Below are 72,089 nucleotides of genomic sequence, written 5' to 3'. Positions count from 1 at the left end.
CTCACCTCCCACCGAGGATGTTGTGCAAAGTAAAGGGAAAAAATTATACGTGTTTAGACTGAATGGCATTCTTCAGGTCATGAAGACTTTCTTTATTAGGCAGCCAGCATGTTGGTGCTTCTACTGCTGCTGCTGCATGAACTACAGTACCTCAGCAAGTAGATGAAAGGTTGTGATTTTATCATGATACAGACTTTAAATGTCGTCTGGTTTATGATAATTATTCTGATGTTGTGCAGAAGCTACAGAAGTTACTCTGCACACACCGACCGCTCACCTGCTGTGTTCTGAATTTAACCTGACGGAGAAAACGTAGCACGTGAAGCTAATTGTGACCTTACTTCCACCTTTTAGTGCTCTTGATTTTTTTAGACCATGGAGATTTACAATTATTTAAAGACAGCTGGTCAAAACCCAAAAGAAACGACTCCAGACGTAACGTGAACTAGCTCAGCTTTATAAGAGCTAGCTAGCAAAGTCAGATTGGAATTTTATTTGCTTTATTTGTTCTGCCACATCTCAACAGCTTATGTTTAGTATCCCTGTAGATGAACTGCACAGGCTGCTGATATTTGTCGCCAAATCCGATATTTGTGTTGTTATGGTAATTTAAAGATGGACCGATGCAATACACAACATATAAATTGTTTGATAGCATCATAATTTGGGTTTTTATTTGACCTCGTTCCTTTTAGAGATGTGACATTGGCGAACGAAACAAATCTATTGACCAGCTCTTTAAAAGGAACGATGGGAACCAAATCGCAGTTGTTTTTTTGGTATAGTGGGTAGCATGGCAGTGGTCCCAGGTTCGTTTCTGTCAAGTCGGGTGTCGGGGAATGGAGTTTCCAACCCAAACGCAGGACTTAAAGGCAGGAGTTGGCAAAAGGGAAATTTAATACAAAAAAAAACAACTTACAAAAACTAAGGTCGCTGCTGACGTGGCAGGAAAACAAAAATCAAAAACACTACAAAAACTGAAATAAGACATGAAACTATGGCTTGGCAAACATTGCATGATACCTAAGAAACACGCAGTATGACACGACAGGGACAAAGGGGAAGGCAGGGCAAAAAATACACACGAGGACTAGAGGGGTGACGAGACACAGGTGAGGCAAATCAAGAAACCAAGGTGAAACCAATGAGCTAATCAAAAGAAAACATGGAGACATGGAGTAACAAAAACAGGAAGTTCAGAACTTAACAAAATAAAACAGGAAACAGAACAGAAAAAAAAATAAACACTAACCATGACTATGAACAAACCAAGAACTTAAAATACAATAAACAGAAAACCCAAGAAACGAAACCATGACAGAAAACATGACAGGACTGACTTTGAAAAACCAGCAACTTAACAAAATACAATAAACAGAAACCATGACTGCGAAAAGACATGACGAAAGACATGACAGAACCATGACAGAAAACTAAACCATGACTGAAAACCAAGAACGGAAGACATGACTATGAAAAAACGGAAGACATGACAGAAAACATGACAGTTTCCCAGTCTGCACGAAAGGTGTAAATAAAGCATCTGTCATCTGGTTTGTGATAATTATTCCAATGTTGTGCAAAGTGTGAATACTTCACCTCAGGCTACGTTTGTGCTATGAGCTACAGAAGTTACAAGCTGCTGTTGAAGTGATGCTTAAGACCTGTTTACCACAAACAGACCCAACCTTTTGGAGCTACATACCTGCTGTTAACTCACTTAACAACCATCCGGGAGAATCCGATCACAAGACGTATTTGAGAGATATGGTCTCAGTCCACATGAGGACACATTCAACCTCATTCCTTTTAGAGTTGTGACATTTGCGAACGTATGGGAACCAAATCGCAGGTGCGAGCCGGAGAAGATGGCATAGTGGGGAGCATAGCAGTGGACCTGGGTTTGATTCCTTGTCAGTGCGAAGGTGTTTACAGAATTTCTCATGCGATAAGTAAAGCTTCTGTCTATCGAGAATTTATGTTTTAGATATAGATAGACATCCCACCAATACATATTCTCTTTCCTAAAAACAGTCCAGTTCTGCCCTAAACCCATGAATCCAGTGTTGGAAACTAGCTTTGGTGCAAAGTAAACATCTTGTGTTAAACTCCGTGTGAGGCTGCTCTCATCGGTGCTGCATCTTCATCTTTCCATCAAAGAATGTGATGTGTTCATTCACACTCACTCAGCGTAGAAAGTGGTGATTTCTGCTGAGAAGTCCATCAGATGAACGACACAAAGACAACGTGATAAAAGACAACGTGTAGATAAAAGATGGACGCGTCAGATATGGACTCTACCAGCCACTGAGGTCTGTGTAGTTTTTGGTAATTCAAATTTGGTTTTAGACTCTAAAATAGATAAATACTTTATTTATCCTGTGGGAAATTCAGTGTCCAGTAGCATCATCACATATCTCACCAGCCTAGCCAAAGGTCCCACACTCAAATATTTCGTTGGACCTCCTTTATCTTTGATTACAGCACACATTCTCTGTGTCATTGTTTCCATAATCTTCTCCAATGTCACCAGATTTATTTCCATCCAGTGTTTCATTCATTTTTCACCAAGATCTTGTATTGATGATGGGAGAGTCTGACCACTGCACAAAGCCTTCTGCAGCACATCCCAAAGATTCTCAATGGGGTTAAGGTCTGGACTCTGTGGTGGCCAATCCATGTGTGAAAATGATGTCTCATGCTCCCTGAACCACTCTTTCACAATCTGAGCCCCATGAATCCTGGCATTGTCATCTTGGAATATGATCCATTGATGGAATAACCTGGTCATTCAGTATATTCAGGTAGTCAGCTGACCTCATTCTTTGGACACATAATGTTGCTGAACCTAGACCTGAGCAACTGCAGCAACCCCAGATCATAGCACTGCCCCCACAGGCTTGTACAGTAGACACTAGGCATGATGGGTGCATCACTTCATCTGCCTCTCTTCTTACCCTGATGCTTCTCCACTATCCTTCCAGTTTTTAATAATGCGTTGGACAGTTCTTAACCCAGTTTTAGTAGTTTCTACAATCTCCTTGGATGTTTTCTCTGCTTGATGCATGCCAATGATTTGACCCTTCTCAAACAGACTAACATCTTTTCCACGACCACAGGATGTGTCTTTAGACATGGTTGTTGAAGAAATGAGAAGCTACTCATTGCATCAGTTGGGGTTAAATAACTTGTTGTAATTATCCAATAGGAGGCTCCTACCTATTTGATTAGTTAAATCCAGGTGGCGACATTTTTCTTGGCCAGGCAGTGGATAAATATAAAGTTTATTTGATTAGATTTCCATTTAAAAAAGCAAAAAACTAAAATACTAAACAAGAAAATTTACCTTCTGTCCTTTTACTATATTAAACTACACGTGCACTAATAGTGACTAAGTGTGTTTATAAAGATGTAATCTTACTGTAATTCATGATTAAACACTTGAAATGAATTAATCATTAGACTTTCTAAATGATATAACTCCTCAATAAAAGTCTCTAAATGCTTTAATATATGATTTATAACTGATCATTAGTAAAGTATGAAAACACATTTATTAAACGTTATAGAATAAAGTAAGAATCAAGCATTTATAAACTGCTTATTAATGTCTGTAAAAGGTGGATTTACTAAAGCTTCATATTGTGTAGTTATTATAAAGTCTTAGATTTTTAAATAAACATTAGATGCCCTTGTTGACTAATCTGACGTCTCAGATGTTCAGGATGCGGGAGGGGTGGGGGTATGGGGTTGGGGGTGGGGTGTGCTCCTCCATCCCTGTTCTTAAAGGCCTTTTGAGCTCACACAGGTATTAATTTGTGGTGATTACCTGTAGCTTCACAGCACCTGCAGCACCTAGAGCACAGGCAGCCAGCGGCCCCAGACAGGGGCCTAATTGACACTGTCTGTAGGGAAGAGGGAGGGGGGAGATGCTGCTGTTTTGTTCCTTCCTTTTATGGCTCAGAGCCCCCCCCCCCCCCCAGCAAAGCTTAATGAGATGTTTACATGGAGCAGGGTGTGGGAACCGGGGCCCATATGCTGCCATGTAAGATGACAGGGATCTGCTCTGTGCTTTTGATCTGACGTTTAGGCTTCAGAAAGTTGGCATCAGTTTTTATTTTTCTTTGTACAGTAGATTACTGACAAATAGAGGCTTAGACCATTAGACACCAATTACACCGATCAGCCACAACATTATGACTACTGACAGGAGACGTGAATAACATCAACCATCTTGGACAATTTTAATGTTCTGCTGGGAAACTTCTGGACCTGGCATTCATTGGTGTGGATGTTAGTTAGACATGTAGCACCCACCTAGACCAGACCAGGCACCCCCACCCCATAGCAATGACACTCCTTGATGGCAGCAGCCATCCCAAGCATCCACACACTAAAACACTTTAGGAACAACTCAAAAAACCATGAAGAACAGCACAAGGTGTTGACCTGGTCTCCAAATTCACTAGATTCCAAACACAGGACACCCTCAGAAGGCCCATGTCCATTCTCTGATGAGTCTGTTCACACTTGCCAATGAAATCAAGTCAAATACATCTCAGGGACCGCCTCTACTAAAATACGTCCTAAGTGTGTCCTGGGTGTGGTGACACCTGCAAGGTCTGAACGGGGGCCAGAGGTTTATTTTTGAACTCAGATCCCTCTTCACAGCATCGGTTCAGTGGAAACATTGAGTACGATGCGGCAATCACTTGATGTTCAACTCCTCAGAAATATGATTACACACCGCAGGACACAAACCAGAGAATTTGACTGGTCCTAAATACATTCCCTCATCAGTCCTTCAACTCAGACGTCTTCGCTTTTTTCTGTTGCAGTGATTTTGGTAAAACTGTTGTTACGTAAAGATCATGTCAGACTTACTACGTCGTCTATATATCCTCCAGATAGCGTTACAGTAAATATATTGAAGTGGTTTTTCAGTGTCTGATGTTGATGTGCTGGAAGGTTTTAGAGGTTTTACACTAAGTGTAAATGAATGCACGTATCTGTGGTCTGTGGTTTTTCCAGGCAACAGTGTGATTCTGCAGAATTCTCACCTTCTAAGAAAAACCAACAAATATTTCACCTCTTATCAACCCTAGCGGCCGCACCGTAGCACATACCTTCACACACACTCACCCGATGCCGCCGCTCCCACCTCCACACGCCCATCTCCACCCACCCACACACACACACACACACACACACACAGAGGGCAGGTGAGCAGCAGGTGGTTGTCGGTCGGCCAGTTCCTCCGAGCGGAGGTCAACGTGAGAGCGGCAGCAGCAGGTGCAGCTGCTGTAATCTAAAGGTGTGCAACTGATAACACTGGAGCCAGGATGGTTTACTGCCGCTATCTCCAGAGACTAACACCTTTCCACCTGTCTGTCTGTCTCTGTGTCAGTTTGTCTCAAAACAGCGGTACGTGATGTCGGCTTGATGGGTAAATTAAACATGGGTGGGTTCCTCTTTTTATGCCATGTCTAATTATCAGGTAGTGCCGCAACATGAGTCTGGAGGCCAGGTCAACACCTTGTGCTGTTCTTCATGTTTTTTTTTTTAGTTGTTCCTAAAGTGTTTTTGTGTGTGTGTCTGTGTCAGGCTGCATCCTGCTGGGGATGGCTGCTGCCATCAAGGAGTGTCATTGCTATGGGGTGGGGGTGCCTGGTCTGGTCTAGGTGGGTGCTACATGTCTAAGTAACATCCACACCAATGAATGCCAGGTCCAGAAGTTTCCCAGCAGAACATTGAACTGTCACAAGATGGTTTAAATGTTCCTGAACATAAGTATCCAACAAAGGTTCAAAAAAGGCAACTGGAAAGTGAAGGTTCAGGTTAGCGTTTGAGGACCCCTCTGGTTGCGTCATATGTCAGTCAACTACCATTGGACGCTGCCACGAAATTCAGATTACTGAAGCCAGGCACTGCCAAGACGGAGAAGGTCCAGAGACACCACCACTGAGCTTCAAAACCCGTCTACTGAAGAGCACCATCTCAAACGTCCTCCAAGTTTCCTGACTCTCTCTATCAAAGTATGACAAATGAAGTTTTGAAATCCAATTAAATGCTAAACTTTTCAACCTGAGGACACGTCTTGACCACCGTGTCCCAGATTTATCAGGTTTAAAAGGATTTGAAGGGAAATTTCGGACTAACCGTAACTAGGTGTGAAAGCACCATCATTCCAGTTTATTGCGTTAAACGGAATGTGTACACAGAAGGCTAAAAAGGGAAATGATGCTCCATCTGGATCGTCTGTCCCAACCGTTCACTCATAAAGTAGAGATAAGTCTGTGTGTGCAGGCTTGACTTCCCGGTTGGTATGTGCCGAGGTGGAGAGTGGGCTTCGGCCTGTCGCTGAGCTGTGAGCGGATCAAACGGTGTTTTCCTCTGAAGGTGTGAGCCGTTAAAGCTCCGAGGTGAGAGGGGGGAGCAGCCCGGGGTCAAAGAGGGTTGATGCTTTCTTGACCGTGTCCACCAGCGAGAGGTCAAACCTCAAATCTCAAAGCCGTGATTCCTGGAGCTTTGTTTCCAGACCATGATCCACATCTGAGTAAGACGAGCTTGTCTGATAAGTGACGACTCGTCACGCATGAACTCTGCATCTTGGGAACATGTTCCCAGCTCCTGTGTGACCCCGGCGTCGGCCCCGCCCTGTGATGAGCAACAGTGATTTGTCACTGATCTGCAGCTGCTAAGCCTCGCTGCTTTAAATCCCTGCTGGGAACCTGAGTGTGAATCAGTGTCTCTCTTCTCCACTCCCTCAACAATTCTCATCAACCCAAGGTGAAGAAAGCCCTTGAGCAAGGCACAGCGAGCGTGTGAACGCGTGCAACCACCTCCTCTCAAGCTTCCTGTAAAACAAGAGTGCGTTTTCGTTCGAGTTGCTGGGTTATAAGTCCGAGGACTGAAAAACTAGGACAATCGTCTGTTCTGAGAAAACGATCCTGCGCTGTGCTGCATTGTAGTTGAAAGACCACACAGGCAAGCTGCAACAAGACTGTCTAAAGTTTACTCTTTTGTCAGATAAGAGCTCTACTCAGTTCTGTTTGCATTCTTCAGGACGGGACTTGTAAACGTTTCCATGGCAGCTCTCTCAGCCCTCGGCCTGTTCGTGCTCCATATTGTGTGCAGAAGCTGTGGGTGAAGGTGAAAGCAATTGTTTGTGGTCATAGTCCTTCCTGAAAACATGTCAGTGTTAAAAGAAATATAATAAAAAAACAGTAGCTCCTGGTTCATGGGAAAATGAAGATATGTTTAAAAGTGATTTGACGTAACTGTCGTGACTGAGTCGCTGATGCTTGTGCAGGGCTTTTGTAATAGGGGCAGATAAATTTGAGGAAGTGAAACTGATTTATAGCTTGGCACGAGAAAGTCCCTCTTTTCTTGTGCTTACAAGTTCAATAGATCTTTATTTTTCCACTGATGCTTTCACCCTCACTCTCATGACAGAATCTATTGGCTCAGCTTCGAATAGAAATGAAAGCATTTAAACTAAAATATTCCCGAGACGTATCTGCTGCAGATGCTGATCACCAAAAAACATTCTCAGAGGATGAATATCTCTGACTAAAACAAATGCTTGTAAATATATAAATATTCCTGCAATACAGGAAATGTGTTAATATGTACAAGTAGCGTTACATTTCCTCAATCTTGACAACAAAAATGACATCTACCAAATAAAGACTAATAAAAATGAGTCAGGATATTGATAAAGAACTAAAATAAGATTTAATATATTGTTTGCAGGAGGAATAAAAACTTGAAGGATGAAGAAGACGGGTGTTAGCTGGTGGAGCTGTGCAGAGAAAGTCTTCCTTCCTTCCTCAAAGTCTTTTGGATTAACTACAAGTCTGCTTCTCACGTCATTACTTCATTGATGAACAGATATCGTAGTCAGCAAGTAGAAACTAGATTCCTCCCTCAACGTCAGAGGCCTCCTCATGATTCTGCTTTTGCTTGCAGCAGAATTTGATGAGAAGCAATGAAAAGGCAAATGACATCGACCCCTCCAGAAAAACAAAAAACTAAAAACATTGCGCTATTGGACCTTGCTTTAATATGAAAAGCAGGAATGATAAGAGCAATGTGACCATAGACCAACAGACTGTATATAAATATGTACAATACGTCTCCACTTCCTGTCATTGGCCAAATTGATGCCATTTTCCCGGGGATACGGACGGCGCCATCTTGCGACGTTGGAGCCAGAGTCCGATCAGTGCGGTCCGAGAGTGGAGCCACGATATTGATGCCCCGCCCACTCTTCCTCCAGACTAACTCATGTTTTCATTTAATTAATACTACGCTCTGCTCTACCTCCACCAGTCGGTGCTGTCGACCAACTACTAGACGATGGGGAACAGGGTCAATCGTCCTAGGGCATGCTACAAGGCAGCCAAGTTAGTCAGCTAGCCTGGTGTAATCAGACTCCATGTGAATTTCATTATGGGACGTGTTTCAACCAATTCAAAGAAAAATAAAAACCTCTTTTTGTCCTCAAACTAATCAAACTAATTCCTGTTAATTAATCTCCACGTCTCTCAGTTGACGTGTATGACTACTGTTACTCTTCTGTCCATCAACACATAAAGCCCCGCCCCCAAACGATCTGATTGGCCTACCTGATCTTTGATGGAGCAGAATCAGACAATGTGTGGGCTGGGGGAGGTTTGGGCTGGAATCCTTCTTTTGCTGAAAGTTCTCTGTGACATTATTCGCATTCTAGGTTTTGGTAATTAATTAGCCTGGAAGGAGAAGTTGGTCTGGAGTCTGTCCGTTGGGAACTGATTCTGCTTCAGCCAGTTGAATGAAGCTCTTAATGGAAGCATCTGTGAAGCTTCTTTATCAAACGTCCAAACCTGATCAACACAGAGGAGCAATGCTTCTACTTCCTTTTGAATACGTCTCCATGTCTCTAAGGATCTGTTTTCAGTCTCATATTTCTGTCCATTACCCAAATCACGTTGCCTGGAAGCCAGTCCAAACTTGGTTGTTCTGGAGTCTCTCCATTTGCAACTGATGATGCTCCGTTTACAACCAAATGTCTCTGACTGGTTGTCTATAACTTGTATTTTAGTCTTTCATCCCTCACATCTTTGTGTTACGGCATTAAATCGGCCTATTGGAAACCATTGTCTCATTTTGTTAGCATAAATCCTGTCCAGCATTACATTTGTCATCACATTTCTAAAAAATGAGTCAGTGTGAAGTAATAAAAAGGCAAAATAATCTCCTTTCTGTGCACGTAGCTACATGCTGCGCTGTACTCACCGACAGAGCTGACTCAGCATTAATGACAATGAGATAATAATATTTCATGCCCACTCAGATTGTAATGTACAGTAGTCAGAGGAATGTGGGACAAATATTTCTCAGACCAACTAATTTCAGAACTTGTATTTTGGCTACAACCAGGATCCTCCCTTTTCCTCATAAGCCATAAACCTTGCTGATAGTTTATTTCCTAAGGGAAAAGACTTCCTCGGCGTGGTGTTGTATGTGGCGCAGTGCTCGTAAACAGCAGCATCATATCTGAGCTGCAGCACACATCAGATAGGTGTGTGTAGACTTCGGCAGGCCTCTTGTTTTGTCTTTGTTCCGCATTAGAGGCCCCAGCAATGTGAGATGGCTCTTTATCTCCTGCTGAATTTCTTAATCCTTCAAGCATTCGTATCCCGAATATGAAAACAGTTTTTTCATGAAAACAGTTCTTCCGTTGAAAAAATCATGAGTCAACATGTGCAGTAGATGTTGCATGCACTGTACAAAATGATCCTTTTCAGACTTTCGCTTTAAGTACTTCTTTAGGGGTCCATCTTGACTTTATTTGAAATCAGGATGATTTAAACTCCAAGTGAAAACCTCTTCTCGGTAAGGCAGCAGAGATCTCATCATTTGGTAAACACAATCACTCTGAGTGGCCGTGCATTTTGAAGTGAAATTCAGGAAGACCTAGCTGGTAGGCTAAGAAGCTAGGAAGAGTTACTATTAGCTGGGAAGCTAGGAAGAGCATCAAACCATGCAGAGCTGGCCTCTCCTGGATCATGCTGATCAGTTGCTCTGCACTTCATTTATTCTAGATCATGATATTCATGATGAACGCTCAGATGAAGATGAACAAAGAGCCTTTTGTGTGATGAGCCAATCAGCGTTTTCTGTGCTAAGACGAATCAAAATGTTTGCTGTAACCAAGCTACTCTGCCTTTTTGATCTCTTGGTGAGCTAATAAATACAACGGGAAGGCGTGAGCGAGCAAGTTTATGCTGTTTATATAATCATGATAGTGATAGTCTTATCAAAATGTGTCTCCGCATGCGTCCCCAGCCAGCACTTGAGATCTGATCTCAGTTTGTGTGTCTGTAAATCAGCAGCGCCATCATGTGGTCAGTAGAATATTGTAGCAGCTGCTGTCTCTAATGGATCTCTACCTACCGCTGGATCAGAACCATCAACAGCTGCTTGTTGACTTGGAGACATGATCCAGATTTAGGAACAAGATGGAAAGTTCTAATTTATTTTAGAGACAAAGCTCAGGTTAGAGCTGAAGTGTCCGCTTGTAAAACCAACTGAATCCCAACTGAGCGCGAAGCTAATTAAGTCTAGCATGCACCAAACATTAGCATATTAACATGCTAACTGTATGCTGCTTAATATGCTAGTATGCAAAGACACTACGGAAGTAAATAGTGCAACACATCTATTTGAAATGTTTTAAAGGAAGCTCTTACTAGACAGACAGACTTTATTGATTTACTGTTCAAATCAGTATGAGCATAAATAAATACAGTGTTTTGTGCAAGTAGTGCAACAGCGGAAATATTGAAATATTCATATAAAGCACAGTTTTTTTCTGTCTGAACTCTGTGATCTTCAACATATGAAATCCGTTTATGTTTTTTTGCAGCTAATTAAACTTCTAACTTCCTCAGCTTATTCCCTCTGAGCAGCGTTTCACAGATTTCCTTATCACCGCTGATAAGAGATGTCGTAAAGAGATGAACACAAGACTTTTGTGTCCGTGTGAAGGCATGTGAATGACTCACATTTACAAGTGTGTCAGAGTGTATGTGTGTGTGTGTGTGTGTTTGCACCTGCCTCCCCGGGAGGAAACATCTGCTGCAGGGTGTCAGAGGCCACCTGTCGGCCTCCATCCTGCAGCTGACCAACCGACCGGCCGGCCGACCGACCGGCTGGCCTGCAGGACTGATCCACTGTATGCACCAGCTCAAACTGCAGCATTAATCTGTTTGCAGAGAAACAGCTGTCTTATTAAACTCTCCCATGGCCCGGGCCGTCTGATCTGAGACGTGGATTCACCGTTTGCCCAAATAGACCTCGGCGTTCAGCTATGGAGGTGACAGGAAATCTTCCCTGCACGCTGGAATTAACAGATTATCAAGGTTTTCACACATGCTGTGAAACCTGGAGCTGTTAAATCCACTTCAACTGTTGCCATAAATATCCTAGAGAACGACTTGAGACACCGGACGATCAGTAAATCTATTTATCTTTAAGGATGGAAGTGCTGTTCGGTCAGTTAACCACGCTGGTCCAGACTAAAATACAGTATCTCTACATCTGCCAGTTCTGTACACACACTCCTAATTATCTTTACTCTACGTCTGTTTACAGGACATACTTTGACTAGAATAGCTGCAAAACTACGAACATTCCCATCAGCTTAGTATCCTGGAATGCCGTTCTGCTCCTGCAGAGATCTGGGCTGGGCTGATCAAACGGTCTGAGCGGAGCTTTATGTTGTTAGATTTCTGTATTTATTAGAGGTAAGATAGTCCAGAAATAACAAGAAAAACCACGACGCATACTCTATTCTTATGCATTTATGGAACGGTTAAAGTTAAAAGATCTTCTCAAGTGTGCAAAACGAGTCGATGTGCTTACAGACAGACATGCCTTTTATAAATAAATTCTGATGAAGTCAGAGCATAGACTGTATATAAATATGGACAATACGTCTCCACTGACTTTTATTGATCAAACTGACGTTATTTTCCCGGGGATACGGGCGGCGCCATCTTGCGACTTTGGAGCCAGAGTCTGATCAGTACGGTCCGAGAGTGGAGCCAATGCGGAGCCGTGATATTGATGCCCCGCCCACTCTTCGTCCAGACCCTCATTTTCATTTAATTAATGCTACGCTCTGCTCTACCTCCACCAGTTACAAGGAAATGCTGGATTTTACATTCTACTTATTTTTTTAAATTATTTTTTATAACTCTTGCTGTCCCACTGGACCGTTTTACAGAGCAGTTGGCATGGAAACTGGTGGTTGCCACAATGTCACATCCTGTTTCTATAGCATCAAATAATTAAAACGAAACTTATCCAAAAAATTGACACTTGAACATTCATCAGCATTATATTAACTACCTAAAATGACAGAAACCATCCTTGAAAAATCAGTTTAGTTTAGCCCAAGTCCCGCCCCCTAACATGGAGGGGGTGGAGCTTATGACCTATACTGCAGCCAGCCACCAGGGGGAGCTCTACTTGCTTTGGCTTCACTTTAGAGGAGCAGTTCCTCTGTCCATATTTATGTGCAGTCTTTGAGTCAGACCAGCAAAGATCTACCGGTCCAATCAGATTGTTTGGGGGCGGGGCTTTATGTGGTGATGGACAGAAGAGTAACAGTACTCATATATGTCATCTGAGTAACGTGGAGTTGAATGAGTTTAAAAAAGTGAGGCAGGTGATGTAGAAGAATTTTGAAAATCCCAACGGCCTGACCAGTAGAGTCATTACATTTATTTCAGACATGAACTGATATGAAAGAATAAGTTCAACTTGAACAACTGAATCTCTCTCTCCTAGTTTTACTCCAATAGATGACCAATGTAAAGACCAAGCCTCCTTCTTCTTCTTGCTCTGATTATTACAGACATGTTCCACCAAAAGATTTCTAGAAGCACGTCTGAGTTTGCTTCAAATTGAATGAATTAAATGGAAACACAGATAATGACGTTGGATTGTGATACAGGGACGGCTAATGTCCTCCACAAAGGACAAGATACAAATGCTGGGCCGGCTAGTCAATATCAGATAAATGTTCCTTTAAATCTTTTTGTTGTTGTTGGTTCAAGATGATGCAAGAATGAGTTTGTTGTGCGTCAAATTGAAGGATTATCCTGACCATTCAAAAAAAAAAAAGAAACCCCGCCATGTTTTGATCCTGCACTTTGTCCCTTTTGTGTGGACTCTGCTTCAACATGCTGCTGCTGTCTCACAGGACTCCGCTGGGCTTGTTTGGGATCGCGATGCTGCGTTAAAACGTGGGCGTGTGTGACCACATTACCCCGAAGTGTGTAAATAAAAGAAAGGCTCCATTGTGCTGAGCTGCTCACAGATGTTCATTTCAACAGTTTCTGACAGTTCCAGAGAAGCTCGCATTAATTAAGAGTTTCCCAACCAGGTCTAAAAATATAACGCATAGCCTATAAGTCAGTTTAATTTAATATATAAAGCAGTGTGAGGTTGGTTAGCGCTGATGCATCAAAGCAAGAAGGTTCTGGGTTCTAGTTCTGTGTGGAGTTTGCATGTTCTTCCTGTGTCTGCGTGAGTTCTCTCCAGGTACTCCAGCTTCCTCCCACCGTCCAAAGACATGCTGGTGATTCTAAATTGGCCGTAGGTGTGAGTGTCTCCCTGTGATAGACTGGAAACCTGTCCACCTCTAGACCAATGACAGCTGGGATAGGCTCCAGACCTCCTGTGACCCTTCACAGCAACAAGCAGTTACAGAAGACGAATGAATGAATGAATGAATATATATATGAGGAACTAGTTCAGTTTTCTTTCAAATAAAGGATGAGAGACAGAAAACACGAGCTAAGAATCTTAAGTACAGTCTTGTTTTACCTGTGAAGGACGTGTCTGATTAAATCCGGTGTCGTCCTCTGATCATTCTCATCGCCGTTGAGTCTGGCCCTGATGGATGCTCCAGTAGATGGCGCTAACATCCATAACTGCGTCCTGCAGCTGAGCGAGGAGCAGCTCAGGTGTCCCTCACTGGAGACAGCATGAGGTTCACTCTGCATGTACTTAGGGATTATTTATGGCTCTCATTTATAGCTGTTTGATGTAGACGTTTAAAAAAAACAAAAAACAAAAAAAACATCTTTTTATTAGAAGTTTTGAAAGAAGCTCCAGGAGCAAAGTTTATGTTTTTATATAGATTTATTAAAAAGAAAACTTCACTTATTTAAAATAAGTAAAAGAAAGACGACACTGTTAGGGTCGTTACAAAATACAAATACAAGCTCCTGGTAGAGCAAACTTCAATAATAAATCCATCAGCCGTCCTCTCTCCACTCCTTCTCCCGCCCCTGTGTCTGATTGGCTCTTATCCACAAACGTTCCTCCCAGGCGGCCCCTGATTGGCCAGCTGAGCCGTCGATCACGCGGAGCGCCCGGCTCCGGCTTTGGGCAGCAGAGACGCGCCGCTGCTCCTCGTCTCTGCTGTTTAGTGCGTCGAGCGGCGGAGGTGGAAGTGGAGTCTGCGCGTCTTGTTGTGCGTCCGTGGATCAAGCAGCAGCAGCAGCAGCAGCAGCAGCAGCGAGCGGTGCGCTTTTCCTCCTCCAGAGCCGCAGGCATCCCGGGGAGCAGCGCAGCCGTGCACGCCTCGGACAACAGCAGGAGGAGGCTTCTTGATTATTATTTTGAATCCCCTCGTTCTTCACTCTTATTCTGACTGACTGAGACACACATATTCTGGTTTTCCCTAATGGTAACCAACACTGAGCGGCCGGAGACATGTGGACTAATCTGGGGAAACTGCATCGCGTCTCGCTAGTGTGTCTCCTCCTGACGCTGTGGGCCGAGGTGAGAACTTTATTTCATTCATCTCAGAGGAGGATGTTCAATTTATAACTCATCTGGAAGATTTTTATTCATTTATTTTTGTAGGCATTTTAATTCCAGCCTCATGTCACTCATGTGATGTGGAATTTAGAAATGTGCTCTTCCTTCAGGAGGAGACGAATTGTGTTTTGCAGTTTACAAATGTCAGAGCTGTGCCACGAGCTGTGCGCATCTGTTTGCATGATAAGAAAAAAAATAAAAATCAGCTTTTTAGGTTTATGAAAAATAAAGTTCAGCCAATCAAATGAGCGTTCCAGTATTAATAGCTGCATTAAGGAAAGCCTCGCGTGTTTCCAGTCCACCTTCAACGACAGACCTTTCATATTTGTGTCCACTCCTGCTGCTGGAGGTCTCGTTGAGGTGGATATCTGTGTGTGTGGTGTACGGCTGCAGCCTGATCCGCAGAGTGAGCTAAACTGGAGTCTTGTTATCCAGCCCTGAACTTCAACGGTGCCAAAATGTACAGTAGAGTGGGCTGCAGAGTGACTGCGCGCTGCGAAGAAATGAGCCCATTCCACTTGTTTTCAATTGCAGTAATAGATAGATAGATAGATAGGTTTTATATGTTGAACTGAGCTGGTGACCTGTCTTGTAAAATCATTGTGATCTGATACTCTGGTTTAGAATCACTTCAAATACCTGCATTAGTCACTAAAAGATAAGAACAGGTCTCACTATTTGAGATAAAATGTCTCTATAAAGTGAACCAGGATTTAAGTAGATCCACTTTAACCTATTTCTAACCGTTTCCTCTGTCCTATGTTCTCCTCAGGTGTCTCAGTCCACGGGCTACTTCGAGCTGCAGCTGATTTCGGTGGAGAACCCCGAAGGTCAGCTCCTGAGCGGCGACTGCTGCGACGGGGAGAGGAGCGAGGTGGACGGCCGCTGCGGCGCGGACGAGTGCGACACCTACATCAAAGTGTGTTTAAAGGAATACCAAGCGGAGGTGACGCCCGGATCGTGCACCTACGGCTCGGAGATTACTAAGGTTTTAGGTGGGAATACTTTTCAGTTCAAGAGCGGACAGAAAACCGGACAGAACCGGAACAATGACGCCGGGAAGATCATCATTCCCTTCCAGTTTGCGTGGCCGGTAAGTGGAAAACTGTCTTGGTTGCTTGGTTGGTTGTGAAAGTTGGATTTCTGTTAAAGTTGCGTGGGTGGTCACGCTTTTACTAAACAATGCTTAAATGTAGAATTATAAATGTAGAGTTGTGGATGTTTTGCTGGTAAAGTCGTGAAGCAGCTTTCAGCTCAGTTTTCTGTAACTTTACGCGCAGATCATTCTTTTCTCTTCGTGCCAGTTTGGCCACTTTGACATCTATACGCCAGGGATCATCTCCTGAGGGACATCACAATCTTCTCTTAGAGCCTTTGAGTGATTGTCTGTGTGTATCCGACCTAGCCAAATCCCGAGCGCGCAAGACGCATGCCTTTTACGCACAGCAGTAGAGCAGTTGTGTCTCTGTTTGATGAGTTACCAAACAAGCCGCTGTTTGTGTGGACTCAGTGATTGAAGGAAGAGGTGGGGGCCCAGTGTTTGGAGGGCTGGGGTGGGGAGGGGGGGGGGGGGGGGGGGGGATAAGGATGCTGATTAAGAAGTGGCAGGTAACTTATTATCTAATCCAAACAGAGCAGCTCCCTCCTTATTTGGAGACCCAGCGTGGGAAAGTGGATCGGTGCTGGCAATCAGAGCTTCACAAAAACTGCTGCTACACCCACAGATCTGTATCAGGGAGGCTTGACGGTCAGAGTGACATTCTGTGGAGGAAACCACAGGTTTGAGTCGCACAACAGCCGAGCGAGCTGTCAAAATAAGAGCCCTCTGTCATTATGAGTCAAAGTGGAGCAGACAAACAGAGAGGACGAGGGTTTAACGTTAACAGTGGGACCATGAAGGGAGTCTGTAATGTGAGAACATTAGCCTGTGCTGAGGTGTCACTCAATAAATACGTCAACAGAACTGATTCCATCTGTTTATTTTGAAAATATCTCCGTCTCTTGGGCTCGGTTCAACACATTTGTGCTAATTTCTGGAGACATGTTGATTTCTCAGCGGGAACGTTGTCAGATTCTTTTATGTCTTTAAGAAAATGAGACTTTCGGGGCTGAACAGTCGCCAAATATGTCTCAGTGTGGAAGATTCAGCTCCAAGACCCGAGGATCTGATGCTGCTTTTTTTGTGTTGTATGTGTCAGAATTCTACAGGGTCTATGAAAAAAATGTTTTGCAGCAGTAAAACATTAAATGTCTTTTGGGAATGATTGAGAGATGCAGTTAGATAATTCTGTCGTTCAGCCACATTTGCCAGGACGCACAGAAACCCCGTCCCGTGTGCTCATGTCAGGACGTACATATATGTGTGTGTATGTGTATATATATATATGTGTGGGGTGCTTTGTGTGCCCGCCTGGCTACGTGACCTCTCCATTCATCACTCCCCATGGTCAGCTGTCAGCAGAGGGGAAGATGGAAGTAGTAAGCTGGGGCCCTGCGGTCAGATACGGTTACCACTAAGTTGTGTGTGACACAGGCGGTGGATATCAGTGTCACCAACTACTCAAACAAGTGAAGATCCCTGGTCAATCTGGGCCGGGGATGCCTTTACCTCGCCGCCTCTCAGGTTCACGCTCCGACCGTTATTGGGTCATTGTCTCGCTCGGCGTGTGTGGGGGTCAGTATTTTCCACTATCGGCCTAGGAGGCGGGGGGGTGGGGGCACTGGGTGTGGGAGGGGTGGGGGGAGGCATAGAGGAAGGAGGGTATCAGCGTTCAGCAGCTTCTTCTGATGGAGCTGTGAAGGTCAAAGCAGTTGAAGGCCTTTTTTTAAAAAAAGTCTCATTAGTATTTCGTAGTTTCTCCAGACGTCTCATAAAGTCTGCACCTGAGTCGGTAGTTTGTCATCTCTGATCTGTTACAGTTTCCTGCAATGTCTTCTTCTGCATATGCTGCATGGCGTCTGAACAGATATAGACGTAGGCAGAACCCAGAACCTGAAACCTCCCCAGAGCAAACACTGAGGTGAAGAAAGTCTTCTTTTAACAGAAGGAAACCTTTGCACTAGTAGCTATGCAGTCTCTGACGACGTCTCTAATAGAAACCCAGTAGAAAGTAATGAAATCTATATTCTTGTCCTGAATCCATCTGCTGAGAACAGACAGCTCATGTGCTACATACTGTGAGCTGCAGATATGTATAGCCTGTATAAAAACATGCAGCACCTCAGCACCATCAGTAGCATTTAATAGTACTCCACAGCGTGTTGTTAGATGGGATAGTGCAGCAGCTAAAGGTCTAATAGTTGATGTGCAGCCTCCTTCTCTCTGTTACCACAGGACGTTTGGTCAAGTTTAGGGATGCACTGAAAAATTTTGGCTGAAAACCCAAAAAGTCTGCGCGTCATCACAACATCCTGTTTCAGCCGTGTTGTTTCGGCGATAAATTTTGCCGAAACAACACATGCAAGCAACAACCACAGCAATTTTCGGCCCGAAAGTGCATTTTTGGTTTTCGGTGCATCCCTAGTGAAGTTGTTAACTGCTTCCTCTGCTTGCGTTCCTCATGTCTTCTAGGAGGCGTCCATGTTGTTATTGTCACGTGATCTGCGACTAGTCGACTGCTCTGTACAACCCCTCGTTCTCACTGACTCAGGTGTAGTCCCCCAGCAGCCTACACATATAGCAGCATAACTTAAAGCTTCATCAAAAAGGAAAGTTTTAGAAAGCAAACTGAGAGCTGGTTCCACAGGAGAAGAACCTGGAAGCTTCTTTACAATCGCCATGACGCCCCTGACTCTAATGTGCAGTACGTCACTGGAAAACCTGATTTGCACGTCTCTGCGTTTAAGAAGCTGGAGCCAGAAGCCGTTTGTCATCTTTGGTTGATGAATGATTTCAGCATTTGCATGAGCTGGAGAAAGTGAATTTGCTTACGGGGAGGGATTAACGTCACTCGGTGCAGCGATGGCGTCGTCGCGGTGACCAGATGCCTGATCTGCAAGTTTCTGCAGACTGTAATTGAAAGTGAAGCTGTTGTTGCAACTTTTCCCACTGGCTGGTTTGACTGAAGGGATCTGAGTGAGTCAATGAGCTTAAACCTTAAACATCAGGATTACCAAGCCGTCGTGACTTTATGACGTTTTCCTCCTCCGCTAATCCAGTTAATGTCCACCTGACATCTTTTAGCCACATGTCACGGCCTTCATCAGTTTACACACCTCCTAGTTTGTACTCTGGTTGTGCATCGGACGCTAACAGAGTGTGTTTTTGTGTGTGTGTATGTAGGGGGGCCGTGGCCTGTAGCCTCTGGTGCTGCTACAGTGGACTCCTTCGGTCGGCCCCGGTATCTGGGCCACTGGCCCTGACATGAATTAGCCGCCGCGACACAGCATTGTTCTGCCCTCTGCTTGTCTCCCTTGCCGATCATTTCCCCTTCATGTTAACTCCCCCTCCGGCTCTTTTTTAAATTTTTTTCATTTTTTTATGAAAGACAAGAGAGGGAGGGGGGAGGGATGGATTGAGGGAAGGAGTGATGATGGGGCAAAGGGAGGAAGAGGGAGGAAGCAGCAGCCCCCCCCCCTCCACCCACCCGCCTCCCGTTCAAAATAAATTAAAACCTCCATCCTGTTTCCTTGTGAGGTTTCTGTCACGAGGGGGGAGTATTTTTAGGACTCTTTTTTTTTCGTACAGTAGTGACTGAAGCAAAAACAAGGATTTACTTATTCCTTCTCCTCTTCTGCTCGCCCAGACCGTCAGACCCCAGCCCTCCTCCTCCTCTTCCTCGTTCTCCCTCTCTCCTTATGGGGTATTTTTAGAGCTGCTGTCCTCCCATCACCCCTCTGTGAGTAAATCAAGGATCAAGGGTGCACACTCCTTCAGTTTCATAGCCTGCTTCTTCCCCTCTCTCGCCACAAGTTTCCCCCTGAGCCTGGCAGAGCTGCGAGGACAGAGGTGGACCAGCTGCTCAGAGACCTCCTCCTCCACCTCCTCCTCCTCCTCCTCGTCTTCCTAGAATAAATGTTTTAGTGAAACAGCATTAGGAAAACAGGCCATGATTACAGCACACCCAGTGTAAGATCACCTCTCTCGGAGGAGTATCAGTGAGCAATCGCAAAGTGCAATGTTGGATGAGGAGCTGTTTCCTCCTCGGTTCCTCTCCGTCTCGATGCCGTCACTGCCGGCCGGCCGGACAGGCGGCTCGTTTGGCTCATTTGCCGAGTGCGTTTTTGGCGCCGTTGTATCTCAGTTTGGTGAAGCTTTTGTGGTTGATTAATCCGGGAGGAGAGGTCAGAAGACGAGCAAGAGAGAGAGAGGTGAAGATTTTCAGATTTGGAAGCAAAGAATGAGATCTTGTGACGTGTCTCAGGAGTGTCGGGCCAAAAATCACCTCATTTTGCACAGGATAAAAACGTCCCGTTACATCTGATCACTTAACTGAGGAGGATTTCTTTGCCCCAGTTTGTGCACAAATTATTATTTGACTCCCAGAGCATTTGTTCTTTAAAAGATCATTTTAAAATACTCAAAAGTAGATATGTAGATGAGTCCTGATCTGATCCTAAATGTCCTAGAGTTGGTCTCCTGTAGCTTCCTAAAGTCTGTCCTTGTCTGGTCATGCTCTGGTCGTCCAACACTGCCATTCACTTCAGACATGTTTGTTTAGAAGTGTAGTTTGCAGAGCTGCAGCTTCAGTAATAATCTTAGTTATTGTGCAGCAGACTGGGCATCGTTAACCCTGGCCCGAGGCTAATGACGTGCTCATAGTGTGGTTTATTTTTTTAATCGACCTTATCAGAGCTGCACAGTTTTCCCTTTTCTTCATTCATGCATAACTTCAGAGCGACTAAAGTCCGATAGTTTTATCTCATGAGATTCAGCTTCCTCCCCGTGTGTCAGCAATAAGCCTAAAAGCCTGCAGGGCGGGCCGCCGCACGGCTCCGTTTCCCGGTGCAGCCTTGGTTTACTGCGGTCAGGACGGATCTGCTCACCTTTCCCACGCCGGCTCCATGTCAGATGACCCGGTTCCGGTCGGAAGGCGTGTAAACGTGGGATTAGCTGCTCCGCCTGCTCCGCCTGCCCCGGCTGATCGATTGTTAATGCCTCCGGTGGACTTGGTTTTATGTGTGACTGCAGTGTCCTGTTAGGTCGACTTAAAGCTTCTTGAGATGTTGAGTGAATGCAGCAACATGTGAGAGGAAGTTTGCTGACTTGTTTCTCTGCAGACTCGTCTTGTCGTGCTGCTCTAGATGATGCAAACGTCGCTGTATGATTACATGGAATCGGTATTTCACACCAATCATGGCCGACACGGAGGCATTCCCTCCACAGAGACCATTTATTTTTAGGCCGCCTCAGCGTCACATTATCACACTAATATCGTCTCCACTTAAGTGGTTAGGCGGTGTTAAGCATTACTGTTGTTGCCATGGATATGAGGAGGATCAGTACACAATGGTTCAGGACAGCGGTGATGACAACAACAACAAATATACAGACTAATGATTTATTAGTTAATAAATAAAGCAATAAACACCTCAGTTGAATTTCTTTGAAATTTTGGCACGTCTACACCAATCAGCCACAAAATTTTGACCACTGACGGGAGAAGTAAATAACATTTAAACCATCTTGTGACAGTTCAGTGTTCTGCTGGGAAACTTCTTGACCTGGCATTCATTGGTGTGGATGTTACTTAGACATGTAGCACCCACCTAGACCAGACCAGGCACCCCCACCCCATAGCAATGACACTCCTTGATGGCAGCAGCCATCCCCAGCAGGATTCAGACACAAAAACACTTTAGGAACAACTAAGAACATGAAGAACAGCACAAGGTGTTGACCTGGCCTCCAAATTCACTAGATCCCAAACTGATCAAGTATCTGTGGGATGATCCACAGAGCCAGTGCAGCACATAGTGAGATGAGAAGACCATGGAGCTTCATGAAGACACATCACTAAGTACAAAATAAACGTAGCAGAGAGACGATGTCTGGTGTTCAGGTGAAGCAGAGGGAATGAAATGCTTGTATTATGAGCAGTGAGGTGAACGGTGGTGATTAAAGCCGGAGAGAAACACGCGCAGATCTGCCTCATTTCCCACTTGACTCTTCAGAGAGATGTTACGAAAGAGAAAATGTGGTTGAAGGAGACCAAACCCTCCATTGTTTCTGTATTTATTTACCTCCTGGTATCTGGTGTTGATCTTGTCCATACCAGGTGAACTCCCTGCAGCTGCATATTTTGCACGTTGCCTTAGCTTAGCTTGTTTTGCTAGCTTCGAGGGTGCGTTCACACCTACGGAGACAGACCTGGTGATAGAGCTTTGCGTTGCATCTATGTATTTGGTTCATCTAACTGCTATTTAAGTTACTGTACATGCAAGGAAGGTTTGGGTCCCAAGTTTCAAGAAACATTAAGGTTTTATCAACAACACATGATCTTAATCAGCTGATGCACTCAAGTTGTCGGGGAACTGTTAGACCCTCATACCCACCACCTGAAACGCATGAAAGATTTTTTAATATTTCTTCTTCTTTGGTGTTTATCCCTGGCTAAGAGCTCGTAAAGTGGAAGCTAAACCTCCTAACGTGACCCAAACCCAAACCAAAGGAGTAAATGCTCTGGAGTTCAAGTAAACCACTCCAAACACGCTTGGCATGGACGCAGCCTGACTCATCGTTTGGCTCTGCTATGCTGAAGAAATCAAACTAGAAAGTATGACTACGACTTTCTCCTCCTCCTCCTTCTTCTTCTGCACGCCGCCTCATCATGCATGTCCTGCTGCGTTTGGTAACCGTCCTCTCCAGGGGGTTGGGGTGAAGGTTCAGGAGGGTTTCTCAACTCGACTCTGGGACCAAAAGCTCTGTCAGTAATCTCTGTTACCCAACCTCCCGTTAATGGAGAAACCCCTGCAACACTCACTTTTGAACTGATAATGCGTCTAAAATCTCAAGGATGTACTCGTTCCTCGGTGTGGAGCTGAGGAAAGAGAAGTCAGATGAGTCTTATGGGATGTTTCCGGATCGGGATCTGTGTAAACGCTGATACGAGGAAATCCAAAACATGAGCAGATAGGATGGAAGTCATCTGTAAAGTTCAACAAAGTTGAAGCTGTTAAAATGAAGTTGTTCAAGCCGACTCTCTGCTTCAGCAGCTGGGCAGATGATGGATGATTCTTGTGGTTCTTGCGTCTAACAAATTGATTACGCTGCAAACCCTCTGCAAACCTTCTGCAAACCGCAATCGTCCACTTGCACGAATGCATGAATGAACGTTTCGAAACACTCCTTCAGAAATAAATCGCGGCTTCCAGAAAAATATGACTCACCTGTAATACAAACCTTGGTCATACATGTTGGGACACCCTCTAACACCGTACGGTGACTATATAATCCAGCGTGACTCACATGTTTCCTGACCTGACGTCTGATTTCCTCATAGATCTCATCAATCATTTAAGATGAGGGCGGGGACTGATCATGGAGTGATGGATGAACCGTCCTGGTTTAGTCTACCTGGAACCTTTGATGCACGACGTCCATGTTTCTTGTACCGTCTCTGCTGAAGACTTATCCACTCGTCCTGGAGCTTGGTCTCAATCAGCTGATATGCTTTGCTTGAGTTGTTGGGAAACTGTTAGATTCTCAAATTGTACATTATTTGCTGGACTTCTTGCTCAGTTTGATGTAAAAGCTTTAGTCGTAGGCTCAGCCTTGATGTTGGAAAGAGCAGTTAAAACAATTTTCTACCCCCAGATTCAGCACTGATTTTTTAATATCTAAATCTGAGTCCTGATTTGATCCTAAATGTCCTAGAGTTGGTCTCCTGTAGCTTCCTAAAGTCTGTCCTTGTCTTCCTTGTCTTCTCCTAGAGTCGACTGGATTCAGTCCAATAAATCTTTGTGTCAAAGTTAATGTAGTGTGGAGAGGGTAGCTGGTACCTTGTGTTCTCTACTCCAGAAATGTTCTGGTCATCCAACGCTGCCATAAACTCCCTAACCCTCTCTGGAAGATGTTTCTCCTTGATGCTGTCTCCAGGAAACTTTTCTCTTCTTTTAAACGTTCAGTGTTTGTTGTTGTTGTTTGGGTGCAGCCTTTACCTTGTTGGTTTGGTTGATACCAGATCTAAAATAAATAACTACAAACGATCAGACTTGACTGAAGCCTGATTTCGATCCTATCACTTTGAAAATGCCCGGATCGGCCCCGATACCGATCTCCTGATACCGATAGTGACATCCTTATGATGTTTGCTGTTGAAAACCGTGTTATACGCTTAAAAGCTGCAGAGCAAGTGAGGAAGTCACTGCCATTGCCTGCATGTCCTTACCTTTTGTGTTTACTTGGCTTCATGACAACTGTACATCTCTGCAACCAAAGTGTTCCAACGCCACCAAAGTCTCTCGTTTAAAAGGGGATCTGTTGCACGTCTTGTCGCCAGTCACCTGTGGTTTGCCGTGGAGTGGCACCAGCGTTGAACGAGTCGTTCGGGGTTTTCCCGTGGCGTGAATGTCACTTTCCCAGCTCCGCTCTGGAAACGAGGGCTGACTTAACCTCTTTGTGGTTGAGCCTTTCAGGAGGAACAATGACTTTTACACCTGAGCTTTTGTCCCCAGATATTGAGTTATGGAGACAGGCAGAGGGGACGGAAGAGAAATGAAGAGCTCTAAGAGAGAGAGAGAGAGAGATGGGAACAGAAAGAAACAGAGACAGAGGAGGGCAGCTGCGTTGGGGTGAATGTCAGCGGTGGATTTGAGAGCGTTTACATAAGGCCTCTCTGGTGCTGCTCTCTCTCTCTCTGGGGTGCGATATGCTGAATCTGGTATTCACGCCTGCTTCAGGTGTTGTCTTCTCACTCAGCGCCGAGCTAGGAATTTATAGCTGCTTCCCGTCGTGGCTCACCTAAAAGCTCACGCTGCGAAGAGGATAATTGAAAGAGAACATAACGACTTCACAATCGCTGTGATGCATTCCAGGGGTTGTTTGACGGTGATGACTCTGACGACTAACTAATAAAGTTGTTGCATATGCTGCAAGCTGCTGCTGGAGTCTTGACCTTTCTCCTACATGCATCTTAGTTGCAGGTGGAGTTGCACAAGAAATGCAATGATTTTTTTTCAGCATGATGTTTGTTTGCAGGAAGATTGTTGAGTCATCTTGCAGGAAGGAAGGGACTAGCAGTGATGGGGCAACGAGTCAAGGAGAAAAGAAAGGTTTATGAAACTCAGAGAGCGATGATTGAAGAGAAGAAGAAACCTTTTATTGCGAAGCTACGTGGGCCAAGTCGAACTGATCTTTAGTTTGAAGCGACGACCAATGGAAGCAACTGATGCATGAGACTGATGTTTATTTTCTCCATGTATTTACATAACTTAAAAATTCCTCTCCCATGACGACGATGGCTCCTGCATTTAAACCAACTTCTCTAAAGCTCCTGTCATTTGTGTCTCGTTGAGTTGCATGCAGCTCCAGAAACGTACACATCTCCGACATGTGACTCTGGCTCAAAATTTAATTTGGTCAGTTGTGGAAAAAGAAGGACGGTCTGATTTTGGCGCACGGTGTCTTGTTTGCAGCCCGTTATCCAACCAGAAGCTTCTGCCAAACTCTTTGTGACGCGCATGCACGGACGTTTGTGGAAAATCTGTGCACATGTTAACACAGAAAAGTCTTAAATACCAAGAAGACATTTTTACAGATGCAGATGTGCACCAATAAAAACAATAAAATCTCTCTTGAACATTCATTTTTATAGATTTCAGTGGTTCACATTTTAATGGTAGCCGTTCTTCCCATTCTTTCAGAATCAAATGCACCACACATGTGCATACCTTGAGCTGCTCCAGAGATGATCTGAGGAGACATTACAAGTCAGAGATGAGCGATAGGGGTTGTTGGACAAGATAGCGCAGTAAAGCGGAGGACTTGTGGTTGGTATATGTGCAGCAGATTCCAGCGTCTGATTGCAGGTGATTTCTGCGAGGAGGCAATAAAACCTGAATCAGATCTTATCTCCGTACACGCTGTGACTTTCCGAGCACTTTGTTTAGAGTCAAACAAATAAACTGTAGAAGGTCCAACATTCCCTGCTGGAGATGAAAAGTGGAGAAACAAACAAGCCCTCTTTCTTTTCTGTTATATCACCGAATCAGAGGACTAATGGATTTAAGGCGGTATTTTCTCCCTCATACTTACACGGCACGGATTTACTATGAGACACTAATTCACAGAATTCCTCTCCATCACAGGAGGAGGAGGAGGCGCCGTGACCTGCAGCGACAGAAATAGCTTTTCACGCGTTTTGGTGTGGGAAAAGTGAACTGGGTCATTTCACCGTTCTGCAGCTCAGTAATAAAGACCTGATTAGATTAGCTCAGACTAGATTTGCTGTCTGAACGAAGCCTCCTCGGGGGAGAGGGCTGGCACAGGGAGGCCTCCTTAGAGAGGAGGAGGAGGTGGCGGCGGCGGCGGGCGGAGTGGGGGGGGGTGAGCTTGTTCTGTTAATAACGTGCTAAATTAACCATCCGAGCCGCTCTCTGCCGGGAGCGACATGTTTTATTCATGTCAATAGACTAACAGGTGTGACGTGACAGGTGTTGGTGCAGCTTTTGATTTTTTTTTTCTTCCTCTCACCACAACTCCAGAAAAGTTGTTAATTGGGTCTCAGCGTATTTATATATATTTATTTAAATTCTTTTTCATTAACTATTCCCTGCTGCTGTGAGTTTTCAATTAAAGGCACATTCCTCTTGATTGTATTCCCTCTTTGGGTATAGATTTAGAATAACGCCACATATATTTTACTGCAACCCCAGAAGCAACTTCTTTGTTGCTAACGTTAACTACCCACTCCAAAAGGAGTCGGCAGTAAACCTGTTAGAGGAAAGTTTTATGTTAAAATGGATGAGAGGTTTTGAAGCTCAGTGTGGCGTCTACGGCCGCCACCATCTTGGCTCTGCCTAACTCCATAAAATCGAACCTGTCTCTGTGAGCTTCAGATCAGTGCTAATGAAACTGCGACCTAAAGACAAATAGCTGCACAACATAAGCTGGATATTTAGCTTAAGAGCAGTTTTGAAGCTCAGTGTGGCGTCTACGGTGGCCGCCATCTTGGCTGACTCCACCAAACTCCAAGCTAATACAAAAAGAAAGAAAGAGGTGGAGCTAAAGACAGCCAGCAACCCACAAGGACTCCCACCTGCCACTCAAAGCAGCTACGCCCTTAATGTTTTGTACCTGGCTGTAAACATGTTTAATTCTGCTGTTAAGTTGGACATTTTAACACGGATGTCTCTGGAGATTGACTCACGTTTGTAAGCAGCCTCTAGTGTACATTTGAGAAACTGCATTTTTTTAATCACTTTGCATCGGCTTTTCTTTTGCCCCTTGTGCGACACTCACAGTATAAACACACTAATACTGTTTTCCAAACCCAATTAATACAGTTTCTAAGCCTGACTTCAAATCTTGAGACATTTTAACGTGGAGGTCTACTGGGATCGATTCGCTTTGTTGGAGCCTCAAGTGGACATTTGAGGAACTGCAGCATTCCAACTCAGTTTAATTTTCCACAAGAAAGAATTCCTCTAATTGTCCTGGTTGTGCATTTTATGAAGGACTTCCTCCTAAAAACTAAACAAAGGAAACTGACTCACTTTTAGAGCCAGCCTCTAGTGGACATTAGAGGAACTACAGTTTTTGGCTTCAGCAGCTTCACCCTTAACAAGAAGATAAATGATGCAACCACGACTTTCAGACGTACTCTGACCTTCCTCTGGACAACCGTGAGATATTTCTTCAAAAAGATTTATTTCTTGGCGTTGATCAAAGCTCAAATGATGTTAAAATCACCTGCTCGTGTCGGTCAGTCTCCACAGGAACATGTCAAATTTATGGCCGTTCGTCTACACATGCCAGCTGTGGTATCAACACAACGCTGCACCCTCTCTTCCGTTTCCATTGTTCTAAGCTGTATTTTAACACATAAGAACTAATTAACATCTCATTAAGACACTTACTACATCTAAAAACAAGGGCGTCATCTGTTTATCTCCAAGTCTTAACTATGTTTAATATTTCTGCTTCCTTTGCATAATTGCGTCTCTCTTGGTTTAATTCTAGTTTAATTCAGAGTTTCTGCTAATGAATGAACCACAAACATCTTTATAAAGAGCGTGTGCATGTGTGATAAAACATAAAGTGACAGGACGTACGGTGTACCCTCGGCAGAGTTGTGTGTCGCCGGCGGCTGTTCCTGGTAATTTATTCATTGAACAGGTGAAGGCGCTGAGGAGCGGGCTGGTTCCTCCTCGCCTTAATGAAAACTCGAATCGCTCTTACTCCTGTAAATTGGTTAGGGGGTGTCAAGTGTCTCCCAACACGCCCTCACCCGCCTCCCTCTCTTCCCCCTGCCTCCCACTGTGAAAGCTCCACGTCTGTCGCACTCAGAATCGACTTGTCCTTCGAGGACATGCAAACTGAACGCACACTTCAAGATCTTTGACTCCATGGATTCTGTTTAGTCATTTTATTGTTGGTAGTATTGAATGATGATCAGCTACTACCACCTCACCAGACATCCACATTGCATAATTTACAAAATGTCTTTCTGACTGACTTCATTTTCCAGAGTAAACTTCTTCCACTCAGCAGACATGTTTAGTTTTGGTTCTTTTACTTCTACTTCGATTTTTCTCCAGCTATGACGATAGCCAACGAAGAGGAAGAAGACGTTTTGACGCTACACGGACATGGTTTGGGTTTTTGGCAGCCCTAAAATAAATAACTACAATAGATCAGGCTTGACTGAAGCCCCGTACAATATTTTAAAAATACATACACCGATTGGGACATCCGTGCTTAAAGGCGTACACACAGACCCCATCTCTCTGGAAGCCAGTGGCAACAACGTTTAAAACTGATTACCAAGAGGGAGATTGATTTGGATAATTTCATCTTATTTTCACTGGTGGCAGAAGTCTGGCAGCTCGCTGGGCTCATAAATCACCGCGGTGTCATCTCAGGTGATGGTCGACTGGGAGGCTTTCTCCTCAGGTGCCAGTCATGCATTTGGGATAATCAGCAACTGGAGCAAATATGAATCTTCTCGAGATCCTGACAAAGTATACAGAGTTAGAGAGTTGTAGCTTAACCGTCTCATCCTTTCTGCCTTTGATTTTAGTTTTCAGGTTAGTGCATGTCAGCGCTGCTAAGAAGAAGTGCTTGTTGCTCTTATGGGGCCGAGCTTTGGATGCAGAAATATCAGTAGTTTGGTAAAAGTAGACGTCGTTGCCCTAAAATCCAGCAAAGAGTTTCTGCATGAACAGCTTGGAAACTAGGAGCAAAACGGTGATTACAGCTCGTCTCAACACATGCTCAGATTGATAGAAAATCTATTATTTCGATAATGAATTTTTACTGCAAGATTTTTATGCCTTTGTAATATTTTTATAAGATATTTTTGGCACCACCTTGAACTTCAGGTGTTTTATTGATGCAGGACAGAATCAAACTCTTGCACCAGATGGTTGAATTAAATAATAGCATTTAAAGTCTGGAGAGCCCCTCCGTTACGTCTTCCTCCACATTCAAGTGGCTTTACCTTTACAATGATGGGGGAGCTTGTTCGTTAAGTGGAGGGTAGAAACGAGATTGTGAATTTGCTGCTCGCTGATGTTACATAGACACCTCCTGGCTCAGTAAACCTACTACTTGATTCCTTTTTACCACTTTTGATCTACGTCGGTTCTGTAGTTCATGCTCAAAATTTGGGAAAACGTGCACATTAATTGGGTTGATATGGGGTTTCTGCAGGTACAACGGGTCTGCTTTGATTAAAAGACTTTTATGCAAGGTTTAGTCAGTGTTACAGTATTTGTAAGAATTTCACTACAATGCATAATAACTAGCTCTCTTTACTAAAGATTCTGCACTTTTCTTGGACCTTTTGGAAGACAAAGCGAATAACAAAACTCAGCGTTCAAAAATACTATAGTTTTCTAATTGTTCTCTGTGGGTAACATGAACCTGAACACAAGTTGTGAACAAACAGCCGAGACCAGAGAAACAAAAGTTGCAGCTAAATCTGAGCGTTCATGTAATTATTCTGCCAGAAAAGGACTCGGCTCTTCTTCATTCATTAGTTTTTGACGTTGCCTTGATTGTATAATGAGCTAAAACACCTTCATCTCCACCCACGATGACCACAAAGCATTCAGTTCTGGAGCGGCTTCTTTCGGATGGCGTTAATTGCTTTCCTGGGAACACAGCCTGCTTGTTACGGACGCACCCTGAAGCAACTGCAAGTACCAACAACCTGGTCCCATATCTGACCTGTGATGTTGTCTCTGCTGCATCCTTTCTAAACCAAAAAGAAAAAAAAAAGTACCATAAAATTACCTTTGAGGCACCATAAAGCACTTAAGCTCTGTACCCTTTTGTTTCATGTTTCTGTCTTCCCTGTGCCTCTAATCTCTCCCAGCGCCACTTTGTAACCTCCCCTGTAATCTTCCCTGCAGCCTTCAGTCACTCTGAGTCACACTTGGGTCATGGGAACTCACAGCTGTTCGTCCGGCCCCATGCGGCTGACAGACAGCGAGCTCCGTCTCAGTTTGTTTGCTGATGCCCGGGAAAAAAGAGGAAAAAAATAGCACCTGAAACAATCCAGAGTTTTTAGTTTGTTGCCGAAGGAATGGCGGATTCCGTCTCCTCTGGAAAGTAGGACATAGTGTGCAGACGTGCTGGGCTCCCACACAATATAGAACACTGTGTCTTAGCTCTAAAACCTGTAATTTATAGGATTAAGAGTAAAACATCAAGTGTCAAAAGATTGCACGGTTGATAGTTTTTCAGTTTTACTCTCCTGCGGTTATTTCCAGAACTAAATACAGCGTCTGTTCTCCGTCTACAAAGATGGATGAACCCTCCCTGGCGGCTGACGTTTTGAACCTCAGCGTGGCTTCTCGGGCCATCACCATCTTTTGAGGTCTTCTGAGGCGGAAGATTTTGTTGCTGTTGTTAACTACTAAAGCACATAAAAAATGCCAGACGTCGACCTGTGATTGAAACGTGACTGCACATGAAGATAGGTGAACATCACCCCATGGGTTTCCTGAAGTTTTGAAGCTCAGCGTGGCGTCTCGGGCTGTCTCCATCTTTTAAAGTCTTCTGACGTGGAAGATTTTGTTGCTGTTGTTTGCTACTTAAGCACATAAAAAATGCCAGAAGTCAACCTGTGATTGAAACGTGACTGCACGTAAAGATAGATGAATATCACCCATAGGTTTCCTGAAGTTTTGAAGCTCAGCGTGGTCTCTCCGACTGTCTCCATCTTGGCATCCTGGCTCTTTTTGAAGGCATTTTAACATGAAAGTCAATGAGGATTGACTCACTTTTGGAGTCACTTCAGTTTTTGGGCACATTTGTTTGTTTGCCGCTCTAGACACTAGTCAATTGATTCTCTTATTTATCATTGGTGCTTTGTAGAGTTTTGCAGAGCTTCTACACAGTGGACCAGCTTATAGCATCATATCTTAAATATATTGTTCTTAGATATCCCATAGCACCAGGATTTTAACAGTGTGTAACTTGATTACCAAGAAGCATGTTCAAAAGGAAAGGGGTCAAAATGAGGTGATGCTCATCTTCTTCTACCATCTCACTTTGACCTGAAAGGCCCACAAGCTTACCCTACAAAGTTCTTCTGGAGCCTCTCTGTTTAGGAACTGATCATGCTCCGGTATAAAATGACCAAGAGAACGATTCACAAGTGACTGATCTGGAAACTGGATTTACGTTTTTGGCTCTTTAACTACATACGTGATGATAAAACTAATCTGTCAAGTGAAATATGAATAAATGTGTCGGTGGGTTCCAGGTGAATTTCTTTTGTTGTTTGACAGAACATTGGTTGCACTTGTTAACTAGCTCCGGGCACATGTAGGCTAATCAGTGACAGGAGCGTGGGAACCAGACTTATTTTCCCACCGATTACTCACCTTCTGCGCTGAATATGTGTGTGTGTTTGTGCATGAAAGCACTTGTATGTGTGTGTCTGTTTATGAGTGACGCTGGCCTCGTATCTTGAGTTTCTGTGTAAACTCCACATCAGGTGCGTCTTGAAGTGGGCACGGCTGACTTTCAGCTGGAGGGTTTGTGTGTTTCTGTGGTAAGTGTGCAGCGTGATAACCTCTGACCCCTCCTCTCTGTGTTTCAGCGAGCGTACACTGTGCTAGTGGGGGCGTGGGACTGGGACAACGGCACACACAGCAGCAATGGTAAGGATCACTCTTCAATAACTTACAATGATGCATGAATGATGGCCTGCAGGTTACTACGGCTTTGACCTTTAACACAAATCCACATTGGTTGCTTTTAATCTCAGGAGATCAGGTCTACATTCGACTGTTCACGCTGCCAGTTGTTGTGTTGATGTGTTACTCTGCTCAGATAATTAGGATCTTCAAAAGTGAAGCCAAAGTATGTGGAGCTCCCCCTGGTGGCTGACTGCAGTATAGGTCATTTAAGCCACGCCCCAAAACACTAAAGTACAACCCAAATGCAAATTTTTCGAATATGGTTTCTTTATTTTCTGTAATATAATGCTGAGATACACTGCCCAGCCAAAAAATAAAGTCTCCACCTGGATTTAACTAATCAAATATGTAGGAGCCTCCTATTGGATAATTACTGCATGGGTGATTATCTTTCAGCTGACAACAAGTTATTTAACCCCAACTGATGCAATGAGTAGCTTCTCATTTCTTAAACAACCATGTCTAAAGACACATCCTGTGGTCGTGGTAAAGATGTTAGTCTGTTTGAGAAGGGTCAAATCATTGGCATGCATCAAGCAGAGAAAACATCTAAGGAGATTGTAGAAACTACTAAAACTGGGTTAAGAACTGTCCAACGCGTTATTAAAAACTGGAAGGATAGTGGAGAACCATCGTCTTCCAGGAAGAAATGTGGTCAGAAAAAAATCCTGATTGATGGTGATCAGTGATCACTTAAACGTTTGGTGAAATCAAATGGAAGAAAACCAACAGTAGAACTCAGGGCTATGTTTAATAGTGAAAGTAAGAACATTTCCACACGTACAATGTGAAGGGAACTGAAGGGATTGGTACTGAACAGCAGTGTAGCCTTAAGAAAACCACTAATCAGTGAGGCTAACTGGGAAAAAAGGCTTCAATTTGCTAGGGAGAATAAAGATTGGACTCTGGAGCAATGGAAGAAGGTCATGTGGTCTGATGAGTCCAGATTTACCCTGTTCCAGAGTGATGGGGGCATCAGGGTAAGAAGAGAGGCAGATGAGGTGATGCACCCATCATGCCTAGTTTCTACTGTACAAGCCTGTGGGGGCAGTGCTATGATCTGGGGTTGCTGCAGTTGCTCAGGTCTAGGTTCAGCGACATTATGCTGACTACCTGAATATACTGAGTGTCTGGAAGCACCCGGAGACAAACCTGCACGAGCACAGATAGAACATGCATGAACCTCTCAGAGAAAGGCCTGCAGCAGACTCGCATGTTTTAATGTCTTTAATGCCAATTTCCCACCTTGATATTGTGCAACATGTTTGAAGTTTCACAGAGCGTCAATGATTCATTCTCTTTGGAGCAAATGTCAAAGAATTGAGATCAGTGGGGTGTGAGGCGCTTTGCATTGGAACGGTTGGTGCAAATGGAAAGATCGGACCTTTGGTAGCCAGGAATCCAGACCGACTCTCCACACCTAGACATTGCTTTGTGGAGGGAAGTCTCTCTGTTGGGAACTGATTCTGCTCCAGCAAAGATCTGCAGATCGTTTTGGGCACATGAGCTCAAGGTTCTGCTCAAGGTTCCTTTCTTGCCACTGTCGCCTTAGTTCTGCTCAGACGGGGTTTGCAACTGATGCTATAATCCAATCAACCGCTTGGGAGGGGGCGGGGCTTTATGTCATGACGGACAGAAGAGTAACAGTAGTCATGCACGTCATCTGAGCGACATGTCTCCGATTGGTTGGAGGACTGTCCAGTTGCGTGCAGACGTATTTTATTCTCTTTCTCCGTTGGAACACGTCCTATATTGAAATCTAAATGGAGCATTAGAAACTCTCCTCTGTTGCTCCGTAGCAAAGAGTTGCACTAGTTGACAGATGAGCCTAGCAGCCATCAGCTTGTTTTCTTTGTTTGTGAGGTTACACAACTAAATTAAGCAATTCCCACCAATCGACCAATGGCTTCATCCGTTTTTAAGTGTTGTTTCATCCTGTAGTCGTGGGTAACTGAGAATCCTACGGGATGTGTAATGGATGGAGGCGGTAGACTTCTGATTGGTGACCTTCAATAGCTGTTCTTTCTGCTCGAAGGCATGTCGTCACATTGTTTTATCGCTGTGTCAGATAAGTGAGGAAAGAAGTGAGCATGTTGCAGCACAGGTAGCAGCATCCTGACTGAGCTTGGCGTGATTCGCTGTTACGTACGCTATTCAGAGCGTGTCAATGTCTCTTCATGGGAAACACCCCCAGTCATCAGCACTGACTGTGTGAACCACAGTGATGGATCTTCTTGACGGGCCGGTAAGTTTGAGTCCCATCGGTCCCGGTCCCGGCACACGGAGCCGTATCCTGTTTATACACGCCCGTCTGATCTCGGCTCTGTTTGGTTTGGTTTTCCAACATCAGTGGGAGGAAGAAGGATGTAAATCTGTTTGATAAGAACTAGATGTCAGCTCTCTAATTTGTTGTTTTTACCACCAACGATGAAATCAAGCTATGCACATTTTGGGCGGTTGATGCAGTAGCTCATGAACCAGAGGGTTAGTGGTTCAGTGCTCAGTACATGGGCCACAAGCCAAAGTTTCCTTGAACTCTAACTTTCTCCTTCAGGTAAAAACCTGCAAATATGTTCAGGATCAGTTCATCTCAATCTCGACAGATCTCCTGCACGAGGTTTTCTGCTGAGGTGATTTCCTGTCACCTTCCTTGCATGAAACGATGACTCCATCAAGGAACGTTTGAAAATATTCATATTTGTCTTATCATTAATCACCTTTCAGATGTTTCTATATTTCCCAGAGGTCCTTCCACTCTCCTACTATAAACACTGGTGCTTTCATATTGTCCGGACGAGTTTGTTTCAGGCGTACTGACACCTTCACGCCCACGCCGGACTCGGTGAGCAGGCATGGAAATGAAGCCAGACCGCTAAGCACCTACACTGATATGAGATGGTTGACTTAAAATGAAAGGAATGGAAGATGTGTGCCATCGTCTGAGACGGCTGAGCTGTCTGAGCACGTCTTTTTTCAGGAAGACAAGAAGTAAAAGGTCAGATCAGAGCGGCTGTTTGATCGGACGTATTTGCACCATCATCTCCCCTCGTCCCCTCATCTTCAGGGTCACTGCAGCCTCTATATTAAGCCAGTGAGAGCTCTGCCTCGTTAAAACATTAATTACCGACCACAGCCCTCTTTCTGTCCCCTCGCTGTCCTCTAATGTCTGTCTCCTAATTACCATCCCAGCAGCTGTCCGGCTACCGCACGCCACTTCATTATCCTGGAGCACTGCCGTGACAGGGCGCTGCCGTCCAGGCTGCCGTGCCTCGGCCTGGACGGCAGCCCCGGCGGTGGGACACTTTGGTCTCCGCTCGCACGACCACCTGTAGATCTGACGGTGTTATAGATGGAGGGATGCCTTATTTATCCTGAGACGGGGGGGTGGGTGGGTGGCTCGGAGGCAATGACAAGCAGGCAGGCGGGAAATGCTGACGTCCCGACCACCGTGTCCCGTCTTGTAGACTTGGACGGAGTCTCTCTGCGTGATCTCCAGTTTGAGCCCTGAATGTGTCAGTGAGCCTGTCAGCAGCCAAGCGTCCTGTCAAAGAGAAACCTTACCTGTTTGCTCAACTCACACTGGGAAAGCTAAAAATATTCACTTTATGTGTGTTCCCACAGGTATTGGGGCGCATCATTGATTTATTTATTTATTTCTACCACAGTTTGGGATTTCCTACATTTCTGGGTATTACTTACGTCAGAGAGCAGGCATGAACCTGCAGCATCCAGCTGTGTTCGTTACACACGGGTGGAGCGAGCATTAGTGATACTGCAACCTAATTAAAGAGAGAGAGAGAAAGAGAGAGAGAGAGTTCTCATCCGTCCAGGTGTGCAGAGGAATCAGGGGACGTCCCAGCCGAGTATCGTTTTGCCCGAGAACCTGATCTGATTCCTCTGATTATGTGCCAGCGCACGTCCTGTTTATCACTCATGTAGTTTCGTATGTGACGCAGCTTCACTGTACATAAACTGTGGTGAGGCATCTGCTGGGACAGGAAGATTTAGACGGCCCTAGATAATCAGTCACTAAAAAGAGAGATAAAAATTATTATATATCTATTATAAGTTTGCAAAACGACACAAATGACTACTTGTTTTGTGGAGTTGACGAACAATCTGTAACCATCGCATTTGGCTCAAGACCCAAGTCAAGTCAGAATAATATTCTTTGCAGGAAAAGAAGTGTTGCAGGATACGATCCTTGCACTTAAACAGGCTCAAGTCGGTCACAATAGATGTTTTATTCTGACTGAGATCCACTTAAAGGAAACCCTCTGCATGCATTTGAATGCTAATTTGTTCTCCTGCTGAGAGTCGGTAGCCTGGAAGCTAATCTGACTTCCCCCCACTCACACATTCTTTTTTTTTTGTGGCGGGAGGTTGATCTGGAGTCTCCCCGTTGGGAAAAGATCTGGGTGAGGTTGTAGCACTTTATTTTTGGGCTATGATGCATGTGGGAAAAAACTGTGTCAGAACATTTTCCCAAAAAGCATGAGACGTCTATCCTGCATGCAAGCTCCCACCAACAGATTCTGCTCCAGCAAAGGATTTGATTTTGTTTACCACTAAATGGCTCTGATTGGTTGGAGGACTGTGCAGATGAATCACGCCCCATGAAGAAATCCAAATGCAGTGTTCTGTGCAGATATGAGTCCGACTGCATCAGGTCTAAAGAGTCGTCTGAGGAGAATGATACCACTGTCATGTCCATGCATTAAGAGCCAGGTGGTGATTAGCTTAGCTTAGCATAAAAGGCTTAAAGGAAGGATAAAGAGGACACATTTCCCAGAATGTCAAAAAAATGACTTGAACCAACACAAAAACGGTTCAAGGTGTGGATTTTATTTTTTTTTTCCCCCTCAAAACGGCCGGTGAGTTTTCTTAGAGGACGTGAAGTGAGTTTCCTGCCAGTGTGTGTGTGAACAGGTCTGGGCAGCAGGTTGGAGAGGCCTCAGGAAAAAAAAAAGAAGTCTCTGCAAAGGTTGTTTATGCTTCAGGAAGCCGCCGCCTGTTCAAAAACAAAACAGAAATGGCACGAGAGAAAAGAGAGGACGGCGCTGATGTTGACTCTGGGAGCGGGCGGATTGTTGGCTGCTGTGGGGTGGAGATGCACAGATATCAGGGGCCGATGGCAGGGGACCGTCCACACCGGAGCCTTTCACTCATCACATCCCTCCAGTAACAGTAGTAACTCATATGTTTGTGTGTGCCTCATTCTTTTGTGCAACGGAGCCCCATTGTTGATCAAAGACATTCATTTGGACTCGGGACCAGATGCAGCATCCTGTTGATAGAAACCAGAGCACCAAATTCACCAAATTCAGATTAAGCCGCCCCTGAAAATAGTCCCCAATAATCACTTTCCTCTTATATGTTGGCGTTCGGCTCTAAATATTGTGCAAAGACAAAAATGGCCCATACACCAGTGAACTATTAGTCTCCTTCTACACTGGGACAGATTCTGTTGAACCTCCTGTTAAAGGTTGGACTCAGGGTGGAGCACTGTAGACAGTAGGTGAGACACAGGTCTTCAGTGATAAATGGGCTGTTCAGGGGGGAACAAAGAGTTGATTGTTAACCTCTTAAATATTGTGTTGATAAGTTGCCGAGTTTGGTTTTTGTTTTTTCTTTCTGATTTCTGTTATCTTAGCAGAAGAAGAATCTTTCTTGTGCGTTGTAGTGACGGCTTTGGGAAGATTTATGTTTCCCTGTAATGGGTCAATTAAGGGATTTTGAAAACCCAAAACCTTATATGTTTGCTTAAAAACTGCAGTAGTCAGCTGTTTACTGAGGAATCAAAGTATTTATGAGCTTTACTTCTGCTGTTACGGGCTTGGAGCAGAGAACCAACTAAGAAAGCATCTAGAGATGAACTAACAAGTTGTTGGTTTTGGTCTTTTTGTGGAATTTATCAACAGTAACAACAACTTAACATACTTAAGGAGTATGAAAAAGCGCAACTTTGCGTGTCTGCACAAAAAACGTCCTGCTTTACGCCCTGAAAACATAGACTCAAGTTTTAAGTCTATGGAAAAGTAAATTGGTTATAATCTCATGCAGTGAGCAACGATCCAGGTTGACGTCAACGGTGAGAATGAGGTGATTTGCATCTTTACTGGTGGGAACAGTGTCTTTGCCTCTACTGCAGTGAAAAAAGATTTACGATAAACTTTTGGCAATCACAGGACAGGAGCATTTCAAAGTTGATTAAGTGCATTTTCTATTTCTTGCCTTATAATTTTCATAACGCTACCGTTTCCAACTCCACGCAACCCGAGTGCCGAGCAGGTCGAGACACATCCCCGGAGAGATGAGAGGACCCGTTGGTCATTTGAGCCTCTTATAAATATTTCTGAAATGATTGGTTGCTTGCAGTCGCCTCCAGAAAAGAGAGAGCAGTGATTTTTTTTTTTAAGTGTTGCATTGAAGAACCACCAAAGACAAGTTTCCTCCCAAAACAAAGCAGCTCCTTGACAACCAGGTCACCTGGTTCTGAATCACTGCAGTATGTGAGAGTGATGTTCTGGCACCATTTCTCCTTCCAGGTGTTAACATACAGTCATTTCATCCACCAGTAGCACCTGGTTGACAAAGGGTGTGATAATATGGAAGGTTGCAGGAGATTTATAAGAGTCTAAGCTAATGCATAGGTGTGTTTACGATGGGGAAACTTACTTTCACTTCCACGTGCCTTCGGAAAAAAACAACCTTTTGACTTTGAGCATTATTCTAAAATGACACATGAACTACTACAGATATAAGGGTTATGATCCACATGGTAAAAAAAACTTTAGGTTACTTGTGTAACCCCGATTCTCTGACTGAAACTCACTCCTGCTACTCAGAGAACCGGGGTTACACAAGTAGCCTAAAGGTCTCTTTCTTAGCATTCGTTTACTATGAAAGAATGAGATCCTGGAAGACGGGCCAACTTCCACACCCACAACTTTTTCTGTGGCTTGAACTTTTTTCGGATTTTCTCCGTTTATGCTCCTGCAAAGATCTTCTGAGCCAATCAAAACGTTTAGAGGGGTTTGGAGCGCCTTGGAGTTGAATTTGCATCCAGTTTCCTGCAGAGTTATCTTTTTCTCTGTATCGGTTGAAGCTGAGTCTCGCTACGTCCGACTATGAGATGTCAGCAATAGTGGAAATAAACTTCAGTGCTACCAGCGTGCCAAGGTCAGAGTTTCCTCTACAAAGCACAGAAGTTGCATTGCAGCTTGTTGCATGTTCCTTGACAATCTTCCCATTTTGCTCTTGGCGCGATCAGCTGCTCAGATCTGAAGCCCCTCGCTGTTTATATAAGCTGGTTTTAAATGGCCTTCTCTCTCCTGCTCTCCCTGGTAACAACAGCCTCTCTTAGCGTGTCTCCTCTTCTACAGAGGGGAGGGAGCTCATGATTGGTTTATATTTTTATATCTAATTGCTGGAGATGAACAGCAGTGAGGAGTGTGTGTGTGTGTGTGTGTGTGTGTGTCGGGGTGTTTCAGGTGGTGGGTGTGGGACTGAAATCTGTGGCAGTGTGTTAACTCTCAGCGAGGCTCTGCAAACCAGGACAGTGTGAAAATGGATTTTTAGGTTTTCAGTCTTTTTAACTTCTGCGAACAATCTTAAAATGCACAAACTTCAATGTGTGTGTGTGTAGATGCACAATAAACAATAAAAACATAACACAAAGTTTATTCCAATTAATGTTATTTGATGTTTTTGCTGTAAAAATAAGTCAATAAGACAAAATCAGAGACTGGCCTGCAGAAAATTATCTAACCCAGTTGATATCTCCAGTCCAAGGTCTTTCACTCATTCATTTTCATTTTTAGTTTCGTTTTGACTCAGTTTGTTGTCTGGCTGCACATTTTTTTTTTTTTTTAATGCATAGAAAAAATAGCAATAAAATGCAGTTTTGCTCATTTCACTTTTGGGTTTTGCCACCACAGCCTGACTTGGTTCGTTTGGACCATTAGCTTATGGTGGCTAATGCTAGCTAACGTCCCTGAGTCAGTTCACTATCTTAACGAACGTCTTCTGCTCTCCTGCTTTTATTGTTGTGGTCATAACTTGACGCAGACTCTTTTAATCACCGAAAGTTTGTGATTGCACACAAAGTTAGCAGGAATACGAGTGGATGCAAGTTTTTCTGGTGACGATTCTTTTGCAAGAGATGCGCAAATGGACCTTTATGAATCTCCGTATCTAATATGCAGAGACTGGAGGAAATAAGATCCAAAGCCAAGGTTGTGTAGATAAAACCAATGTAATGTAGGTCTTGGTGGAAACTGTGTAGCGTCAGATGCCGGTTGAGCTGTTGCAGCGTTCTCTTCTGTGAGTTTAACCCGTTAACTAAGGACGACAGCAGTGAAGACTAGTCCTTCCATCCAGCTCTGTCTTGTCACCCTCCAGCTCTGAAAGCAGAATCCTGCTGGGTCACGATGCTTCTGTTCCTTGAGAACAAGCTAAAGGGCCTTTCCTATGTCGCCCTTCCTCGCCTGTTCCCCGTCTCTTATTATTTCCGGCCTGGCTCCGATGAAGTCGAGGCTGGATATCCTGAGAGGTGGGGGTGGCGGGGGAGGAGGGGGGACAGAAAAGCATTTCACCGAGCAGGAAAACTGAAAAAGCTTTTTCGGTTATCAAGCCCTCGCAGACCTCGCTCCTGCTGCCTCTGTTTGTGTTTGCTTAATTTTCCTATTCTTTCCCTCTTTTCCTCTCCCTTTTTTTTTTCTTCCTCCAAATTCTTGATGTGAGGTTAAATCTTTCCCTCTGATCTGTGGTAACAACAGGCATTCCTCGAAGCCCTGTTGATTGTCTAATCTCACCAAACACCACACTGAAGGGTCAAATCCTAAAACCGGAATCACCCCTGTCCCCTGGAATGCCATTCAGAAGTTTTGTTGTTCAGCCTCCCTGTTCTAATTGACCCCAAATACCATTTGAGCACTGTTTCCTTTAGGGATGTTCCTGCAGAGTTGAACATGTAGTTGATTATTCAGTTGACTCGTTGCCCCTTCAGCGTTAGTCCAATTATACTTTGGTAGCCATAGCTAGAAATGTATGGCATGCACTAACCTGTATGGAGTGCATGGGGCTGTTCCAAGGGTGGTACTGGAATGGTATGGTTGAAGAGTTTCAGTCAGGACTGGGAGTACATCACAACACAACTTAAAGATATCAATGGTAGGGCTGGATTTAAATCAGTCTTCTTTTGAAAGATCTAAAATTCTAGGATATGCAATTTCCTGCATCTTGTCATAAGAAATCTCGTTTTGTCTTGTTTTTGATCTCCCTCAAATGTGGACTTGTTGCCTCTCATTAGAAATCTTGCAAGATCTTGTGTTTTGCATGACTAGTCTCATGAAATTTCCAACGAGAGGCAACAAATCCACTTGAGATTGAGATCCAGAACACGACAGAAGCTCCAACTCTGAGAGCACCGTCGGGACTGACAGCCGATTGGATTTCAAAAAGTATAACGACAGAGAGGAGCTGCACAAAAGCAAAGAAATGTGAAATGAAAGGTGTGAAACTAGAGGGAGAAGACTGTGGCGATATCACAAAGCTCTGGAACCAAACGACAACATTAGTTGAGTGAAAATCTCTTTCGTAATTAAGCTAAATTGTTTTGAAACCGAAATATCTAAATGAAATAAGGAAGTGATTTGGAATTGAATGCGAAAGCCATCCCGTATTAATAGTGCATTTAGAAATAACTGCAAACAAAAGCTGGAGTTCCACAGGGCTCTAAGCTAGGGCACTTCTTTTTACATTTCATAACTTCTTTAAGGAAAATCCCATTTTTACGCAGATGACACCCAATTATATTTATCTATTGAACCATTTTTAACGTTTTTCCTGTTACATATTTTCCTTTTGCTCAGATGAAGAGCTGATGATCGATCGCAGCATCTACAAAGGGAGGAGCACCCCAGGGGGGGACAAGGAGCCGGTCGTGTACAATGGCTCGTTCGCTAAAATTAAGTACACCGTCCGTGTGCGCTGCGACGAAAATTACTACGGCAGCAAATGCAACAAAGTCTGCAGACCCCGCAATGACTACTTTGGACATTACGTGTGCGACCAGGCCGGAAACCAAGAGTGCATGGAGGGCTGGACGGGGCCGAACTGCAAAACAGGTGAGGGGAGGACATTCTGCAGACACATGTAATAGTTAAACTCACGAAGGGCATGAATAAAAAAGTTGTGGACTGTGCAGCACATGAGTTAAGATCATTGTTTAAGAGTCCCTAACATCCCTAAACATACGAAGCCGAGCGTAGTCACCCAATAATAACCACCACACATCAAAACGCTCACCGTCCTACTTCCTTACTGCTCCTTTCGGAAGAAGCTCGGAAGTTCACGGAAGTTCATGTCAAGTGTCGCTTTGCAAGAATCCGAGGAATGTTTGGAAACTCCTGTCACTGAGGGCACCCTCGACTCTCCTTGACGCCCACTTTTGCCATCCCACAGCAAAAGATTCACAGACGAGGAAATAACAGGAAATTAGACTTTAATGACTGAAAAAACAGAGTGCCAGGCAGCGACCCAGAGGATATTATGTGTTTTAATTATGATGATTTCAATGTTTTTTTGTTTTGTTTTTTTCCCGACAGCCATCTGCAAACAGGGATGCAGCCCCTTGCATGGGACGTGCAGCGTGCCGGGGAATTGCACGTAAGTTGCCTCTTGTTTAGATTTTGTTTGCGCCGCTGTTGCTGTCAAGTGATGTAAAATACGATCTTGTTTGGATGGAAACCCCCCGTAAAGGCTTAATGAGGATAACAGTGGTGACACAACAGAGTGATGAGGGAGTGGGGGGTGGGGGGTTGTTGATAACATACCAAGCAGCCTCTCTACCTCCCCCCATCCCTCCACCTCAATCCCTCAGCTCCACTCTGATCCAGAAGCCATTGTTCTGCTTCCTGTTCTAAAGCTTGCCCGCACACAGAGAACCAGAGAGAGAGAGAGAGAGAGAGAGATGTCCCCCCCCCCCCGCCTCTCTCCGCCTCCCCCTTTCCAGTGTCTGCAACCCACATCACCTCTTCCTATCCTGGACCTTGTTATGGCTGGCACTTGCCTGTGAGGAAGTGTGGATTCCTCCCGAGGAGCTGTAGACAACATGCAGGGAGGAAGCGAGAGAGGGGGCATGGCGGGGTGAATCTACTTGAACTGATACCCCTATATAGTCAACAATAGTTAAATACCTCATTTAATACACAAACACAAACGTCTGCAAAGGTTCTCAGTCATCCAGGTCACGTCCAAAAAAAATAAAGCTGAAACAACAGCAACTGGACTTGTAGAGATTCTTGAAGATGTTTCATCCAAGTCTTCAGTTCTGAAGGACTTATGGAGGAGTTGAGGTTTTTATTTGTTGCCCACCTGAAACTCACAGGACTACAAACAACCTGTAGCTCCAGTGACTTCTACCGTAGCAACCCATCAATGTCCTGAGACTCCAGACTCAAGGTGTGAACGGGTGTGAAACTTGGATAGACGACATATGTATCCAGATACAGTTTGCTATCAATTTACAAAAAGTTTTAACATCCGTCCCATAAAAAGGATCTGGTTGTTTACATTAAACAAGTAAAAACAAGGGGAGACTGAACTGCAGTCTTTCTTCAGTGAATGGTACCGTAGCAACCCATCAATGTGCAGAGACTGCAGATTCAAGGTGTGAACGGGTCTCAACTTAGCTGAAAATTGGATAGACGACATGTATGGTTGAATTAATGACAAAATACTTGCCAGTAATTGGAGGAATTTCCCCAGTGAATGGTACTCTAACCATCCCTTAATATGCAGAGACTCCAGATTCAAGGTGTGAACGGGTGTGAAACTTGTATAGATGACATATTGTATCCAGATACAGTTTGCCATCCATTTACAGTTTTAACGTCTGTCCCGTAAAAAAAGGATCTGATTGTTTATAATAAACAAGTTGAAACAAGGGGCAGCTGGACTTGTTGGGTTTTTCGAAGATGTTTCACCACTCATGCCACATCTTCAAGAAACCCTACAAGTGTAGTTGCACCTTGATTCAATTTGTTTTTTGGACAAACTGTACCATGGCCTGGATGACTGAGAACCGTCACAGACATATCTAGTCATTAACAGACTCTAGATGTTCCTGATTAAACTCCACTAGTCATTTAGAACTGAAGACTTGGATGAAACATCTCCAAGAAACCCAAACAGTCCGGTTGCCTCTGTTTCAGTTTTGTTTTTTTAGTTAAAATACTTCTTTCACATCGGCTGGATCAAACTGTGGTTGTAATCTAATATTTTTTTCTTGTTTTCTTGCTAGTGCTACAACCATAATCAATGACAACAAATTTTTCTCCAAATTTTATCCAAGTCTGAATATATAGCTCAGATTTTATCTTCTACATTAAATAATGTCTCCTGCTGCTGCTGCAAACCTAAAATGCATCATAATTAATGACAAAGAGACTTTATAAGCTCGGTTTAGGCGCCCAGAAAAGATCAATGCAGCCTTTGTGTCCTGTTTCCGCGCTGACGCGTCGTCATCGTTCTGAAATTGCGTCACCAAAACTCTCGTCGGAAGCTAGTCAGCTGTTTCTGTTGTTGATCAACAGTCTGAGCGTGTCCGAAGAAATAGGAGAGAGTTTTCTGTGCTTTTCCGGACCGCCAAGACAAAGAAATACATTTCAGATCAATTGCTGTTGTTGCTGTCTGCATTGCTGTGAGGTTGGGTTACATTTTTGGGGGCGATGCACGTCAGACCACAACGTAGATCCCGTTTAACCTCTCGTTCTTTGCTGTAAATATTGTGGCAGCTATGTTTTAGTTGGTACCTGAAGAGAAAACTTTGGAGGTATTTGTGTCTAAAGACGGAGAGAAACTTAAGGTTCAGTGCAAACGTTTGAAGGAATCAACTGTGATTTTGTCTGCGTCTTACTCTGTCGTCCTTTAACAAAAGTTCCAGACAGATAGATGCACATGCAGCACGCTATGACGCTAAAGTCAGAGTAGGTGTAACTTCTTGTGCGTCATCTCCTGACTCCTCTCACAAGGGTCAGACGAGCTTTTAAATTGTGTTTATGCACAATAGTCGCACACAGGGCTGTAATGTGGCTGTACATTGGGGTTTTGAGCATTTAAAGGCTAATTTAAGGCAGAGCAGGCGTCATAGCAGCTATGTGAACAGGAGAGGAGGCAATTTAGATTTGATTACATGTGGAACTGAACCGTGCATTTAGAAATGGTGGACGACGGGCTTTAAAAAGCCAAACACACTGTGCCAGGCGTTGGCAGAGGAGGGGAGGGAGGTTAAGGTTTTGCACCGAGGCAGGTTTGATTTACTCCCCTTCAAAAAAAAAAAAAAAAGAAGCTGGCATTTCTCATTGAAAATGGCCAGAGGATTGGAGGAGCGAGGAACACCCTGGAATGTGCCTCGACATGCGCCTCAGAGCTTCATCTCAACCAGAAACTCATCCAGCTCTGCTCAGGAAGAGAAAGGGAAAGAGAGGAGAGCAGCACGCCAGTTGTTGGTTTAAATGAAACGGTTCAGTTCGTTTAAAAGCGAGTCTGCATCAGCTCGTGCTTCAGCTTTGACCTGACGTATTTACTGTAACTGTGCATGAACAATCCTATCACCGAGATGTAAGCGACACACTTTTCTAGTCTTATAAATAAGAGACATGAACTAATTTTTTTCCGTTAGAGGCTTTAATTCGATTCGTGCATCTTTCAACAAACATTAAAAGTTCAAATCGGTTTGTTGTCATGGAGACGGCCGAGACGGTCAACACGCGAGTATCAAACTTCATTTACGAGGCTTTCAGCGGCTCGGAGGAGTCGGTCGGTGTCAGATGAGAACTGATTGAAAGCAGCAGGAAAAAAGAAAAAAAGAAAAGAAAAAGCAGCCGACGAGTGAAACTCCTAATTAATCTGTCAAACGACCGGGATCCTTTCAGACCGAATGAGAAACGACTTCAAGTGTCAAACATGAATCGGGGGAAAATTCTGAACACGTGAAAGAAGAGAGTGAAGGGTTAAAGTCAGAGAGAGAGAGAGGAGTCTGGCAGAGGGAAAGTAAAAATGTGTGTTTGGTCTCTTGTTTCTTACACACAGCAGATTCACAACCTACGCTCCCTCATGTGACACTACTAAACACGTAGCTAGGCAACAGCAGGATAAGTCCGTCCGCTGGATTTGGGCGCGAGTCTTTGCCTGTAAATGATTCCACACACAGACTCGCTAACAACCCCCTCCCCTCCACCTCCACCTCTGCTGCCCAGTCCCGGGCCCGTAGGTGTGGTTCGCGGGTAGCCGGTGGTATTTTTGGGCTCCGGGCCGGCCCCTTCCATTGATGGGACTGGCGACCGGCGCTTATGGGTAATGCCACCCTTCGCCTGTGGCCGCCTGAAAGCGTTCCCCCGCTCTCCCACACTGCAGCCAGACAGACTGTCCACGCTGCAGGGCTGCTGACAGTGTGCAGGGCACCGCCGCCGACCGCAGGGCCGGACGCCACCGCATACAAGTAGTAAACAATGCACATAACTGAGCTCTGCACGCCGAGCGCCAGCAGATCGGAGCGGCTGCAGTCGTGCACGGCGTTGAAGGCGTTGAAGCTGCATGAAACGAGGCTTTCTGTGCAGGTTTCAACAAAACCAGAACCCCTGCTGCGTGTTTATGACGTGAATCTTTGATAATCACAGCCTGTTGTTCCATAAAGAAAGCTCACTTTCATCTACTCACATTAGAACAGATTAGAGATAATTGAAAATGTTCTTTTATTTTGCACAAACTCAACCACATTTAAACATTTAAACATTCGGAAACAAAACCTGAGTTGTGCTTTAAAGATATTTGATGTCATGCATTCCCATTTTTTAGATTTAATTAAAGAAGTCCTCAAAAGTTCAACTTAGTTCAACCCTAAAAATATCCACAGATCAGCCACAACATTATGACCACTGACATATCAGAGCAGAACCAGATTATCCACCAGACACTTGATGCTTTTGTTACTGAGCAGCTCTCAGTACTACACAAGGACTCCAGCGTACTACAGCACATTACCCCTCACTACAGAGCAGTATATCACCACCGCTGTTTTGGTCGGAGACTGGAGAAAGAATGGGGGTGGAGGTGGGGGCGGGAGGGGAGTCGAGTAGAGAGGGAGATGGGATGCTCCCCTAAAATAGCTCCGGCGGAGAAATGACAGGACAGGTGGGGCAAGGTTACCGCTGGCCTTGGAATAACAGAGTGCTGCCATAAACCAACAGATTAGCTAACCCTGCGCCGGCCTCCCCCCTCCGAGACGACCGGCCCTCGTTCCACAAAACCCAACGCTCATTCCAAGTTTGACCTCAAGCCCAGCGCACGACACAGGAAGAGGGCTGAGAGACGACACACGACATGTGTGAGGACGGGAGGGAAAACTCTTCTCAGGACGTCAGTTTAGGGCTTTTTAAACTGCTGCCGAAGCAACTTGTTGATTACTGTGTCGTTCATAATCACTCCCCGCTCTTTAAATGTGAGAAATAGTTTATTTATGTCAATTTAAATAAAAAAATTGGACAAAACAAGCAATATGAAGACATTACAGGAACTTATGTTGAGGTATTCATGGACCTGTTTCACTATTTTTGAGTTTTTAAATTAGAAATTCCGGTTTGTTTTTCAGCGCAATAAGAATTTTGTGCAGGGACTCAGTTTAATAAATGCATCTGCAGAGTGTTTGCTTTGTTTTTATTTGCCATATTTTCCAGAGAGCATCCTGTCTGCATGTGTCTCCACTCAAACCTTTCTTCTTTTTGTTTTCTTATCACCGTCTAATCATCGGTTTCTGGACCGATTATGATTATGCATGGAGCAGCAGATGAGAGCAGATTCTCTCTGACTGGATTCAGCAGAATAATAATAATAATAATCCAGTTTTAGTTGTGGGATTATCTTGTGGATTAGAACGGAACAGAAAAGACAAAAAGATGAAAGGAAGTAAAAGGAGAAGTTAAAGAAAGAGAGAGGACAAAGAAAGTTTGAACAAAAGAAGGAAAGAAGAGAAGAGGGGAGGAAATCTGCCGCTACCACTGTGTTAACCCCTCCCTCCCTCAATCCCTCCCTCTCTCCCCCCCTCCCTCCCCATCTGTCCTCTCTGTCTAACAGTGTATTTGCTGCTTGTGTTGCAGGTGTAACTACGGCTGGCAGGGTCCGCTCTGTGACGAGTGCGTGCTGTACCCCGGCTGCGTTCACGGCACCTGCAACGAGCCCTGGCACTGCGAATGTGAGAAGAACTGGGGAGGCCTGCTGTGTGACAAAGGTCAGAGCCCCGGGGGGTTTTACCACCTCATGAAAGAAGGAGGGAGGCTGCAGAACGAACAAAGTCAGCTGTGTGTGTTTGTTTTTACATTAACCTCCATTCGTGTGCACAGATCTGAACTACTGCGGGACCAACCGGCCCTGCAAGAACGGAGGGACGTGCAAGAACACGGAGCCGGATGAATACAACTGCGCCTGTCTGGACGGCTACTCCGGGAAGAACTGCGAGATCGGTGAGTGTGAAAAGTCAAACCCTAACCCGAAAGACGCAGCCAGTTCCCCCCTGAGAAACAGAATGGATGATTAAATGTGAGATTTTATGCCCCAGCGGAGCACGCCTGTGTGTCCAACCCCTGCGCCAACGGAGGGACGTGCCATGAGGTCCCGTCAGGGTTTGAGTGTCACTGTCCTGCCGGCTGGTCTGGGCCCACCTGCGCTAAAGGTGAGAAACTAGTCACTGGTTGTGTTAGCTTAGATTTCTAATGAGCTGCTTAGTCTCTCAATTAAATGATTTTAGAGTCGGATACATACACTGATCAGCCACAACATTATGACCACTGAAAGGAGAAGGGAATAACATCAACCATCTCGGAAACAGCACAAGGTGTTGACCTGGCCTCCAAATTCACTAGATCCCAAACTGATCAAGTATCTGTGGGATGATCCACAGAGGCCCCTCCCCTCAAAGGCCCCCAAACTATTACTAATGTAATATATTTTGATTTAAAGCATCCATTCGTTGCATTAAGGCTTAAACAGGACCCTGTAGGAGCCATGAACTTAGAGCTGAACTCTGAGTTTTTCTTGTTTTCTCGTCTTAATTTCAGGTGAATAATAAACTCCTACAGTGAAGACTGATTAGTTTTCCAGATGGGACTAGAGCACATAGTAAACTACAGAGAGAGATATTTATTTACTTGTTATGTGACGGGGCTTGGTTTCAGACATGGATGAATGTGCGTCCAGCCCCTGCGCTCACGGCGGGACCTGCATCGACATGGAGAACAGCTTCGAATGCCTGTGTCCTCCACAGTGGACAGGAAAGACCTGCCAGATAGGTGAGCCCCCCTCTCTCTCTCTCTCTCTATTCACTGATTAGTGCAGATTAGATCAAGCCGAGGAGATGCTCGAGCAGAGGGACGTGGATGTGTTTGCTGATGTTTGTTTACCCCCACCGTGCAGTTTAACCAGCAGTCGCATTATTCAGGGAGGGCCACTCATTTTAAACGGGTGTGTGTTTGTGTGTATACCACTGACTGGGTATCATCTGCAACTTGAGCCAGGTGACTTGAGTAAAGCTAAAAATAACCCCCGGCCTGCCAACTGCTAGCCTTGGGACCAAATATACTCCAGCGGGGGGTTATCTTTGGCTCCAGACTGGGCGTGACAGAGGAGTATGTACGCTACGGTGAGGCGACGCCCCGGGGCATAGCGGAGCCCTCGTCCCGTTTCCACTGCAGCCAGGAAACACTTTATAACCTGTAAACATGCGCAGGGAGCAACTGAGACGCGGCGGCTTGTGTTACGGCTCCTCTTATTCTCCTGGAGCTTCTCCTTTCAGGGAGCAGGGTGGTACCTGTGGGAGAACGGGATGAAGGGGAAGGGGTGGTGGCGGCGGTTGAGGGGGAGGTTGAGTTTTTGGGAAAGGGCTCAGGGTGTTTAGTTTCAGCCGGCCAACAGGTGCCGCTTACCTCCTGGGAGTAGTATTAATGCACTGTGTTGGTTTATAGCGGGCGAGGCAGCGTGGCGGGCGCGGTGAGCGCTGCCTCTGAAACTGACCACTTGGAATGCTGCAGGTTGGCCTTCAGGGAATGCAATAGAGAGACGTTAACCCTCAGGGAGGGGGCGGGTGGGGGGGCGGCTGCGGAGAAAATAAAACCTCTTCAGACGTGAACTTCAAGCTGCAAATGTTCTGGCAATTTTACAAAAGGACCCCGAGTCGCTAGGGTCACTGGAGCCCGAGGAGAGGGAGACTAGATGTACCGTGTCATGTCATTCAATCCAGTCACTGGAGCTAGAAGGCTTAACACGTTTAAAGGTGCGACTAAATGTTCCACACTTTCAATAAAATGTCTGCATGCTGATACGTGTAATGACCCGTTTATAAACTGTGCTTTTGTTTAGCTGGTTTTAAAAAAATGTTTAAAAGCTCAGAGCGTCGGCCAAGTCCTGATGATGGTCGTAGAAAAAAAGGCTTTTGATCATTTACAAAAGTCACGTGTTGCACAGGTGATGCAGAACTTTCTGTAGCTAGTACTTTGTGTTTGTAAGTGTAAAAGGGATTTAATATGAATTAGGGATGTCCCGATCCATCTTCTTCTTCTTCGTCTGTTTTAATGGTGGCTGGCAAACGTCAAAGCTGCCAAAAAACCTAAGAAGAAGAAGAAGAAGAACAATCAGGTCTGAGAAAATCTTCCAGAGAGGGTTAGGGAGTTTATGGCAGCGTTGGATGACCAGAACATTTCTGGAGTAGAGAACACAAGGTACCAGCTACCCTCTCCACACTACATTAACTTTGACAGAAAGATTTATTGGACTGAATCCAGTCCACTCTAGGAGAAGACAAGGAAGACAAGGACAGACTTTAGGAAGACACAGGAGACCAACTCTAGGAGAAGACAAGGAAGACAAGGACAGACTTTAGGACGGTACAGGAGACCAACTCTAGGAGAAGACAAGGAAGACAAGGACAGACTTTAGGAAGCTACAGGAGACCAACTCTAGGACATTTAGGATCAGATCAGGAGTAAAACTCGATGGGGACGTCCCTAGTTTCAATAAAGTCATCGACATTAACATAAAATCTGATGTGACCATCTGGAGGTCAGAGGTCAGAGGTCAGAGGAGACCTGATCATCTCTGTTTTGTTTTTTTCTGTGCTGTGAAGAGGCAGCTACTCTTGGTGACGGGGCTTTCATTCGTTCTCTCTTTGCAGACGTTAATGAGTGTAAGGGGAAGCCTTGCCTCAAAGCTTTCTCTTGCAAAAACTTGATTGGTGGATATCACTGTGCCTGCTTTCGTGGATGGGTGGGCCAGAACTGTGACATCAGTTAGTATGACTCCAGTAAATCACTGGTCTCCGGCCTCTTTCCAACCCTCTTGTAGCGCGTAGAGCTGAAACCCAGACACCTTTGCTGGCCAGCCTCTGCTCCAGAACTTAATCTCAGAATGATGCGAAACACTTGTTAGCATTAGACGACTTCAGCTGTCGTGCAGCTTTGACAGCTAATGGAGAACGCAATCTGTTATCCTTTTATACCTCGACACAGTCAGCACTTATTTATCAGATTAAACAAACAGAGACATGTCCCAACATTCAACAGGCTCTGACAGAATGCAAGTGTCTTCCATTACCATCAAACTGATTTGTTTTTGCAGGATAATTGAAATTTACTATTTCTCCCATGGGGTTTCATTAGCATGTTAGCATGCTAATGGCTCAATTTCCCTCAATGGAGCCGTGTTAGCTTCCTCTGATCCAAGTATTACTTCTTGTCCGAGTTGTGGCAGGTTTTATTGGAGCCCCATGAGGCTTTGACAGCATGCTAACAGCTGGATCTAAAGCTAACAACTAAAATATGTGATCAGCCTTTACCGTCCAGTGCAGACATTTATTTATTTTGCAGTATAGACTAGAGAATAGACTAGAGAATAGAGGAGCAGCTCGTCAGTCAGAGGTGCTGGGCTTTAGCTTCCATTCAGTCTCTTTCATACCTCTCTGATGGCCTGCCGCTCGCCGGCTAACTCTTCAGGGCTTTGACACTAAAACTTCTTTCCAAACCTACGTCTGAATTCTTTAGCGGTAGCGTTTCCCTCTGCAGCTCTGAACCTGCACCCCTTCCAGACACGGATCCCTTTGCTTCTGTCCCGTCGACCACTTTTCCTCCTGTAGCAGCTGCATGCACGTAAAAGCCTCGATGCATGACGCACCTCCCCCCTCATCATCGTAGAGCTCGGTTTAACGTCCGACGTTGTCTCCGCAGATGTGAACAGCTGCCACGGACAGTGTCAGAACGGAGGGACCTGCAAGGTGAGCTTTCACCGACACTGAGGTCTTTGGTTTTTAACGTGAATGATGTGATAATTGAGTAGGAACGCGATTATTCCTGATCATCAAAGCGACTGTCAAAACATTAAAGGATATGCTCAGGGGTGTTGTGTCTCTAAAAACTGGTTACCAACTCATAGCACCTGGAAGTGTTCCTTTCACTTTTTATTGTGAATAAATTCATAGCAACATTTATTGTTCCCTGAGTCATCCTTTTATACCACGATGAATCAAAGATAAATCAATCAAACCCAATTAACTTTTACATTTTAATAATTTTATTGGTATTTATGTTTTTCATTTATTCAAATCCAAAGATAACTTATGAATTAACTGCCAATATATTAAATCAATGCGAAATTCATCAACAACAGTGTTCAGATTGAAGATACCATCCGCCGCCACGCCCTGGGTGGTATCTGAACGAAACCGAACAGCTGACGCTCTGACAGTTTGATTATCTGCTCTGAAGTCTTTGATAACTTCTTCTTGTCTTACTCCCAGGAGGCGTCCCGAGGCTACCACTGTGTTTGCCAGCCAGGCTTCACGGGTCGGCACTGCGAGGTGCAGAAGAACCGCTGCTCCAGCAGTCCCTGCAGGAACGGCGGCCGCTGCCACGCCCTGCTGGACGGCTTCATGTGTGAATGCCTGCGAGGCTTCACCGGTACGACGTGTGAGGTGAGGACTGACATTTACACGGATTTAAGAAGCCGGCTTCATTCCTCCCGCGGCGCCGCTCACACTCTTTCTGGTTTTTCATTCCGAAGGTGCAGAGCGACCCGTGCAACCCGAACCCGTGCCACAACAAGGCCCAGTGCCACGGCCTGATGGGCGACTTCTACTGCAGCTGCCCCGACGAATACGAGGGCAAAACCTGCTCAGAGCTCAAGGACCACTGCAAAACCAACCAGTGTCAAGGTACCAGAGCAAAAACCTGCACCGGCTCAGGATGCACCACACACACACCACTCACACTCTCTGCTCAACGTCTTTCAACTCCTGTCACCCGCAGTGATTGACAGCTGCACCGTTGCCGTGGCGACCAACGACACCCAAAAGCCTTTGTGGCACATCTCGTCCAACGTGTGCGGACCGCACGGCCGCTGCATCAGCCTCCCCGCCGGGAACTTCAGCTGCTCCTGTGAACCAGGATTCACTGGCACCTACTGTCATGAGAGTGAGTCATTATTAGCTTCACACTCAGACGCAGAGTCAGACTATATTTATCATCAGTTACCGTCACTGGGAACCACACAGTTACTACGGTAAACCAGACTCCTGTTTCACTAAAAGAATTCACAACAGGAGGAAGAAACACAAGAAGAAGGACTCTAATTCTAAAAGTCAATAAATGACCCGGAGGCCTAAATGTAGTGCTTCATCTCTTTGTTTTTTCTCTCTCTCTCTGCAGACATCAACGACTGTGCATCCTCCCCCTGCAAAAACGGAGGAACCTGCATCGACGGGATCAACTCCTTCCAGTGTTTCTGCCCTGGCGGCTGGGAGGGCAGCCTGTGTGATGTCGGTGAGTGGGTGTGGAGCAGAGGAGTGGGGGTTTTTTTTGGGGGGGGGACTTAGCATAGCGATACGAGTGAGTCACATACCCTGAGAGAAGAAGAAGAAGAAGAAGAAGCAAAGGAATGAATCTCAGTCTGAGGATGATCTGATCAGTGTGCACATTTGCAGATGACACCATTACGTATATATATATTAATATATGTATAAGTAACTGTGGTTTTAACTTTATTCAGACTTTACCAATCAAATAATAATATATCAAACCGCTTGCTGCAGAGAACAGGAGATCAAACCATAATGTGCAGTGTGATATAATCGAGTCTTCTCTGTGACTTTGCTGCAGATGTGAACGAGTGCAACAGGAACCCGTGTCAGAACGGAGGACGCTGCGTTGACCTGCTCAATGACTTCTACTGCAACTGTGTCGACAGCTGGAAGGGGAAAACCTGCCACTCACGTGAGTTAGCGGCCATTAGAGAGACGCACGGTGTATATGAAACGTGCAACGACAACATGCACCCGTCTTTTATCTTCTTATGATCTGGCATCGTTTCTCTTTTCCGTCACTTCCCACGTTCTCATGTCACGAACCGAAACACGTCGCTCTAATAGATTTGTTCCATGTATCACCAGTCCTGATCTTTTCATGTTCTCCAACATGTCAGGTCTCATATTTATAACTACTCCACTTTCTTAATCTCCGTTCTGACGAGTGATGCCTTCACTGGCTGCTGTGCCAACGTGTTTTTTTTTTGTCTCTGGTGCTGAACCAAACTGGCACAGAGTCAACTTGCTGAAATCTGTTTCCCATGCTGCCTCCGATCAGGTGAGAGCCAGTGCGACTCCGCTACCTGCAGCAACGGAGGGACGTGCTTCGACCACGGTGACTCCTTCCTCTGCAGCTGCCCCTCGGGCTGGGGGGGCAGCACCTGCAACACAGGTCAGAGCGCTGGGTGTAAGTAACGCTGGTGTTACGTCAACGCTCATGAACGTCCTCATCAACAGAAATGTTCTTGTTGTTTTTAGCCAAGAACAGCACCTGTGACTCGGGCCCGTGTGAGAACGGAGGGACGTGTGTCGGAGGAGGAGCAGACACCTTCAAATGCATCTGCAAGGACGGATGGGAGGGGCCCACGTGTGCACGGAGTACGACGCTTTAGTTCTAATGTCACAACTTTTACTTTTAATAACTGAAAGAGATGATTCTTAGAGATGAAGATGATGAAGTTGATGTTTATTGTGTCTTCCTCTTCTGTCTTGCAGACGTTGATGACTGTAATCCACATCCCTGGTAAGACGGCTTTTATTTTCATGTTCATTCATCTTTGCATTAAGATCCTAAAGTCACCAGCTTCAGGTCCGTGTGTTCAGACCTGGCATCAACATGCGTCTCCAGATCCAGTCTTAGTTTTCCAGTAGAGTATTTTAACAGTGGTCGTCTCTAATGGATCTCTACCGCTGCTTCAGGTCCGAGAACCGCCGTTAGACGTTAGTTAGACCTGCACAAAACTCAGATTATAACTCCAACACTGGAAGCTTCCATATGCATGAATAAAGACAGTAGCTCCTCATACATGTTGGTGGAGAGTTGTCCACATTCATCCTCTCAGTTTATTTGCGTTTTCTGTCCGATTCGTGAAGTTAAACCCGAGTGCACACGAGTCCCTTCTTCCTCCCGTTTGCTGTTATTAACTCAGAGACATCAGATCCGTTGACGTTTCCGTGATCTCTGAGTCACTCTGGACAAACTCCAACAAACTGTTTCGACTTGAGAAAATATGAAGGAGAGCTGGAACAGCTGCAGGCCTTCTTCTCAGGGATTCCCAGCTTTTTTTTTTTTGTTGTTTGTTTCCAGCGAATTCCTGTGGGGGTGTCAGTGCAGATGGAACTTAGTTGGATTAGTTACAAATTTGTGTTTAATGAGAGAAAATTATTTTGGCAAAGATGTTGAAACACAAATTTCTGGATCTTTATTTGAATTATTTTGACATTTGATTTGATAAAACTGGAACAGAAGCATCTTCAGACGACCTCTCTACATCAGAGAAGCCACACTGGACAAAAGCCCCCCCTTCGTCATCCCTTCTTCCTCCTCACCCTCCCCCATCAGTGAGTGACAGGTGGATTAGTGGATTTTTTTTTAGTTTTTGGGGGAGAAGGGGAGGAGAGTGTGAAGAGACCCCCCCCCCCCCATTCACCAACCTCAACCTGGGGCTAGTTGTGAGGAGTGGAGGTGTTAAGGGGTTTGAGGGGGGGCACTCAGTATGTGGTCTGCATGGATTTACATATGAAGTCTGGAAAGTCTCTGCAAACCACCGTGTACTACAAGAGTCTCTAGTTGGGCACATTTTTAGTTTCCCACTAATTTCCTGCAAAGATTTTCTGATCAAATTAAACAAACTTGAATTCCTGTGTTTTCTGCATCTTGTCAAGTGGACAGACGTGTCAGAGAGTAAATGTAAAAGGCTGAGAAGCTTCAGACATGTGAAAGGTCTTGTTAATTAAACCGTGTGTTTTGTCTCCTCTTCAGCTACAACGGCGGCCTCTGCGTCGACGGCGTGAACTGGTTCCGCTGCGAGTGCGCTCCAGGATTCGCCGGACCGGACTGTCGCATCAGTGAGTGTTTGTGGCCTGTGGGAACCAGGGAGGGGGGGGCGGGCGGGTATGTTAGGGGTCAGGGGTGAAAGGCCGGCGGCGGAGGCGGGTGGAGGGGTTGAGCCGATTGTTTCAGGGCGACAGATTAGGATCCTTTTAGGAAGACGGTCTTAGCCTCTGAGCCGAGGTCAGAGCGGAGGTTCGGCGGACGGGTCGGTGCGCTCTCCCGCGGCTTTCTGGGAGAAAGCAAGAAAGAGAAAAAGAATAAAAAATATAAAAGCTGTTATCCAGCTGAAGAGCCGAGAACCAAACTGGTATCGACTCATTGTGCAGGGAGTGATTCACTCATTGGAGATATTTATTCATGAGGCTGAGCTTCAGAAAGATTTGAACAATACAAGTAAGAATGATTGTATAAATTAAGATTAAGATGGGATTATTATTATTACCTGCTATTCCTAATTTGTCTCCTGTTTTACTAAAGCCTGCTGAACGAGAAGCGAGAAATTTGTTCTTGCTCCTAGGGCTGCCAGAACAAGAACAAATACTTCATGAGAAACTCAAATGCCGAACTCTGGGAATGTCCTCATAGGCCCCTCCCACTGCAGCATATGTCACACACGCTAAGCATTGTGGGAGATAGACTTTCGGATGTCAGTCGTGTCCATCGGATCACGCCGTTCATTCAGCGTACACCTACACACAGTATGACCATCTCTACCCAGGAGAGGTCACACTGCTAACATTAGCATCTGGGAGCTAACAGAGTGGCCGCTAGCATTTCCGCTTTTCTGCATTAAACACGCCCACTTCTAATTCTGACCAATCACACAACAGTAACCAGACACCAGATGAGAAAAAAGTTCTGTCCGGTTGATGTGTAGAGAAGAAGCTGCAAGAACAAACTTCTCATGGAGTGTGTAACAGCCTTAAGAGTAGAGAACAGAACACCCAGAACCAAACAGCAGACCACCATGTGCCAGAATTTATAGGTTATCATGTTGTTATGTTACTGGTCTGGTGTCCTTAACTTCAATGCATGAGTGAACCCAAAATGAGTTTGACCCCCTTTGTTCTGGATGCACAAGAACACATTGATTGATCGATCAAGAAGAAGCCTCAGTTGTCACCTGAAACAGTCCCAGACCGTGTGTTTTTATCTTTTCCACGTTGAGCTCTATTTACTGAATCTGTGCTTTTCCTCTCCAGACATAGACGAGTGTCAGTCGTCCCCTTGTGCCGAGGGTTCCACCTGTATCGACGAGATCAACGGCTACCACTGCGCTTGTCCTCCGGGACACGCTGGACCTCGCTGTCGAGAGTGTAAGTACGATAGATTACCAAATTGTGACAATATTTGTGACTTTGGAGGAGGATGCTTTGCTCTGATTGGTTTATCAGATTAGATAACTGATAGTGAAGCCAGACTCAATTCTGAATTTTATCAAGTGACGTGTTCCAATCAATGCAGAGAAAAAATACCTCGAACGTTCCAGGTATTCTGGAAAAATGGGCACGTGCACTTACTCACAGGACGTTTTCTGACCTTTTTATAGTCGAAATAAGCTAAACTTCTGCTACAATTATTTGTTAAATTGTTAAGCATTTCTTCTTCTCTGCAGACATCGGACTCGGGAAGTCGTGCCGTCACGCCGGCCTTCAGTTTCCTCACGGCAGCCACTGGGAGGAGGAGTGCAACGCCTGCCAATGTGTCAACGGCAACGTTCGCTGTTCTAAGGTCAGTTCTCCAACAACCCGTCCGCCTCTACGTCCAGCATTTTCCTAAATCACTGTTTTCGTCACTGACTCCTCCTCCCTGTCCTGCAGGTGAGGTGTGGTCGTCGGCCCTGCATCCTACCGAAGGCCCTCCCTCCTCCGGACTCCGGCCCTCCGTCCTGCCCCGGGGGCCACGAGTGCGTGGAGCATCAGTTCCTCACCTGCTTCTCGCCGCCGTGCCATCACTGGGGCGTGTGCTCGACGCCCGACCCCCCCACGCCGCTGCACACCCAGTGTGAGCCCAACAGCGGTTACCTGGACAACAGCTGCGCCCACATCACGCTCATCTTCAAGAAGGACAAAGTGCCGCAGGTAAATAAAACACAGGAAGTAGGAAGTCTTCTGTTTTAAAATGATCTTTGAGGAATTTTTTTATATTTTATGCACAAAACATTTCATCAACAAGTTAAGTCTAGTCTCTGACAATAAAACAGCGCCGGCTGGTTTGTCGGTTTAATGAGAGAATATTTCAAATATAGCGTTGATGACATGAAGCGTCGTGGTTTTACGGCCGAGGGCGTCGCGCTGTTGTTAATTAAGAGCCAGACGTTTGATCGGCTCTGATATCCCTGCAGGAGGAAAGTGAACAGCGTTGACTCCAGTCAGCAGATGTCAAGATTAAACATCTGAGATCAGTGTCGTCCCGCCCTGGATTGTTAAGATCTGATAAATAACTCAACACTAACAACCCAGGGTGGCGGAAAATCTCATTCTCAAATCTACAACCACAGACACACACAAGAGTCTGGTTTATGTCAGCGTTCTGCTCCTGTTTCCCTCTGACGGCAGATGTTTTGGTTTAAATCGTCCTGCCGTTAAGACGGGGATGTTTGGAGGTTACAAAACTCAAATTAAGTTCAGGTTTAATCTTCTTTGTTGAATCAAAAGACAGAAATCAACAGTGAGAAGTATTTCTGTCTGGTCACGTGACCTTTACACCTGAGGAATACATCAGAATCTTACTGACGCTGGACGCAGCGATCTGATTGGCTGCGTCAGACACAGACGTCCTCGTCTTCGGGTGCAGATGCTGACTCGTCTCCTCTTGTCTTTGCGTCCCAGGGCACCACGGTGGAGAACATCTGCTCCGAGCTGAGGTACCTCCCCGTGACTCGGACGCTGGCCGAGGACCGAGCGCTGCTCTTCCTCTGTGACCTGTCCTTCTCCAACGGGGACGCCGTGGAGGTCGCCATGGTGATTACCACACACTCATATATATACACTTTATAGTGTTAACCTAAATGAAGGAGCACGAGGCTGCAGAAAAGATTAGAAAGAAGAAAGAAAGACGAGGGAGGAGGAAAACATCTGGAGGAGATTTAGTTTTTCTGCTGGAGCACCTTTCTGATCTCTTCCTCTTCTTCTTCTTCTTCTTCTTCTTCTTCTGTCTTTTTTTATACCCTCACTGCTTCTATTTGCTTTCCTCTCCTGTCCTGTCTCTCTTGTTTCTCTGACTCTTTCTGCCTCGGCCACCCAGACTTGAGGGGAATCAGTGGCTTTGGGGCTGTAAGCTCTTAATGGAGGGGATTAGCTCTCGCTCCTCTGATGTTAGCAGACGGGGTTTTGTGCGACAGATACAGGAAAAGGAGTGGCAGCCTGACATCAACCCAAACCCCTCAACAGCAGAACAACAAAAAAAAAATAATACAAAATAAAAATAAATCCCTCCCTGTCACGGCGCTGGGCTCTATTGGTCCGGCCTCAGCGTGGAGGTTCGGAGTCCGTCAGAGAACTGTGTTTATAAAGAGTCAAGCGGCTCTTCTCTGACTTGACATGTTGAATCTGCTCTAAGTGAGATGGACGGAAAATCAGGAGACGTTCAAGTAGCTGCAGCAAAATATTTGGATGTGACGCACGAATGGAAGGAAAGGAGAGAGAAACTGAAGACTTCAGACACGACCACAGCTCTCTGAGGCTTCCTGAACCACTAGATAGATAGATGGATAGATGGATAGATGGATAGATAGATAGATAGATAGATAGATAGATGGGTATATAAAAAATCAAAGTATAGTGAGGTAGAATGTATAAGGCATATATAGAAAATATACAAATGTATAACAATTCAAGAGTAAAATAGAAAATAAATAAATATGAAGTATATAAAAAATATATACAAGGTGCATATAAAATATACAAAAGAATTTAAAAATATATATACATATATACAAAAAAATTCAAGAGTAAAAAATAGTAAAAAAATATATAAAACCACACACACATATATAATACATATACATGGTACATATAAAATACACACAGGTATATTAATATTTACATACAAAGTACATATAAAAATATACAATATCTGAGGTATCTGAGGTATGTACTTGTATATAAAGGAGAATACTTCCTGATATCCTCCATCCCAGTGGTTCGTGTGTGTATTCATGTGTGTATTCATGTGTGTTTATGTTAGACCCAGCTGACAGGAGTGTGTTGTATAAAGACCCAGAGCTGTCACTCACACTGAGGAGGTCTAGGGGGGCGGGGCTAGAGGTGTGTGAATGAGCTGCTGATTTCCTCAGGAGAAGAAGAAAAGAGGAGTGTTTGTCCCGGGGCTAGTGGGGAGCACAGCTGGCCTCTCCTTTTTGTTTGTCCTAATTGAACTACACGACTAATCCCACCCCCCACCTCCCTGCTCTCACCCCTCAGCACCTTATTAGGCAATTAACTCCACCCTCTGTGGTCTCAGCAGGGGAGGGAGGCCGGGGGGGGCAGGGGGGGCAAGGGGGGGCGCAGAGGGGGGCAGGAGGTCTGAGGCTGCCAGATGTTGGGATGAATGTGTTTTCTTGCCTGGAGCCAGACTCTGACCGTTCGGGACGTATTGTCTTTCTGTACCGGGGGGGCTCACCCCTCTTCCCCCATCCTTCTTCTCCTCTTCCTCCTCCTTCTCCTCCTCCTTGGTTTTCTTCTCCTTCTTCACCTCCCACTTCTCTTCCTACTCTTCGTCCTTCTTCTTTAACTCCTCCTCCTCCTCTTTCCTCTTCCTCCTCCTTCATCTTCTCCTCCAACACCTCCCCCCATTACTCCTGGAGGATAAAGCATCAGTAGCTGATGAATGAATCTCAGGTTGATGTAAACACGTGGGGTTCTTGTAACTGACTCCTCCATCTCTTCTCCTCTTCCTCCGTCTCCTCAGTCCTTCGAGCAGGACGGCCGGTCGAAGGACAGCGAGTGTGGACAGATCAAGAAGGCGGCCAGCGCCGTCGCCGGAGCCCTGTCCAAGCGCCACAACAGCACCGTGCTCCTGTCTGTGGTGGAGGTGAAGGTGGAGGTGCTGGTGGAGTGTCCCCCCGTGGGTGAGTTACCCGTTTGATCCGTTAGCTCGTTAGCTCGTTAGCTCGTTAGCTGAACCAAAGGGAACATGGTGGTGGCTGGTTTTGTTCTTCTTCTGGACGACTGAGCGTCTCTCTGTCTTCTAACCTCCAGGGTACCTGGTCCCGGTCCTGTGCGTGGTCTTCAGCGTCCTCTGGATCTTCTGCATCGTCGTCTGCGTCTGGTGGACCCGCAAGAGGAAGAAAGAGCGCGAGAGAGAGTCTCAATCAGAGGACACGACGGTCAACAACCAGCTGGAGCCGCTGCGGAGCAACGCCCTCAAGGACAACCGGGACAAGGACATTCAGTACGAATGCAAGAAGCTGATGGGCCCCTCCGACAGGACGTGCGACGGGGCCGAGGGCGAGGAGGACGGGGAGCGCGAGGAAGACGAGGAGAGGGCGCTGAGCATCGTGGTCAAGCGTCCGGCTCAGAAGTGCTCCTCCGCCGCGGGGGAGCAGGACAGGGGGACGAGGGGTAAAGGAGGGTTCATCTGCACGTCACGCAGCGGCCCGGTGAAGGCGCCGCACCGGACGGCGTACAGCCCCAAAGACAACCGGTGTAAAAACCTGAACGCCGCCAAGCTCAGCGAGGACGTTAAAGATCAGTATGTGTGAGGAGGAGGAGGAGGAGGAGGAGGAGGAGGAAACTGCGATGTCTTCAACGTCACTGACTTTTCAACTCTTAAAAAAAAAAAAGAACCAAAAGTGAAGATTACAGATGCTTTAATTTTTGTATTTTTGTTTGTCACTAATTATTTAACGTCCTCGTCGTCCGGCTGCGGAGGCTTCACCACCACCACCACCAAAAAACAACAAAAAAAGACTCTCCTTCTGGTTTCTGGATTTCATCTGAATCGTCACCAAGAATCGTTCTAATTTTCTAATTCAGTTTTATTTTTTCCTGTTTACAGTTTGCTTCATGAAAACTTAACGCTCCTTCCTTTCCTTCTGGTTTAAAGCCAACGTCGTCGGCTGGCAGCTGTTTAACAGTCCTCTCTACTGTCTGGTGTTTCCTGTCTGCCTTAGCCCAGACCCCGGGGCCTTTTACAAATCACCTTTTTATTTAAAAAAGAAAAAAAAATTACAAAAAAAAGTTTTATATCTACATGTCTTTGAGAGAGAATCTGCTGTATGACGCCTGGCATGAGAATTTTTCTTGTTTACATTCGTTTAAATAATTGTCGCCGCCTCCTTCCCTGCGAGTCTCCGTGATGATTTTCAGTATTTGCTTTGGTAGAAAAGTGCCTTCAGCCCTGGTTTCGATCCTTTTCTCTCCTCCTGTCCACTTGATGCAGAGTCTAAACGCAAATAAAGGGAAAGAAGAAGAAGAAGAAGAAGAAGAAGAAGAAGAAGAAGAAGTCCTGATCACAGCTCTTCATTCATGTCCCACTAAAGGCTTGTTTCTTTTTGCAATGTACATAAATGTAAATACGATCAGATGGCTGTGTATATTTGAGTTTAGTAACTTAAGTGACGCTTTGTATCATAGTTATTCTAAAGAATAAGACTGTTTTGTGTGTTTTTAATGTTTTTTTTTTTTGTTTTTTTTAAAGATGTCATTCCGTTTCTTAGTGTCTGTTTGACGCTACCACAGGTTTTATAACACGTCCGGACTGAAACATTGGTTTAAAAAAGAGAAAACTGTTTTTTTGTTTGTTTTCTTTTTGTCTCCACCATCATTACTATTATTATTATTATTATTATTATTATTATTAGTTGCAGCTGTTCAGGAGACACATGCAGAGTTTGGAAATCTGATTCGTTTGACTCCTGTCCTGTGAACGGCCGGTGAAAATTAAAGCCACGAATCTCCCCCTTCAACAGAATCTTGACTGATGTTTGAAGAGCTACGTTCAGGGTTTTAAATGTTTAGTCTCAGTCCTCCTGCAGACGTCGGTCGACCCGTCCCGTCGACCTGTCCCGTCCCGTCCCGTCTGCTCAGCGGCGTCAATGAAAATGTCTGAGGCCGAAGCTGTCAGCGCCGCTCGTTCATTGAGAGCCTTAGCTTTGGCTTCACATCAGACGGCGGCGTGGCGTGACCATGCCGTCGACAGCGAAGGTGAAGCATTGTGGAAAGTGGAATACTGCACATGCTCCTCCTCAGCTCGTCTCTTATTTTAGGCCTCGGAGGCTCCACATGTGTAAATAACGATTGCAGCTTCACCGATGACGCTGCACGACATCCTAGCTAGTTTTTTATTTTGTTTTTTTTTAGTAAAATGCCAGAAAGCACTCTTCTCCTTTTATTTTGATTTGCCTTGTTCTCTGGCGGGAAGTCTCCAACGAGCACTGATGCATCCCATTTCTATTTTCACTACACACTTACGGGTCACAGGGTCCAAGTCATTTAAAAAGAAAAGCCTCAGAGTCACGGTGCGTTGACAGCAGAGACGCCGTGCGAGGCGGCTGAAGTGCCCTTTAGCAAGACGCTGAACCCTCATCACAGACAGGAGTGTGTGTCCTGTAATAAGCCCCTCCCCCCTCACCTGTTTTAAGCCCCGCCTCTCCCTGTGTTTGTGTCCTGGTCTAATGAAGGGAACAAGTTGTGTCGTCCGTCTGTTTCTGCACTAAGAACACACGGGAAGAGAGAAATGTTCAGTATCGCCTCCACACTGGGAAATAAATAAATAAATGAATAATAAAATAAAATATCTGTGGATGTTTTTCTTTTTTTTTATGCAAATTGTGGGGAATAAAAACTAATTTTACGTTGTGTTACAGTGGCCTCAGTGAGGGGCTTAAAGAATGTGCAGAACCATTGTAATTATTTTGTACAAATTTGGTAAAAGTCTTTGGTTTGTTAGTGGAATTTTATTTGTTTGTTCTTAGAACAATCCTATTATTTATTAAAGTATTTTATACCAAACTTGACTTTGTGTTGTCTTCATTGATGGTTGAGCCGTTTGGTTTTAAAACCAATCAGCCGCCTCTCGCCTCCCGCTCCGTTAAGCGCCGAGCCAATGAGGTGAGTGTTAAATGATTAATGTCGAGGCAGCTGTGGCGCTCGGTGGGACGCCGTGTGTCGTGCCGTCGTGTGTTCATTAACCCGGCTGTTGTTTTGGGAAGAATGGGAAGCGTGTCTGGAATCCCGGTGGGGGTGGGAGTTTCGCGGGCGTTCGCGGGCTGTTTTTCGGGTCGCGCGTTTGTACGACGCACGTCTGCTGAGCTGCAGGAGAAGACTCTTCATCTGCTTCACCTTTACACGCTGAACATTAGATTAAAAGTGTTTTAGTGCTTTGATCTGATCAAATCAAATGGAAGGTTCCATTTAGCCTTAACGTCACCTCATTAATACTAGAGCGTCATAAAACCAACAGCTACAAACAGTGAGGCTCCAACCTGATCAATTATTCTGATCAGAGATGAACTGTTACCATGGAGACTGAATAAAATAATCTGATCAGATATATCAAACAATGCAGAACTTTATTAACAAAGAGGATCTGCTGCTGTGGAGCATCAGATCTGCAGGAAATGGAACAGAAGAAGAAGAAGAAGAAGAAGAAGAAGGAGGAGGAGGAGGAAGTTGAAGAAGGAGAACAAGTAGTAGAAGAAGAAAAAGAAGCTGCAGGAGGACGAGGAGGAAGATGTGCAATACAAATGAGATTCTCCTCCATGTCCTCCTCCTCCATGTCCTCCTCCAGTCCTGAATGTCTAGAGTCTAAGAAGACGACCAAGATGTCTCCACGTCTCCATCGTCTCTGTCCACATGGATTCCATCTTGGTCCATCTTCTCAAACACTGGTTGTTTGTCTCCATTCATTGGCTAGCCCACATGACACCAGGTCAGCCAATGAGCAGCCGCTCCCAACAACCAGGAAGTGGTTTGTTTAGCTACATGTCAGCTCCAATAACTGTGTGAGATGAAGCTGCTGAAATACCTCGGTGAGTTATTGGCGTGACTAAGATTAAACATCTTCTGTTGTCTTTTCGAGATGGCTGCTCAGGGGAGACGTTGTCCATCCTCTCCAGGTCTGTCTGGTCATGTTGGATTCGCGGTCCATTAGACGCTCGTTCTCTTGGATCACGGAAAGCCAGCACAGAGTTGTCTCCATGGCGACGTAACGGAAGGCCTCGCTTGATGTTTAACTGCGTGGAGACGGACGAGCCAGTGTGGCAGATAATCTGAAGATTGATGTCTGCAGGTAACGGTGGACCGGCCATGACTCACGTAGAGCTGCTGCTTCACTGACTCTGTAAGTGCAGCAGTTTATAAACAGACACTATCTAGATATCTGTGATGGCCCTTCTTTAAACAAAACTACAGATATATTTCATTCAGAAACCTGTGGATGAGTCTGAAAGACGGGGTTTGAATCGTGGAAGCTGAAGGTGTATAAAGGCTGTTAGATACTCCACAAGAAGAGAGAAATTTGTTCTTGCAGCTTGTTCTCGGCACATCAACCGGGAAGAATTTTTCGGGTCACTATTCTGTGATTGGTCAGAAATTGGAAGTGGGCGTGGTCAGTGTAGAAAAGTGGAAATGCCATAGACTGTATATAGAAGATGAACAAACCCTCTGTGATGACACCCATTGGCTGAACCTTGGGCACGGCGGCTGCCATGTTGGTTTTAAGAGACTCCGCCTCTCTCGGATAATCAAAATATTGCCATGTGGGTGGAGCGCTGGTGGGGGCTGAGATGGGCCGAATGATGTGTAGCTGTTAAACACGCCCACTCAACCCTCGCAACCAGCTAGCTACAGCCACCAAGCTAGGCTAAGTGCTAATCTCTGTTACTAGCTAACACAGCACCGGAAATGCTCCGAAAGTAATAAGAAAAGTGCCTCTCGTTGTCCGACTCCCGCATCACCCACAATGCTTAGCGCGTGTGATGTATGCTGCAGTGGGAGGAGCCTATGAGGACTTCCCCGGAGGTCGCCACTTGAGTTTCTCATGAAGTATACATGACCTGACCAGAATGAACTTTGTTTGTCTCACAGCCCTAGGAGCGAGAATCAGAGCCTCCTAGCTGTTGTTAAATATACTTACAGTGAAATAACTTTCAAAGACAAACAGTTTACAGTGATTAAGGCATTTGTCAAGACTGGGTAGCTCTGATTGGTTGTAGGATCGTCCAACTGTGCACAGAGACTCAACTCTTATCCGAATGTGGGTCAGTACAATCCCAGCTATTCGCTGACCTGCCGGCCTGGCGCCGCTCAGCTTTTAGGAAACACAATGACCCAGATATTAAAGAAGCTGGGATGCTCCTCCTGCTTCCCACCCACACACACCTGTTTTCATCAGATCACTGGCAGCGCACGCTCCTGCTACGCTGAGACGCTGCTGGACCGGGTCTCCGTCAGCTTCAGTGTCCAGCTCACGTCTGAGAGCTGCTCGCCAACTAAGAATAAACTCAGAGGCAGGTGTTACCGTGCAGCTTCTGGTCTCTGCCCACAAAAACCTGTGAGACGGAGGTAACCTTTCAACAACTATAGGATTTTTATACATGACTGCATTTTAATGCTGCATCTTTATTTAATCTGCTGTGAAGTAAATAACATTGACCATCTTGTGACAGTTCAGTGTTCTGCTGGGAAACTTCTGGACCTGGCATTCATTGGTGTGGATGTTACTTAGACATGTAGCACCCACCTAGACCAGACCAGGGTGGAGAACAGTACAAGGTGTTGACCTGGCCTCCACTAGATCCCAAACTGATCAAGTATCTGTGGGATGATCCACAGAGGCCCCTCCCCTCAAAGACCCCCCTACTAAGAACATTGTGTTGCCAGACACCACAGGACACCCTCAGAAGGCTCATGTCCATTCTCTGATGAGTCACCACAAGGGAGACCTGCACGACATTAGAAAGGTGGTCATAATGTTATATTGTCCTCCAGTCAGTGGACATTCCAAGCTCTAGTTGCCAAGGCAACCTTCTTCAAATGAAAATATTGCTAGTGCATCTGGGCTCAGCTGATGCTCCGAGCCCGCTATCATCTTGGTGGATCTGCTGGTAGAAAGCCAAAGTCAAGGACACTGTATTTCCATGATGCAAACGTTTGAGGAACTCTATCTGTATCAGTCGCTCCTAATTGGTTGTCACCTTAAAGTTCAACTTCACCTGTGTCCCGCCCACTTTCTTCCTCTCTCTTCTGGTCTCAAGCACGCTAACGTTAGCTCTGTTGGTACTGAACAAAATCTGTCTGTTATTCCTGTTCATAACTTAATGTTATATTGTTCCCACATTCTTTTATTTGTTTTCTCCTTGCGTCAGTTTCCAGTTTCAGAACTGAAGGTTGCTGGTTCCCCTGCTCCTTCAACTGTGTCTCAGACAGTTTGAATTCTTCTCCTTCCTCCTCCATGTAGGTCTGAGACTTTGCAAACATTTTTACAGGGTGACAGACTGGATTGTGAGGGCGGTAATTGCTGACTGTTTTCAGACAGAGCTCAAGCAGCCTGCACCTGATAGCTGCTGGCCTTCCTGCAGGTCATATCACAAGGATTGACTCTAGAGCCGTGGAAGCTACAGCTCGAGGTGGGGAGATGATTTGTGAATCTGAAAATCTTATCAGATGAACTCGGGTTGGATGTCGGAGGCTCTGGGTTGACTGCACGTTAGGAGGAGGTGAGCGAAGCCTGCACAGACAGGGAGGGAGGCAGGAATGCTTGACAGAGCTCCCGAGGACAGCAGGAGAGCCGGATTCCTCCTCAGAGGGGCCACGCCTCGGCCTCTCTGCTGGCGGCGAGCCCTCCGACTCCTCCCAGGGTTAGGGCCGAGTCCACATGTTCAAACGGAGATGAAAGGCCCCCGGTAGGAAGGTCTGCCGGTGCCAATACCAACCGCCTGCCAAGTAAGCCCTGCTTAACGCGCTCCTCCAGATGTTCCCGACACTGAATATTCTGCTCCTCTGCGCTCCCCGGAGACGAGGAGGGGGCCTCCGCTTGACCCCTTCACTTCAAAGTGTGAAGGAGGACTCAAAACAATGAGCACTTCCAGAGAGGAGCGAAGTGTGTGCACGGAGAGGGAATAGATGATTTAAGAGGGTGAGGAGTAGGTTGGGCCGCTGACGTTAATGTCTGCGTCCTGTGGGTTTGAATCCAGAGAATGGAGCCCACACCCGCCTCCTTCAGCAAATAACTCCATCCATACAGCTCTGTACGTACATGCAGGGTTCTTATTCACGGCAGATCTGCTTCACAGCAACACGACAGAGATCCCAAACACTTCAGTCCTGCTAGAGTCATTTGCTAGAGCAGTTTAATACGACAAAGCAAACAGAGTAGTGTTGTTTCAATGAAGACGTCAGACAGACGAAAGGTGTGCAGCTCCTCATCTGACAGGTCACTGTGGCTGCTCCCTCTGGTTCCATTACTTCCTGAAATTTTGTTTTTTAAAAAATGTCAACGTTGTTTTCATTTTATAGATGCATTTTTTGCTATTAATGTGAAGCTGTAGCAGTGGGAAGTGTTCAGTTTGCATTAGTAGGATTAGTATCATCGCCTATCGTCTGAGGAGATTAAGCATTCTGCATTCATATCCAGATGTCTGAGATTATATTACCAGTAACTTAATACAGCATTTATTTTATAGGTTAAATACTGCAGTGTGGTAGATCAATCACCAAATGAGTGAACCATGTGATATTGCAAGAACAAAAATCAAAACCCAGCTAGCTGTTAATGGGTGAAGACACAGGAAGAGGCCAGAGAGCCGTGGCGATGATCAGTAAGTAATCAAACCCGTCTGTTTATTGCGAACTTCCTGTTCAGGATTGGTTCATCCCACTAACTTCCTGTTTCCTTCCCAGATCCGCCTCCAACCTTCACTCAATTGTCGTATCAGCAGCCTTCAATCGGGACACTGCTGTCATCAGAGCACCTGCTTACAAACACCTTGTCCGGCTGTTGGGAACAGCTCGTGTTGGTAGGTAGGTGACAAGTTGACTATGAAACAATTGGGTTTGGAGATGGTTTCCTTGGTCTACCTTGTGCTAGAACGTCCACTATTTTATAAACCGTCTGAACACTTTAATGGTGCAGTAAATATAACAATAGCCTCAGTCTTACCATGTACGTAGCCTACGCCGGTGCGATCCATTTACACTTGTGCCTCGTCAGTCTGTCTCGCTCTGTAACAACTCTACCCAAACGCTAGTGTCTTTTTTGCAGGTCGAGTTAATTTTTGTTTCTACTTCCTGCTTCACTTTCAACAATGGCGACTGAAACTTTTGCTGAAATTTAGCCGAAGACGAGTCGTACAAATGTTTGTATCTCCGAACCTAGTCAGTTAACCTTTCCTCCATGTGTTCCTTGATTCAAAACAATCAAATTGAAAATTGTGGAGATGAAGAAGCAGCTGGAAATACTAAAGCGAAAAACACACAACAACCAAGCGGACCAATCACAGCTCTTGTAGTCTGCATCACCTGCATCATGGAACCAAGATGAACTAATCTCACAATCCATGACTTTGGTTCGTACCATTAAGTTAAGTGGACGGGGGGAATTGGAGCCTTAGGTGAACCCAGATGGAGGAGCATCATTCTTTTCAAATAGAAGAATGAGCTCAGTCCATGCACTAGCAATATTTCTACCTTTTGGTCGAACGTCCGTTATTTGATAAGCTAAATAGTTTTAATGGTGGGAAAGCATTAAGTAATTTATTTATTTACAGTAAAATTGAGCAAGTTGTGGCAGAAGTGGAAGGAACCAAGATGAGCTAATCTTACAATCCATGACTTTGGTTCCTGATGGCGGGGCTTGTAGCTTCAGGTGAACCCAGATGGAGGGGCATCGTATTTCCCACTCGATCCTTCTCCATAGACTGGCATCCATTGGACTATCTGGCACACCTCTGGACTGATTCCACTCTTATCTCACTGGCCGATCTCAATTCATTCAATTGAAAACTTTTGCATCCCAGCCATCTCCCATCTCCTCTGGTGTACCACAAGGTTCTGTCCTTGGTCCAGTCCTCTTCATCATTTACCTCCTCCCCCTTGGTCACATATTCCATAAATACAATATTCACTTCCACTGCTATGCGGACGACAACCAGCTCTACCTTTCCTCTTCCATCATTCGCAACATTGACACTTTGGCTATTTTCAAATCCCATCTCAAAACCCACCTTTTTCTGCAAGCCTAACCTCCCTGACTGTCACTCTCTCCAGATTTTGTATTTTTTTATTTTTTTTATTTAAATCTTTTATCTTTTTATCGTATCTTTTAGTGTCTTGTAGTTTGGTAAATGCTTTTGATGTCTGTTATGTATTTTAAACAATGTTTTACTTGTACGGTGACCTTGGGTGCTTTGAAAGGCGCCTATAAATAAAATGTATTATTATTGTAAAATTATTATTATTATTATTATTATCGTTGATTACGGTAGTTTCTTCTCAGCTAGAAGAAGAGTCGTCCATAGACCAGCTATATTTGTATTTTCTGCTTGTTTCACTCGTTATTGGTGTCTACCTAGAAGCATACCTAGGTCTGGTTTCCTCAAGGTAGACCTCAAAGTCTACTAGGTTTACCTAGGTGTACCTTGTGGTACCAGTGCCTGGAACACGGTGGAATATGAGTAAGGGATTAATAAATTTCCTGCAGAAAGAAAATAAAGAACTGCAGTAAGTTGACAAATAGCTTTAGCTTTTACCACTCTGTGATTATAGAGATCAATTTACCAACGCTGTGTACCGCAATGACATCTCCTGTGTTTTATTAGAACTCAAAGCATTCGTCTAAACATCTAAATGAAAGCTTTGTTCAGTCGGAGCGCTGCAGTAGTTTGAGTCGTTTTGTTGCCTTTTGAAATCTGAGTTTGATGCGGCATGCCTGGCTTCCACGCACACCACCCAAGGCTGCACATTTTAAAGACAAGCCTCAACTGAGACAGGAACGCCATCACTCCCAATATCATCCACCTATTCATCACAACAAATGGCCTGGATCTGCTGAATGTCAGCACAGAGTGGAAAGCCCAGAGTCTCCTTCACAGGAAGAGGAAAGTGGATCTGATTGTGTTACTGTAAAACACATTATCTCCTGACGCTTACATGGAGGTGCGTGCCGCTTGGCGTTAAGCTGTCAAATGACGTGGGTCGGTGAGTTTTATTACGCCACGAATGAAAAAAAAAATTAAAAACAACAGCCCGGAGGTGAAAGGAAAAGTTCAGCCTTGGTTGACGGTCATAAACGTCAGTGTGGTTTCTGTTCTCGCACGTAAAGACGCCTCGATTTAAAACAGGTAAGTTATAGAATTACACCATAATTGAAGCTTAAAAACAAAAAGTGAAAGCAGAGATTTACACACATTTATACTTATAAATCGACAACAGGAAAATAAATCACACAGTCTCCTTCAGACTGGTCCTAGATGTCTAGGCGTCCTCCTTCTCT

The 72,089-nt window shown here is 45.1% G+C and overlaps 1 protein-coding gene across 2 annotated transcripts; it reads left to right on the top strand.

Moving 5' to 3' along the window:
• The first annotated feature begins 14,502 nt into the window (after window positions 1-14,502).
• Window positions 14,503-64,544, top strand: LOC311505458 (protein jagged-2-like). Of its 2 annotated transcripts, XM_084569036.1 has the most exons (26): window positions 14,503-14,844; window positions 15,656-15,976; window positions 32,097-32,157; window positions 42,072-42,326; window positions 42,807-42,867; window positions 48,357-48,487; window positions 48,600-48,719; window positions 48,815-48,928; window positions 49,431-49,544; window positions 51,422-51,535; window positions 52,470-52,516; window positions 53,039-53,212; window positions 53,302-53,452; window positions 53,547-53,711; window positions 53,946-54,059; window positions 54,396-54,509; window positions 54,879-54,992; window positions 55,079-55,198; window positions 55,316-55,343; window positions 56,583-56,668; window positions 57,857-57,970; window positions 58,270-58,385; window positions 58,475-58,735; window positions 59,486-59,617; window positions 61,566-61,725; window positions 61,856-64,544. In XM_084569036.1, the coding sequence occupies exons 1-26, from the start codon at window positions 14,776-14,778 to the stop codon at window positions 62,356-62,358; spliced, it is 3,759 nt and encodes a 1,252-aa protein (XP_084425162.1). In that variant the 5' UTR covers window positions 14,503-14,775; the 3' UTR covers window positions 62,359-64,544. The 2 variants fall into 2 exon arrangements, with proteins under 2 accessions (XP_084425162.1, XP_084425163.1); XM_084569037.1 differs by lacking the exon at window positions 51,422-51,535.
• Window positions 64,545-72,089: the final 7,545 nt, after the last annotated feature.

Source organism: Chelon labrosus (genome assembly GCF_963514085.1).
Source record: "Chelon labrosus genome assembly, chromosome: 20".
Lineage (NCBI taxonomy): Eukaryota > Metazoa > Chordata > Actinopteri > Mugiliformes > Mugilidae > Chelon > Chelon labrosus.
The sequence above is the reverse complement of the archived record's forward strand: the minus strand, read 5'-3'. Positions and strand labels throughout refer to the sequence as shown.

Bases quoted from the DNA above. Each gene is read 5' to 3' on its own strand.
- LOC311505458 (XM_084569036.1), top strand. From the start codon at position 14,776: ATGTGGACTAATCTGGGGAAACTGCATCGCGTCTCGCTAGTGTGTCTC. The intron at 53,213-53,301 runs GTGAGGACTGAC...TTCATTCCGAAG, and splicing joins TCACCGGTACGACGTGTGAG to GTGCAGAGCGACCCGTGCAA. The intron at 53,712-53,945 runs GTGAGTCATTAT...CTCTCTCTGCAG, and splicing joins TGGCACCTACTGTCATGAGA to ACATCAACGACTGTGCATCC.